We start from the raw sequence: 72,089 nt of genomic DNA on the forward strand, positions 1-72,089 counted from the left end.
TTTTTTCGTAAAACTTATGAAAGAGACTTGAGTCCTGTTAATCGAAATGCTTTATGCATTTGGTTCCAAACTCTCCACAACTATTAAAAGCTATTACTGGAAAATCAATAATTGCATTACGATTCATCAATATAACATAGTGAGTTTAGTATATATTAAAATTTAATGATTTGTAATATTCAAAAATTCAAAAAGGCTATAAAATGGATGTTAAATACTACCGACATCCGTTTAGCGACAATAAGCTTATAGCTTAATGTTATTTCCCTTTGTTATGAAACATATTATAGTTTTATTTTTATAAGAACGTAGCAACTTCTGTATATTGCATATATTTAGAAAATACATTTAATTTTGATGTCGATTGTATTTTACTTAAAATACTTCAGTATACATTTTGTTCAGAGTTTGTACACATGTTTGTACACTACAATATTAGCTTACTAATGAAACGAACATGTTGAAACATTGCTTTAAAAGCAGTGTGCCTTTGCTTCAAATGAAGAATTAAATTCGAAATTTGTTTATTTGGCAAACAGCTATACGATATAATCTATACAGGAGAAAACTCTAGACGATTTGTCGATACCTCATGGATCCCAACGACACTGTTAGAAGTAAATTACCGACAATATCATCTCCGAGAATGACAAGGTTATTTGTGTTTTATTTACTTCTCACATTGAACTGACATGCATCCTCCCAAGTCAGAGTTTTCAGTCCACCCTCGCTCCCTCAAACCCCTGACATCACTCATTCCTAGTTAGCGGGTATCACCCAGCCAATGCCGATTGGTTGCTTCTCCGGGTGCGAAGCACCAATAAAAATTGATTTGACATAAAATGTCCGTGGAAAGGTAAACAATGATACGAGTAACTGATAGTTGTAAGATGTCACAAATGATTCAATATGACCACAAAATGATAACTGTAGATTCTGTTTAGAGTCTTTAGCGAAAAAAATGACGTCATGTGTATGTAGCCATTTTGTAAGTAATATCGAAGAGTTTCTATTATGAGTGATTTGATTGGATTTTGGATCCGGGTTAAATTTAGGTTACTCACTAGATGGCGCTGGACTATACCCGCTAAATATGAATGAGTGATGTCAGGGGTTTGAGGGAGCGAGGGTGGACTCAAAACCCTGACTTGGGAGGATGACTGACATGGCAAAACAGATTAAATTGATTTTCCCATTGTAAATATTATGAAGCACCTAACTACAGTATTTACATTTCACAACTGGTTCGTTTTGCTCGTATTTGTAATGAAGTATAAAAGTTTACCGAACGTAACAGATGCTTTTGAAACATGGATATCGATTTTACCAAGTTTAGCTGTACATCTACGGAGCCATATTTTTTTCAAAAGGTAAGCTGTAGTATATATATAATACATCATAGAGTTTTTTTGTTGAAATAAAAAGGTATAAGTAATTGTAAGTTTATGTGTACACCTCATTATTATTAGTTTATATTAATGATATGTCATAAAACACTCTATTGTAAAAAGGCTTCTATACTGAAAATGCTCAAGACCGTCATCAATGTCAGTTGAACCATGAACCGTTCAAGTTTGTGTTCAAATCAATGCTAACAGGCTAAGTTTCCAAGGCTTTGGTCAATACTGTGAAAGTATTGTTATTCGTGTGATACCAATTTTCGTGATTTTCGTTTGTAGGTCAAACTAAGAAATTTGATTAGTAGATTTCCATTTAATGTTTATACTGAAACTGTGTTTCTTCCCTGATCCACAACAATTGGTAACAACGAATTAAAGTACTTTCACAGTATTAATTGTTCTCCAAATTATTGAAGTGAAATTTTCCATTTTTTGGTTACAAGTTTTTTCACTAACCCTTTGTCAATAATGCTGATAGATTGTAGATTGATAATCACAGTAAAAGAGAGAAATGAAGGGATATGTTGCTACATGTACAAGATTTATATCAGCATTACAAACATTTAATGATTGTCATCGTAAACTCGTGGATGTTTCAAGGAGAGGAGAGGAAGCGTATAGTACAATGCACCTGGTCCATGCTCCCAGCTTGTAGTGGAGTTTGTGTTGGTTATTTACATAAAATTTTTGTACATGTTTTTGATAACTTTATTTTCATTGCAGTATGTGTTTATTTTCTCTCTCTAGTTTTTATTTTTTGAATATATTTTTAATGATTGTTCATATCTTTGTTCCCGTGATTACTCTTTAAGAGTTTTGGTTATAATAAGTGTAATGTTTACTGAAAGGGGCGTTTTAATCTTTTGTTGCAACGCTAAAGAGAAACTACGTGATGGTCTACATGTTCTTTCACGACACAATTCAAATGCGGCTGACCTTTGAATTAAGTAGCGATTTCGTAGAATTGTTATCTGCCACACACAATTCTCGATAATGGCATGACGTCATTTTGATCAATCGAATATAATTAGATGTAAGTACTTTGGCATTGATGTGCAATTGAAATTTCACGAGAGATGAAGTGTGACTTGCGATATTGAAATTTGATTCAAATTGTACGAAAGATGAAGTATACTTAGTATTATGAAGCAATTCAATATTGAGTAATATTTAAATGAAAATACAGGTTCATTTTGTGTGGTCAGAACTTCACAGAAATGTCTATTCATTTGAAATTAACTCTTTTAGTGGTGTCCGTGTTTTATCATTTTATTTACAGTATGTATCCCTTAATTAATAAGAATGCAGTTTTTACAATCTATAAATTTATCTTGTGACTTGCCCTAATATTCATCATCCTCGTGGTTTACAGATTTTATTTCATGCATTTAAGCGTGAGTTCATTTCAAGGTCAATCTGTCAAAGTACACAATACTTGACATAAATCGCAAAAATGACGCAATCCTTACCATACTGTGTAAGAATCAGGCAATGGCTGGCACATCATTTTCCCCAATTTAGTCATTTTTTGTCTTAGATATATTCAGTACATCTTTAACAACATCTCTTAAAGTTTATTCTGAAGCATCTGTGAAATCGATAGTTTTTGACTGCTTATATAAAGAAAGATTGCGGGAAAATGTTCCCACCATTTTTGCGTAGTGCATTTCAACTAAATTTGACCTATCAATATTTTAAAAAGGCAAGTTTTACAAACATTTTAATGGTTATGTCTGGAGGTTATCGGGTATAAATACTTGGTTATTGCATATAATCTCTGCGTTTGTTTCCTTCATGTGCCAAACCTTATATACATTTTGCCCGATTCCTAGACGGAGAAGTACTTAATAATACTTTTGGTGGCACCCAGATAACTAATTGATAAATAACTCAAGCTGGACGGTATTATTGGTTGCATGTGGTATGTATAAATAACGCTAGCAATTAAATATAGTCATGTTTTTATTAAAACTAAATGAAACATTTCGATGAACCGGAATATTTTGTCATGAAGTAACTTTTCGAACTAAAAATAAATTAGTGTATGTAAATTAATCGACTTTAACATTTGTTCAAACATCAATATTTACCGGAAAAATATTTATATAGACGATATGTCGATTGTACATCGATCCCAACGACAGCGTGAGAATTATATCGCTGACACATATCCGCCTAAACGAACATGTATAGCAGTGACAGCTACTTGTTAATGAATGACAAAGCCGTCTGGTTTTATATATTTGACATGGGCCCAGTTAACGTAATGAGACTTAGATGCCTTGAAACATTTAGATTTTACATACCATATAGCATAACAGATCTTTTTTTCACTTTTCATGTGGAGTTTAGGAATCCAGTACACATTGAATGTATTACGTTTTACAGACAATAACTGTGTTGTATTCGGCTTTGTCTACTGGAGCGACAACATATTTGTCATGTATATGAGAAAATGTTTTTGCTACATCTTTGACAAATGATGTAGCATTGACACTCATTGTTCTACTTAATACTTTCATTCGTTTCAAAATTAAAGATCTTACCGCTTTTACCCTCTCTGACAGAAAATCAACGTCTTCTTGTTCTAGTTTTATCCACTTCTTGCATTATCCTACACAACATCCATAAGAACGGAAACTGTTTCCAAGTTATTAATGGTGCTTTCTATTTTGGAAAGTATGTAAAGTTTTGTAAGTAAATTCTAAAATCTTTAATATTCATATGGCATTTTTATATCGATCAGATGTAATTCCTTTTTGAATTTATTTACTTCTATGAATGTCAATCTCCTACAATAATAAAGTATGATGTTAATGACATTCATAATATGAAAATGGGGGCAATTCATACAAAATTGAAAATCCTATGCAAAATGTCTGGTCTTTAATCCTGAATTTCATTCTGTTGATTTCCGCTAGAATCTTTATTCCCTTGATTATTCTTTAAGACGAGTACAATAAACATGTCTTTAGAATCTGTTTCCAAATTAGCCAATAAAAATAATGTCCATTAATTCATATATTTTCTTCTATAATTAAGCCCCTGGTTGTAATGGTTATATTCTAGTTAACTGTCTCGTTGGTCTCAGGATAGCGTGCTCCCTTTGACTATGGTACATTGTGGGATCGATCCCAGACTGAGTCACATCAAAACCGCATCAGCGTGTTGGATTAGTACAAAGCTGTGTATGTTATATTTTCCAAATCTTTCTCGTCCTGTAATGCTAAAACATCTGCATTTGGACTTTAAAGACTGCCTATGTGAAGGTCAGACAGATCCTATAACATGGGTGCCACAGATTAAAAACAATTATTTTAATTTTAAAATTATTAATTTTACCCCACCATTTTTTTCCAGTATCATTCCTATTTTTGTAGCATATATGCCTTGTTACATTTCCAAATAATTTAGTTTATTACAAAAAAATAATGGAAATGATAATAATAATAATAAAAGTAATAATAAAATTCATGTCATTCGACGAGATAAATGCATTTTGGAATATTTCATCTTTGAATGATTGTTTTGTCATATAGAACAATGCATGTATATGGAACTACAACATGATATATGGTCCCGTACGGGTCCGGGTGTCAAAAGAATAGTCCTCCAACAAAGCTAAGCTTGTCGTAAGAGGCGACTAAATAGTGCTGAGAACCATGACCGGGAACTAGGGCGCCCTACCCACAAAACAACAGGGTTTTGTGCCCCAAATGGTGTAAAGAGGTACCCTTGGCATGTTACATGCTGGGGTCATCAGGCCATAATACGAAAATCCTGTTTGCAAACCATAGTGGTACAAGTGTTTGGAAAGATGCCCCGTTCCTCGCACGTTAAGAACCCTTCAGAGGTATTCTCCCGGAGTTGGAACCATAGGGCTCCGACCCTCTCCACCTCTCCTTATTTTCAATGGCAATCAAAATATGTCGACCCCATTATCCTTATGTCCCATCCCATTTTTCATATCATCATCATTTCATATTCAGTTTATCATCCAGTTCATATTCATCGCCTTAATATAGCTGAAATATTGCTGCTCGAGCGTTAGACCCCACCACTGTATCAATTAATATCGACCAACTTGATATTGAAAAAAATAAATTGTCTTTATTTTTTTATTCTTATATCGAAGTGATGGTTTTATAGCAAACACTAGTGGCCACCTATTTGAGAAAAATGTCGCTTCCCTCGTTCGTTAGAAATGTTCCTGTGGTATTCGATGTATTCAATAGGAAGGGGAGCATCGGCTGCCTTATAGGAGGCTAAATTGCCTGACCCTACCCACCTTCAGGAGAATGCTCTTGTTTTCTTCGGCTTTCCTTGGGAATTAAGTGTCTGGCTTTAGGGATTGGTCGTACTGGATAAGACTGCGGCCTGTTGAAATTCACAAATTGCAAAAGGATATTCTATGTATAGTCTCCCTTTTTACCTTCTAAGGATTACCGGTTTTTTTAGTTTTTTTTCTGTTGTTGGTTGAACTTGACTTGGTGTGATTTCTATACAAGGTGTTACTTTTATTTTAGTTTAGTTTGAAAGTTGATGTGGTATTGGTAGTCATGATCTGATTTATTTATTAATTAATCCACTTTATATTTGATTTTGTATGCATGTATTAAGGAGAATTTTAACACCATATCTGACTGTGATAATTTTACTAGGATTCTCTTTTTTATTAATCAAAATATCAAGCCCTATAAAACAAAATAAAACAAATATTCAACACATATAATCATGTTGCATACTGTACAAAGGAAAACAATTCAATTTATTTAGCAAAAAAATGTACAAAACCGAAGAATTGAGAAAATTTTGACACAAAATAAATAAAAGATATAATATATAAAGCCCTGAAGACACAAGGATTCAAGTTATTTTATTCATAAATTGGTCAGGATATAAGCAATGAACATGTGAGAATAGGTACGATGTATATGTCAAAGAGACAACAACATCGCAAAGATGAAAATGTCAGCCAAAGACCACCCATTGGTCTTCAATGAACGACGAGGAAATCCTCATACCACAGAGCATGTGGCCTCAATATATCATTATACACAGTTAAAGCAAAAGAGTTGCCCCAAAATACTCAAGTAACATGGAAATTCCTGCACAATATGCAGCGGGGTTTGGGGACTACCCTACCCTTATAAAATCTGACCGCTGTTGTAAAATCATTATTTCTTTTTTGCAGCTTATATTCTTCTTGTATTTGTATATTTTTGCATCAATTGTATAAAATTTTCTTTTTTTCTTCATTAATTGTAAGTATTAACATTTTTCATCATTCGTCTATCGTACATTTAAATGCACGCTATAAGTGTTTGCTTATCGTTCCATTGGTGAACGTTTTGCGTGCATTTTCGTATCGTGCGTACGGGAAACCTAAATGTCTCAAGGACTGTCCTAAACAATGCTGTACATTGCAAATAAGAAATTAAACTGCAGTTATATGTACAACACATTTAGCATACATATACAAAAACCATATTTATGTATCTTTACATTTATATTCGCCAAAAAAATTGCTTTATGTGAAGCAGTATAACAGTATGTAACAGTAAAACTCAATATAATAACTCCAGCATGCAACGTGAATGAGTCCCGTCTTTCTGTCTGCTATTTCTTTACACAAATGTAACAACACTAAATGGATTTAACCAAATATTTTACAGATTATTCACTAAAACTTCGCTGGGTACCAATGTTGATAGTCCACTTTATCAAGATATTAATTAAACTTATTTACAAAGTCCTTGGTCGAGAGGAGTAGGTGATCAGATAGAGTAGAAACTTGGATATCAATTAAGTGATCATTGCGTATAGTCTTTTTAGTTATATATTGTCATAATGAACAATTATGTCATTAGTCTACTATAAATCGGCTTTTGGAAATGGTACCAAAAATAAAAAAAAGGAATAACATACAGATAAACACAGGCAAATATTCTTCATGTGGAGTTTTATACATAATTCATATGACTTCACATGAAATTAACATGGTTTTCACGTGAAACTCACTTAACTTGATGCGAAAATATAAGCCAATTTGCTTTCGACCAAGTCTTATTCAAGCAGTATTATATTCATCTCAAAATTTGCCATGGACCTGACAAAAACTGTCCCCGGCTTACACAAGAGGTTATCACAGATGTTGGTTACAAGGTTTATTGTTACAATGTCTGCACTACGGAGTATGATTTCGATTAGGAGGCTTCATACCTTGACAATTACAATATTATTACGGATAATATATTGCACTCAGATAAAAGTTTTAGAATGCTACAGATTATGGTTTGTGTTGGTCACACTTTTATCTAATAATCTATTTATCTTCAATAACGTATGAAAATAGCTGAAGACAAACTATCAAGGTATCTCTATTTGATTTAGTGTATTTTTGTATTCATCTGTAATAAATAAATAGTCTGAAGAAATACATTCCCATTTATAAATAAGATTCTTAAGGCCATATTATTTTACTTTTGCTAAGTTTAAGAGTTGATAACTGTTGCTAGCATTGAGCACATGAAGGACCTTGTTCCCCATGAAGGGAGTTTCAATTCTAGAAACTGTCCACCATGGTAAGAAAACATCTTGCTTAACGCTTTTATCCCAATCAGAATATTTTTACACCACCGTCAGTTTTTAGTTACAAGGGTCATGCTTGTCAAACGATCAAAATTCCCAACATCAGTTCTGGGCAGGATAGCCTTTCGAACATCCCAACAAAATTTTGTTCCAATTGGTCAAAACATTTGAAATGTCTTTATAACAACAATCTTTGTATATAGTTTCAGAGGAAAAAATGTTTTATAGTAAGATAAAAAGGTCACAAGGAGATATTTCAGGGGCGAAATCTCCATAAAAGTTTATCTAATTTTCCTGAAATTCAGACTGATCACAGATTGTCCTTTTAATGATAAATGGTTATACAATTGGCTTAGTTTCCATCACCACCACCCCCCACACCAAAACAAATAATAATAAATTCCTCAAACAAATAGAAAAAAAATGGCATTTCTTGGTGATATTTTTAAAAGGAAACGTTTAGGGATTCTATCGATCTGAATAGCCTTATACGTCTTATTTTTCTTCTATACCCGAAGAAATCCTACTTTACTTTACTAAACTAGTATTTTACTTTAATTCTGTCTTTCATTTTAAAAATAGATTAAAAAGATTAAAAAAATGGATGACAATAGCTCAAATGACCTAAAGTTATTCACAGACAGGACATGTGTACAGAAAAGTTATGACAATTGAGCATTAACTATTGCCATATAAATGTGATCAGAGGTTTCAATAACTTTTATTTCAACAGGAAAAATTAGGATTTGAACAAGGGAAATTTGATTTTTTTCGGCTTAAGTTCTTTTACACTATTCAAATTTAACTGGTGAATTCACTTAAATGAAGCGGTAAAAATTCGCCTGGGGCCTCCTCTTATTGAAAACCCTGTGTGATTTTCACGTAAAACTTATATGATGATTCGTTTTAAATAAAGGTATGTTCAGTTATGTTCAGTTGAAAACCATTTGACAGTAATGTGTATCTATTTATCGTAAGTATGTATTTACTATAGTAAATCAAGTGTTACATTTTAACTACATGTAATTAATCTTAAAATTCTTAATGGTTCTATTTATCCGGTTAACAGGTTTTACTATTGTCCGCCGTAATAGTGCCCCACACTTTGTGAAGAGTTTTTCCTCTCCGATGCTGAAAATTCTTTGGGTTTATCTTTGAACAACGTTCAAACTTGAAACAGCGCAATCAACAATCATGGTTGCAATATTCATGTCTCTATTATTTTGTCCTTCGAAAAAAACAGTAAATTTATTACCCCGCAATACAATTCAACAAATGTATTTTTATTGGGTGATTTTTTTTTGAGAGAAGTTTTTTTTCTCTCAAAATATCTCTCTCTTTTCATATCTCGGGATACGGCTATATTCCCTATCAAATTTTGAACATAACTTTGGTTACCACAGCAATGTTTGAAATAAAAAATATATGATTTAAAAAGGCAGTTATCATTTAAATATTGTTAGTTACATTGTAGATAGATATACATTGTGGTGTGTTTAATCGGGAATAATTTGAACAATGAATCAGAAAATTATTTCAAAGTGTATTAAATCACCGTTATAGTGCTGCCATCCACTTTGATTTTCTCCAGAAACAGCTTTGTCGACAAACACATCAGAGAAATGGTGACATACTCCGTTAATATCATGTGAAATAGATTTGCAGAGTGGATTGTTAACACAAGACAACAACTTAATCTGCGTTTTGTCGGTGTGATGAATACTTCACTTTCCTTCTTATGAATGTCATCAAAGTAAATGTCACGGAGACCAAAACTACTTTGCAGACCACCAGCATGTATGCATAATATTTGAGATATTAGAATGTTCGGTGTATACGGGAAGCACGCGGAACTCATTATGTGTTCGTCGTTAAAGTGTTATCAAGGGAACTAAGATTTTAGCGATAATCAAAAGAATGTAATCCAGGGACAAAGACCAGACATGGAAAACAGACCAAGAACATAAAGAACTAGAATTATATATACAAAATAACACATCAAAATATTATCAACTCGGATTCCACTAATAACTGGGAGCATGACCAGGTGTTCCGGTACGGTAAGCATCCTCTACTTTTCTAGAAACACTCGCCGAGTTGCTCAGTAAAAAAAGTCCGGGGTAGACAAACGAGGAAAGGAAAACTATGACCCGTTGAATGAATCAGTTTTCATGGTGCAGACGTGTATTTTCAAATTAGGTACAAGTCGAAAGAGGAAAGGAAAACTATGACACGTTGAATAAATCAGTTTTCATGGTGCAGACGTGTGTTTTCAAATTAGGTACAAGTCGAAAGAGGAAAGGAAAACTATGACACGTTGAACACATCTGTTTTCATGGCGCAGAAGGGTACACCGTAACGATCCACGAGTTCATGATGACGACCATAAAACTTCTAAAGTGATGACGTAGATCTTGTAGCAGCAAAACCTTGTTTCAGAAGCCTACTTGTTAGAGTTCTAGCGCAATACAAAAAGTCTGTGCAGTTTCGGCAAGCTCTGGCATAATAATGGTATGAGTTGTGATATGAACACTCCATACGCAGGTGCCGAAGGGATGTTGCCACAGATGAAAGGAAAGTTGATAATTCTGAATGAAAAGTCATAACGTTTATCGAAAAGTTTGGTCAATAGTTTTCCCTCCCCATCGATTTCTAAGTGTAGGTCAAGATACGAGCCTGACTTTACAGTGTCTGTAGTATCCTTCATCTCAAAGTTCTTTAGGGTAGATGCGATGTATTAAATCCCCGAAGTTAGGATTGTTTAAAGGAAATACGTCATCTATATAGCGGAAACTGAGATTAAAGGATCTAGCTAAACGATATTCTTTCTTTCGGATCAGCTATAACGTCAGCTCGTAAGAGTGAAGGAATAGGTTAGCAAGAAGAGGAGCGCAATTAGTTCCCATTTGAATGCCGATTGTTTCTTTAAAACTAATTGTATCTTTAAAAAAGAAACCTCAGGTTTTCGGATCCTAAATAGGAAACTATTTGAACATTTGTGTATTCAGTTCATTACTGGTCATACTGCAGACATTTTATACATTAATTTAATAAAATTGACGCTCATTTAAAACGAGTCGAATGAATCAAACCCTCAAAAACTAACGTTTTATAGATGTATGTACTTTGACTCTAAATATTTAACTATGAGATGATGCTGTTAATGACTTTAAGTCTGCATTTGATTTCTGAAAGACAATATGATGACGTAAACAAGAAATCATTTCTTACACAAACACATGATAAGTTATATGCAATTGCATGCAGATGTTTGGATTTAAATGGGTGTATGATTAAGCCGATGATAAAAGAAAAACAGGTCAAAAAAGAGAAATTTGACAAGAGAAGCAGAATTCATATTTTCCCTTTCAATCGTTTTTTGGAGTAAGCCAATTTTAAGGTTGACTTCACAGTGTCTGTAGGTGTGGCTTTTAATGTATAAAAACCCCGAATCAAGAATAGCTTTAAGGCATATGTCATCAATATAGTGTAATATAAAGTCAAATAATCTTGCTAAACGATGTTACTTCTTTTGCATTATATCCAACATGAAGTCCAATAGGTCACCAAGAAGCGGATCACAAGTTGTCTCCGTCGACCGTCTGTTGAATTATAGATAATTATATTTCCGATAATGAAAGTTCCAAGTTTTTTTTTTACCTAATTCAGAGTCGTCTTTTACAAAGTATGAAGAATCTGTGATACGTACTATGTATTTGTAATAATTGTTCCATCTTTCTTAGAATGACAACGAAGAATTGTGGCTATCAGTCGGGAATTTAACTATTATTTGGAATGTATTTGCGGTGATTTAATTTGCACTATATTCGTGGTCAAACTTGAAAGGCAAAAATCATGAAATATACTTATGAAGATAAAATAAAGTTATCTATCCTTGTCTCATTTGTCTGCCGCAAAAATTACATTACGCAAAAAATAACCTCAGCAATATTTTGAAGAAAAAAGCGAAATTTTCCACACGCGAAAAAAAAATTATATGATATAATATTCTAATAGAATTTAGAGTTTTTCAGAGGGTCATTCATTTTTAAGGATCCACATTGAATAAGTATAACTACAAGAGCACTACGTTTCATGTCACTTGAAGTCACTGACTTCCCAACGATGTTAGAGATGTAAATTTGACAGTAAAGTCCGAGTTGCTCATTTACTTTGTAACTTTGAATGTTTTATTTTGGTTATTGTGTGCTCTCTGTTGTGTTTGTCTTGGTTCCCTTCATACCTACTGCCATAAGGGTTCATAGGACCGTGTCGATTTAGGTACAAAAAAGTTTCCTAACGATTTTTTTTAAATCGCTTACCCTACCGGTGCACCTGGTCCATGCTCCCAGTTTTTTGTGGAGTCCGAGTTGCTCATTTACTTTTGTTACTTTGTATGTATGATTTTAGTTACTTTATGTTCTTTGTTGTGTATGTCTGTTTTCCATGTCTGGTCTTTGTCCCTGGATTACATTCTTTTGATTACCGCTATAACCTTGGTTCCCTTGATTACTCTTTTAAAATTGGGCATACATATATATGAAAATCCTGGCTATCATTCTACATTTGTCGCGATTTGACTCGCAAATGAAAAAAAAAACGAACCTAATTTTAAATGAGTATGGTAATTTTTGCTAGTCTTCCAACAATTTGTTTTATTCCGATTCCACTAACCCTGTAAATTCACCACTCCCATTTTAATAGAAAATTATACAAAAATGGACATGTTTTGTTAACATTCAATATAAGTGTTGGTATTGACCAGTAAGCTTTAGTAAAGCTTCTTCCCTGACATAACTGAGAAACAAGAAATAAAACTTCAGTGATTGGGATAAGAAGGATCATGTTATTTAAGAATATATTGTTAAAAATGGTTCCATTAAAATGCTATTATACATTTTCAATTCCAATCAGTGAAACTTCTGAATGAGACGGACAAAATAAAAAATGTAGCAAAGTTCTATTATTTGATATGCTGTTTATTCAGTACTCAGAATTGGATCTACACTGCAAACAAATAAATTGAGGATGGAAAAGGTTTGACAGATATATAGAAATTTTAAGCATGACAAGTATTATTCCAAAGCTGTGCAGACTGGAGTTGTACCTTACACAAAAAGAAATTTATACAGTTTTCAATTTTAGAAGGGGGTTAGGGTGAGGGCTAAACGCCACGATGTATAGAATTCATGACTGAGCTACCTATTTACGTACAATGGTACCTATAAAACATGAAACAAAACTACCTTTAAGTTTTGAAAATGATATTTTGTTACTGCCTCACCCCATCATAACTGCAAATTGTATGTTTTGCTAACTATAAACATCGTAGAATCGACATTGCGTGTGCCAAAAGGATAACATATTTCAGGAAAGGCATCCTTACACAAAGGTTGAAATAAAGTTGTGTGCACGACGAATAGAAAACCCGAAATTTTCGTGAAAGATTAATCAAGGGAACTAAGATTATAGCGGTAATCAAAAGAATGCAATCCAGGGACAAAGACCAGACATGGAAAACAGACATACACAACAAAGAACATAAAGTAACTAAAATCATATATACAAAGTAACAAAAGCAAATGAGCAACTCGGACTCCACTAAAAACTTGGAGCATGGACCAGGTGCCACGGTAGGGTAAACCTCTTCTGCATTTCTAGAAACACCAGTCGAGTTGCTCATAAAAAGTCAAGTCCGGGGTTTACAGACGAGGAAAGGAAAACTATGACACGATGAATTATATAAAATCAGCGAATTACATGATATATAATTCTATATGACTCACGAAACTTTGTCGCTTCGATTTTTACCAAATATAAAAAACTCTGCTTTTTTAGCTGAAAATGTCGGTTAAAAAAATAATGTTTCTACCAGTTTACCTCAATTTATTCTTACCTTATGGCATTTTAGCTGAAATGGGCTGTGGAGGTGGCTAAAACAGAACAACAATTATCTACTAAACAAGTTTCACCTTCTGAACACGCAAGAAACAAAGTCCTACAAAAGATATTTGAAAAACGTCGTTATATTGCTTCCTAGCAACCATCAGTGATTAGATATTTTCCCACGCAGGAGCTAGCGGTTATCCAACTGAACAATTTATTAACCTGGGGCAAATAACAAACCAATTGCAAAATAGTGTTATCTCAATAGAATATTTGATAACTCTTTGTCAATGTTCATCTATAAAAATAAGATTCAAAGACAATCAACAACTATGACTTGATGTGTCATATCAAACCAAATATGCTTCCTCTCATAGGAATGGAAAATGAAATGTGCAATTTTTCATCACCATGGTGAAAATTGTAAACATTGCTTTTTAATCTAGCCTAGCTCCAAGTGTTTGCAGTAGAACTATTTTCTATGCATTACATATTATGCAAATGTAGATAATAATCAAGTTGGTATATGCATTTATCTATTACGAAAATTACAAGAAAAATCCAACGGCAGCAGCTCTTTAAAAAAAATGCCATATTTATTCTGTCATCGACGAAAGTAATCGTTTTTTGTTTCGGTTTTTCTGTTTTGTTTGTTTGTTTTTTTTTTTTTTCGTCCTTATGTTCAACCACAAGGACCCCCACTATCAAATATGTAGCCCGTCTATTATATAAACACGAAAAAGGTGATCACAGAGTTGGGTGTCCCGCGCTTTAAATCATTTTTTGTTTTTCAACTAAAATGGAATATGTTACCTTTTACTGCTCAGCAATCAACTGACAAATGATTACTCTAAAAAACACAAGTATCACCATCAAATACTTCGATATATTCTAGTACAAAGCCTTTGTATTGGTTTAATGATTAAAAAAATACCATTTTTATACTGAAATACATCGAACTCCGGTTTATGATGTGTACGTGGTTTTAGGATTGACTTCTTATCAACAACTTAACCTTTGAGTGGCAATATAACACTTAAATGGCCTTGCATGTTATATTTTATCTATGTGTATGAATCAAAATCTTATGGAAACCTCAAGATTTAACTTATATTTTAGACCAATATAAGTATATGGCATACTAACATCAAAATTAGCAGACATATTTTTTCAAACCCGTTCCCATGGAAATCAACATTGGGTATTAACCTTAACTACCAAAGGGAAATTTTTTTTTTTTTTTTTTCAGTGGATTTTTTACATTCGAAACCATTAATGGAGACATTATGAATGTATGCCTTAGTTTGACAACTCTATGATAATAAAACAACCAGGAATTGTAAGTAGTAACCTCCATATCTTCACATACTAGGGTATTAAAAGTGTCTACAATGGTTTCCAAAAATAGTCACTTTAATTTTTCAATTTTCAAAATCCTCTTTTATGTAACTTTCAAACAAAACAGTACGAAATTGCACCCGTAGATATGTGAATACTTTAAAAAGTGAATATAACTTTCCTTGCAAAAGAAAATTATAGAAAACTACATGTAGATACGGGTTATTTTTTTTTCATTATTTTGAGAAATTTAAATAGAAACTTTGTAACCATGGTTATTTTCAAGAAAATCATTTTAATTCAGCAGGTTAAAACTGTTAGTGAAAAAGGAAACAAAAAACCAGATTTAAAACTTCAAGGGCAAAATTTCTTATTTGAAGGTCATTTAAAAGGTCATCTCCGTAACTTTTGTTTATAATCGTGCATTTTCTCGTGACCTTGACCTGATTTTTCTAAAAACAAAACACATATCTATTTTTCTCATATAATATAAAGTAAGCTGTATAATAGGTTTAATATATAGGAAGTACCTATCTACGTCTTCAATTTTTTGTAGTTTCTAATCGAAATTAACTAAAACCTAAAACCATTTTTGAAAGGTACTTCTAGACTCTTTTTGACTACGAATGTTAACATCAGTATTACATCTATGACAAATAACTGTATATTTGATATTAAAATGTAGGTCTTAATGAATGCAGAACAAAGATATTTAGTAAATTCAGTAATGGTTTCCATAGACACAACACAATTGAAACTGGCAAAGAATTAATTTTCCAGAAGTACAGTAAAACTTCTATGATATTTTTTTTATTTTTTTTATTTTTTTTTTGTCCTTACAGTGAATTATAAGACATGTGGTGATTTATTTTAATCATACATTTAAATTTAATTTTACAGTGTTGTTAAATAAGCATTTTATTTGATACCGAGATTTGTATTCTAGATATAGGGGTGGCATTTGTATCTATTCGTTAATTCTAAAATGGAAAAAGAACAGTTCTTGGTTGTATGGTATTGACAACTGAATAATCTATCGAATTAATTATACCATATTTGAAACGTTTTCGTCGTGCAATAATTTGCAAGGTCGAATTTATACGACTTTTAATTGAATAATCAAACATTCTAGCCCCGTGCAGGTCCGGGTGTTAAAAGAATAGGCCTGCAGCAGCGCTAAGCTTGTCGTAAAAGGCGACTAAATAGTGCTCAGAAACCTAGCCTTGGGCTAGGCGCTCTGCCCACAGAGCAACTGGGATGTGTGCCCCAGGTGGTGGAATGGGGTACCCCTGGCGTGTTACATGCTGGGGTTGTCAGGCTATAATACGGAAAACCTGACCGCAAACCATAGTGGTGCGCCGTGTTGGGAAAGATGCCACGTTCCTCGCACGTTAAAGAACCCTGCTGTGGTATTCGATAGGAGTAGGAACCTTTGCGCTCCGCCACGGGAGGCTAAATTGCCCGACCTTACCCATCCCCCTTTTTCCAGTGGCAATCAAAATTTGTCGACCCTATTATCCTTGTGACCCATCCTTTTTTTCATTTCATGTTCATTTTATCATCCATTTCATGTTCATTGTCTGAATATAGCTGAAATATTGCTGCTCGCACGTTAAACCCCAACAAACAAACAAACAATCAAACATTCTTATTTGCAAATTCTGTCACTCTACAAATTGGCTTGTAAATGGAAGGTATAAAGGTACGTGAAAATCCTCTTACATTTTTGAAGGGTATGCAGGGTAGAGCATTCCAGCCCATGAACTAAAAGAATTGTAATTTTATTACATTTTGTAACCGGTCGATACACCAGCTTATGAAAGAAGAAAGAGTCATGTATAATTATAGACATATTTATTTATTTCAAATAAATGGTTTACACAATGCATTGAATTTTAACTTGCATTAATGATTTATTTGAACACAGCAATAATCATTTCAATTTGATTTGAATAAAGATGGTTAGCAATTGTTATCATAGATCACCATAAGTTGAGAAAAAGAAAGTTTTTATTTGAGCATGCCTCTCCATTAATTGTTTACTTTTGTTACTTCACTTCTGGTTAGTAGTTACTGCATGCCTGTACGTTATTCCATTAAATTAACGTAATTCGATTCTGAAGTAAAATATAATGGAACCTTAGGACAAAGTAAAAATAAGCATGAAAAGTTATACCATTAAAAACAAAATACTTATATTTACAATAACAAAATGCAAACCTTTGATAAGTGCTAGAATCTCAAAACTTTATTGCTTTTGTAAAATACATATATTTTACTCAAATGATACGTTTTTTTTAAGTCGTCTATGTTGCCCCTTGTACATATTCACCTTATAATTCTCGTTATAGTGATAGTATTAAGTACACTTAAAGGACTACAGTTACATAACGATTTGAATAATAAGACGAAAAAACTCCTTTTGTTTCCTCATTTCTATGTACCTTGAATCATTCCTATCATTTGACGTGTATGCATTTTACATCATTTGCATTTAAAAATCATTGTATAGAATATTTATGGTCAATCTGGTCAAAACAGAATACACTGATAAAAGATAGAAATGCTATTGATCAAATTTAATTTCACTTACGAATTGGAAAAGTCACTTTTTGCCCAAGAGTTCCAATCGTATTTGCCCTCTATCCTGGCTGGTTCACGTACTGGTAATAAATATAAAACAACATTATATTCCTCTTTTTTAGGTTCAAAGATTTATTCCTTTCAAGCACAAAATGTATACAAAAGCACCTCATCGTAAGGTACATATCTGCTCACATTTCCGGTGTATCTATACGTATTTGCTTGCAGATTCAAGAGAACCATTATTTGAATGGTAAACAAAATCCAAGGATCAAAAGACACATTGAACAAGAACATGAAATACAATTAACATGTTCAAAAGGAAATAAACATAATGAACAACCCAGACTTCGCGTGTGGATCAGGTGCACCGGTAGAGCAAAAGTCTCCTCTGCTTTTCTAGAAACCCTGGGTCGAGATGCTCATGAAATGTCTCGTTTTGGGTAGACGGAAGAGGAAAAGAAAACTATGACACAATCGGTTCACATAGTGCAGATGGATACCATTATGATTCATGCCGAAGACCAAAATACTTCCTTAGTGATAAATTTAACCTTGTAGTGACATAACACTGCTCCAGAGGCCTAGTTGTAAGAGGTCTACCTCGGTACAAAAAGTCCGTGTGCTTTCGGAAAGCTCTGGCATAAACACAGAGTTATAATATGAAAACTCCAAACACTTGTACTAAAGATACGGCGCCACAGATGATAGGAAAGTTGGTAATATGGAATACGACGTCAAAGGATTGTTGTAAAGGTTTCCTCGATTTATAAAATAGGTCAAGATATGAGGCTGATTTCAACGGTCTGAAGTGTTCTCTATCGCAAGTTCTTTTGGATAGATGAGATATATAAAATCCCTGAAACTAAAATTGTTTATACACAACAAATCATCTATATTGATTTATTTCAAATAAAGGATTTTCAATGTATTGAATTTTAACTTAAATTCGACCGTGCAATTTGATTAAACGCCTATGTCTACATATGAAATACATATTCATTGGCGTTTTGTAACGCAAACTCATAATAATGTCATAACATACAACATTATCATACAAAATATATACATTGTAACTCTAGAAAATCATGGAGGTTCAGAAAAGTATAAAGTAGTCTTATAAATACAATGTTTCTAACTGATGTGCGAAGGATTCTACAGTGTTACAATGTTATAAGACTGACAGGTAAATTGTTCCATGCCCCAATGAAATGTCTCCTTATTAAATGGAACTACATAGCACCCTAGCTACAGATGACTCAGATGATCGCATGGATCTTTAAATAAAAGATCGGTCAAATATGATGGATCATTTCCAACAGGATAGTGATTCATGCATGTTAATATTTTAGAAGTAATTCGTGCTTTGTGTAAATCAAATAGTGCCTACCTAGAACTATCATACCATGAGTGATTCAGTTGGTTTACATAGTGAAAAATGCGATCAAAAGTTTTATTTAATCGGTGTTGCATCGAAACGATCAGCTACGAAGACAGCCTCATTAGAGTGAAGGGATATGTCAGCGAGAACATTTGTCCACATTGGAAGGTCTTGTCATCGTACCATTTGGAATCACATATCTGCGTTATTTGTTCGTGCATTGTATTCTTTGCTGATGTTTTCTTGTACATTTTTTTATCATTTAACCTCGTATGCTAATATAATTTGTTCCTGTGAGTGTTGATGTGTTCATTTATGGTTAAGGTGTATTTTTCTTATAACTTTTATGTATCTTTGGATGATTATGAACATTACTTTGAATTTTATTCATTTGCATGACATTTTTGGATGACATCAGAATTGCTGTCATTAGCTTGTACAAACTTGTTTCACATTTATGTAGTGACCTAAAATATTATATTGATAAAAGTGATGCCATATTGATGAAAAGACGTACATGCTTCATTTCTACTTCTAACATATAATATATATTAAATTTGTTTAACTTGATTTTTATTCTTACCATTAATTTACCGACCCCTTTCACATTATCTATTATAAAATATCTCACTCACTTTCGATTGGTTTCTGTGGTTTCTCAACTTTGTTTGGTTTCTGTCTTGGTTCGGATTTATCTGTAAGAAATATAAACCGGCCACTTAATTAACACCTTGAACTTAACTCTTACATTAGAGAGTCCGAAAAAAATAATTGTCCTCAAATCCTCCTTCCCCCGTGCAGGTCCGGGTGCTAAAAGAATAGGCCTGCAGCAGCGCTAAGCTTGTCGTAAAAGGCGACTAAATAGTGCTCAAAACCCTAGCCGGGGGCTAGGGCGCTCTGCCCACAGAGCAACCGGGGTGTGTGCCCTAGGTGGTGGAATGGGGTACCCTCTGCGTGTTACACGCTGGGATTGTCAGGCTATAATATGGAAAACCTGACCGCAAACCATAGTGGTGCACCGTGTTGGGAAAGATGCCACGTTTCTCCCACGTTATAAAAAACCTACTGTGATATTCTCCCGGAGTAGGAACCATAGGGCTCCGCCACAGGAGGCTAAATTTCCCGACCCTACCCACCTCTCCCTATTTTCATTGGCAATCAAAATTTGTCGACCCCATTGTCCTTGTGTCCCATCCCTTTTTCATTTCATCATCATTTCATGTTCATTGTATCATTAATTTCATGTTCATCGCCTGACTATAGCTGCAATATTCCTGCTCGGACGTTAAACCCCAACAAACAAACAATCAAATCCTTCTTCAGTTAAAATTTTGAACAATCAAGTTGAAAAGGAAAGCTTGAACTCAAGGAATTTAGGAAAAGTTTCGGATAACTGGGCCTTGAATATCGGACGTATCACTCAAAAGTCTTGATAACTAAAGCTACGGTATACATCACTAATAAAAAAGTGTTCGTTCACCTTTCCCGCATCTGGTACCGTACACATCACGAGTTATTTTTTTTTACCTTTTAAGGATTGAATAATAATCTTGTTATATATTCAACATACCATTTAAAGCGTTGTTTTTTCGGGCATTCTTTGCGTCTGAAAAATAGGAGAATAGAGCTTTATTACCGCTTAAAATATTTATTCCAAAGATATTGATATAGATATTATTATGTCTAACGTGACTTTATATCTTTCCAATGAACATAGAATTTTAGATTTAAGACAAGTTTTAAAATAGAATATAAAACCATGGTGACACTAAACAATTAACAAATATTTAACTATATACTAAAGCTCTCAAGGAATAACACAAAACTTGGACCTTGAATTAGCAATATCCTTCACAGATAGTATATTTGCCAGTTTAAAGTTTTCATATCGCTGCCACACTCAGGAATAAGCTCCGTCCCTTTATGCAAATTAGTGCAGCTTTTATGATGTGTGATGAGATAGGTGATCATGACGTGTACTTTCTTTTTTGTTGTGCGAAATTAATAGAACTCAATACAAACAATATAACGATTTTTTACTATAAAGGCAATTCTACAAACCATTTATTCTTCCAGAACCTTTTGTACTTTTCCCACAGCAATCACGGTTATTGCTAAAATGTAAATGGAAGGACATTTTCTACACAGGGGTACATTCACTATATCAAATGTATAATTATGCGTATTTAAACTAAACACCAAAGATTAGATAAATGGACGTAAGTGTGACTCGGGAATGTGCATGAGATCTAAAAGCGTTTGGAAAGCCTGTTTGGAATTTGTTCCGGTATTTTACCTCAAACACATGAACTTGTGCATTATTCACCCAATATAGGTATTTTTACTCTAACCGGTACACGTCTAGGAGTTTGAATGTGTGTAACATTAAGGCTTAAGGCAAATTACTTTTATGTTTGAGTCCAATTTCCTGTCTTTCATTACACTCGTATTTTAATGATCTGAGTTTTTAACAAAACTACTCACAAACATCCACACATGTCAGAGAAAAGTCTATTACAGAATCCTGGAACTCTACAACATCTGTAAATCATATAAGCTAACAGACCGAGCATAGCTGCTAAAGCTATCATGGCGGGAATAAACCAAGCCAAATCTGCAGGGTCTTCTAAGAATGCTGCAGGACTTCCACTGTCGCCATTGTTACCCGTATTGGCATTGTTGTTGTTGTTATTGTTATTGTTGTTGGTATTGACAACTGTCGTTACTACTGTCGTGGTTGTCGGGTCGGTTATTACAACTCTGAATGTCGATACATCGGTTTTTGTCGGATCATCTGTATTTCTGGCTGTGAGGGTCATTTCAATAGTCTGCGGAATGGGGCTAAGCTGGGATAAATCTGAAGCAACCCGAATATTACAATCATTATCAACGGTAAAATATGGGCTGTCAAGGGAATAATGAGTTTCTGTGTGTTCATCCTTTACATCTTCGTCGGTCGATGCACATTTATGAACAACAGAACTTGCAGGAGTATTTTGTGCTACTGTCTGGTAATAAATAGCCTTACTGAAAACTGGTGGGTTATCATTTATCTCTTTGATCCTTATAACAAGTTTTGTTTGAACCGTGTGGCCTCCTTTGTCTGTAGCTGTGACAGTACAGGTGGCACTGGTTGCCTTAATGTTGTATTGGTCAAGTTCATATTCCCTTGTTTGTGTCACTTGGCCAGTGGAGGGGTCCATTGTAAAATATTTAGAATTTCTTGAGCCACAATCCATTGAGTACGTTTGCACGTCATTAATATCAACATCGTTTACAATAAATCCCGGAGCGGGCAATACTTGTCCGGCCTAAAATATTAAAAGAAAATTGGTTTATTGTCTGGAATGTTTACAAAAATCTAAGATCAATGTGGGAATAGTTTTTGTACTTTTTCTTATATTTCAACACATCAAACATAGACAAATGTGAGTATTCCAGGAAAATATGATTTATACTTGTCCGAAACAAGAGGTACACAACTTCGTTTAGCAAACCTTACCGCGCCCTCTGTGGCCTCTATTGTGTATTGAGCCTCGTGGAAACCAGTTTGCTGTTCATTTACATCTTTTACAACAATTCTGAGTTTTTTTGGTGTTGAATCTTCTCTCCCGTCATTCACTGTCACTATCATGTCACAAGTTTCTAATGATGGTGTGCTTGTCTTTAGAGTCTCATAGTTTAATGGCGTGAGGTTAGTAACTACCCCGGCTGAAATGAATTCAAGACTTTACTTAAGGCCAAAATAAAACATATCCTCTCTACTCAATTATTTCACCCTCCCCCGAAAAATTGTACATTTTTTTTTCTACATGAAGGTCAATTTCTTTCAGATTGACTACGCGCCTAATTTTAAAAAATGGTGGATGAGAATCCAGGATTATTTTTATGATGGCCTGAAGGTTGTATATCTAATCCTGATTTTCTTTACAAATAAATGCAAATAGATTTCTGTAATTCTCGCCCTGCTATTTCTATGTGAACTCATTACCCGTTTGCCTGGCCCTGGGTCGCTTATACAAAGATGACATTTTTTCCGATTTTTTGTTTAATTCATATCGAAATACATACATTAATAAAGAAAACAGAAGCTGAAAACGACATACATTTAACTATTATGTTTATTGTGCTTTATATAGTATATGACGTCATGTGCAAGGACTATAGAAAGTTACTGACAAAATGATGATCAATTATCTCACAATGAAAGATAATACTTATGTGTTATGCATTTTACTGTGTGGCCAGCATTACATCGTTTTAAGAATCTACACGAGCTACAAATATAAAATCTGTAAAAACAATAAGACTATAGGGTCCTTTCGCCAGATTGCATTTGCAGTTTAATGTTGTCGGATGAAAAAAAATTATTTATTAGCTCATCTGGCCATAGGCCCAGTGAGCTATTGCCATCACTTGGCGTCCGTCGTCTTCATCGTCGTAGTCATTAACAATTCTTCAAACATCTTCTCCTCTGAAACTACTGAATGGATTTGGATGAAACTTAATATGATTGTTCCTTAAAGTATCCTGCTTAAAATGATCGTTTGAAAATTTTATCTGTAAAAAAAACATGGTCGCCATTACTAAAAATGGAACACAGAGGTCAGACAGCAGTTTTTTTTGTTTTGTTTTTTGTTTTGTATATATCTCCAAAACCATTAGGTTTATCCAAATTCTGACACCTGGTAAAAGTGTTCACCATGATGAGATCTATCTGTGATGTAATTTTGGAGAGGATCTGTTGACCTACGTTGGAGTTATTGCCCTCTTTTGGCGATTTTGCTGTTTTTGATGTTATTACTTTCAAAAATCTTCTGCTCAGAAATTGTTATACATAATTCAATGAAAGTTTGTATTACTGTTTTAAGGGTATTCCTAACAAAATGACCGTTTGAATTTTTGATTGATGAAAAAACATGACCGCTGTTACTAAAAATAGAACATAGGAGTCAGACATTAGTTTGTGGCAAATAACTCAAAAACAGATGAATTCAGCAAAATTCTGTTGGACAGTAATAATGTTCACCATCAGAAGACGAACTTTTGCCAAAATCTTCAAAGTGATTTTTTGCCTGTTTGTAGGATTTATGGCCCCTGAAACAGATTTTGTTGTCGTTTTAATGTCTGAAACCAATTGCAAAAAAAATAATAAAAGTTCGCATAATTTGTTATGTTTTCCTCCATCAACTTATCATTTATATTTTTTATAAGTCAAAAACATGACCGTCGTTACTAAAAATAGAACATAGGGGTCATAATGCTTTTTTGCTATTTTTTTCTCAACTATAGAAGAATAAGGAAAATGGAAGCTACCCATAATTATAAACATGCTATTCTGAGTTGACGGGCAGTATTGAAATTATTTTCTAGGCACTGATCTTTTACATATTTTTTATCAGTCAAAAAAAATACGACCGTCGTTACTAAAAATAGAACATAGGGGTCATAATGCTTTTTTGCTATTTTTTCATCAACTATACAAGAATAAGGAAATGGAAGCTACCCATAATTATAAACATGATATTCTGAGTTGACGGGCAGTACAGAAATTATTTTCTATTTTTTCAAAATGGCTGCCAAATTACGACAATTTTCACCAGTTGCTCAGATTCCATCTTCATTAAACTAGGTGTTTTAAGTTGAATGGTGATGACGAAAGATTGTTCTGGACGGCCATTTTCCCGCTAATGTGTATACTTGCTTTGATTTCAACGGTGATTGATTTATAAAAAGTAAATATGTGAATATATGATATGAATGGTGATGATGAACGTTTCTGATAGCAGTGGTTTAACTTCATTTTATGTTCTTTTTTCATAAAATCTATACTGGGCTAATGCCCCTTCAGACCTGGTGAAATAACAGGGCAGAGGGGACCCCTGCCCAAATTTTTTCCAGAGGTTCTAAAAACACTTTGAAGGTATTTCCAACATTTTAAAGTGCCTAATGTATTCTTTTGAACTTACAGCATTCATCAATATATGTTCTTTTTTCAGCAATTGTTTTGTCAAACATGGTAACAAAACATGATACCTTTACTTAGGGTATGATTTGTCAGGTGAGCGATTCAGGCTCTTCGAGACCCTCTTGTTATGTTTTAGGTTTGTTTGTTTTTTTGGTTTTTTTTTCGTTTCTTTTTCTTTTTTTATTCCTTTTTACAATTTGGAAGCTTAAGACATAACTTCACAGCGTACAAAACTTACTAGTTTTATCAATAGAATATAGACTTGAACACCCAGTTTGTGCTTGACTAAAGGTTCCAGTAAATGTATGTGTGTCACCTGCATTGCCATCCGTCACATCTACGTCATAAACAGTGCGTCCAACAGTAGTGTCGCCATCTATATTTTCGTCAATGTTGACAGTCTGGAGCGTGCCTGAAGGATTACTGATAACAGGTATGTCATTGATGTCTGAAAAAAAAACATACGAGGTATATTAATAGCACAATATTGGCGTGTACATGTAAATATCTTATCCAAAACAATATGCTGCCGAAAACAAATTATACTCAATTCATGTCCTTTGCCCACATGAGCCTTTGCTTTTGTCCAATACAACGTGCTACTAATAACAATTTTCACCCAATGTATGTCCTTCGCCCACATGTACCTCTGCTTTTACCCGATACAACGTGCTACTGATAAAATATTTCCCTCAGTCCATGTCCTTCGCCCACATATACCTCTGCTTTTAACCAATACAACGTGACATACCTGTAATCTCCACTGTCAGTGTTTCAGGACCAGTAGTTCGTCGTTCATCGGTAGTTTGTATGTAAACCTCATACGGAGTTGTTTTATGGAGATCTAGGTCCTCAGTTGCAGTAATCTTACCAGCTATACAAATCACATAATACTTTGATAAGTATGACTCATTTTCACACATCAGTTTGAACTCTTTTTTCCCTGTTGCTGTTGCCTTTCGACAGAATCAACATTTACTTGTTTTTCACTGGGAGGGCACGTTTTATCATTTCCAAGTTTTGCCTATTGCTGTTTCTCCCTTGTAAATTATTTTAAACATATCATAAAATTCAAAATTTAATACTGAAGAAGTTGCACATCTTCCAGATGACTCTTAGTGCTTATTGGTATAGCCGTGGGTGGTCTTTTTTCATAGACTACTGGCTCTTTGAGGTCCCATTTTTGCATCTTGTATTGTCATTTATTCAAATGCTTGTACAATATTATGTTATATGATTTTGCTAGTAATCAAATTTCTTAAAATATCGGTCATAAAGTTCAAGTTATTGATAATTTTGACTGACACAAAATACAGTATATTTAACTATTAAACGTATTTTAGGGCTGCTCTTACTTTCTATGGTACAACATACGAACCTTAATACCATAGAGGCGCCCTGGTTTTAGGAGTAAATATTTCTGCTTAAAACCTGACAGAAAATATCGAGAGACAAATCTTAATTTTGATTTAATCAATTTGAAATTAAATTATAAGTATGGCTTTTTATTTTTGACCAAGTTATGCTCCCATAACCTTGTCAAAAATTAAAACCAATTCTAAATTATTTCCTTACTTTCAGAATTAATTTCGAACGGACATGCAGCTGGTGAACATGTCATGCTGTATCTCAAGGCAGACGTTGGAGAGTCAGCATCGGTGGCGCCAACTTGATAGATTTCGGTTCCCTGTTTTGTGGTCAATGTTGATTTTTGAACAGTGGCTGAAAATAAATACGCTAGGAATTATCTTAATATACATCATAACAAAAGTGGAATAAACCCAAATATGGTCTTCCGAATGCTATTAAATAAGGAAGGTAACTCTTTTTAAACTTATGATATATATATTTTTGTCCTTCCTCTGTTTGTTACAATGAATTTAGATTCAGTCAATAAATCAAGACAAATCCAAGATACCACAAACCTTTCTTTCGTTTAACCACTGTCAACTTACATGGTAACTCTATGCAATAAATAACAATTTCAAAGAATCATAAGTAAATTTTGAAATTGCATGAATTTATTAAAATTAAAATTAAATACTTTAATAGCGCAGGTTTTTTCTATATATTTCAATACTTACTCGGTAAACCGTTTATGGTTGGTGGCTCATTTTTTACGACATTGACAATAAATGTCCTCTCTGAAGTCAGACCATATATGTCAGTACATCTTACTTTGACCTGGTATTGTGGTTTTGTATCATAAAACATCTTGCTTTTAGAGCCGCTCAAAAGATACAAATAGAATGCTGAAAATATTTGTGTATATATCAATTATTCAGTTATAATACACGCCGTTTATATGTGTATTATAAATAGTTGTTTAAACCTTATACACCTGAAATCTCACCCCAAACACACTTAGAATATGATCGGTTGTAGTTACCAAAGTTCAACCAAAATATGGGTATATAACTTATAAAAGAAAGAAAGATTTGTCAAACAACATGTTTTAATTTCGACTGATTAATTTGGTAGCGCAGACTTTTCTTTTTGGTTTTGGTCTTAAATAATACGTTCTAGCATTAACATTTTGATAAAAACAACAACAAAAACAAAAACACTCGGGAACATAATTCAAATGAGTAAACATTACTGGTTTCGATTACATTAAAATAGGCAACGTTTCGACATGGGATTTTGATATACCATCCTTTGTCGGACATGTCTACATTGAATTTGCATCATGTTTTTTAAATAAGCTACAACACTTCAGGTATACTTACGCGAAGTGTTAGATAACTGTTTTACGATAAATATTCCATCATTAGGGCTTGATGAACCCACAACACAAGTAAATGTCTGTTTGTCTGTAACTGTCATTTGCATAAGTTGAGTCTCTGCATCGTTATTCTCCTCCACCGTTGTTGTAAAAACAGTGTTTTTAAATTCTGGTTCCTGAATGAATCAGATAATTGTAAAACTGTACTGATATCATGCAAAGGGAATTAAGTTCATCATCGTAAATAGAAATTTTTCTGTAGAATGATCTATCTTATTGCTCGGGGTTTTAGTCAAATTGAAACTATAACAACGGCAAACAGAACTTAAATTCTAACAATTCCGCTTACAACATTTAGAAATAGCAAGAAGATCGATTTGAAGTCAAAAGAGTTTGACTACTAGTAATTTTCTTTTGGATTGGAAGTGATGACGAAAGCAGCTGTCCCAATATGTGTTCTCACAATTATTTCTATATCTATATTATAATGTGGAACTACATTATGTATTTGTCATTCTTGTGTTACTCATTGTGCTTTATTGCATGTACTCACCATACTTTATTAAAGCAGTTCCTCGTGTTTTTTTAATTGTGCGAAAATAGATAATAAAAATAAAAACTAGTCGGAGCATTTTGTAACGTTGGCGTGAAATTCGGTTGCCTTGACAACGGGCGACATTTCGTTTCCGGTTTACTTGCATAATCCTGTTCAGCACAATAATCGTGTCCACTGTTCTAATTTCAAGTTCTTAGTCATGTTGGTTTCTGAGGTATCGGAACGGTCTATATCCCTTTCTATTATGAGAAACATAACGTCAATACGTGGAGGAATGACCCGGCCAGCGAAAGCTATATTTTTATATAGCCTAGCTGGCCGAGTGGTCTAGGGCGCTAGGATAGAGGATCAAATTAATGACGCATGTCACAACAAATCAATATTATACAACGTCTCAGAATGTGACAACTCTATTCACTACACTGCTCCATCGGATCAAATTGATACAGGGAAGATAACGTAAACTTATAGAAGGGTCTGAAAAATTCCCGACGATGTTAGAACTGTCAAATTTGGGAAGCAAATTTTTGTCGTTCCCTCCGCGGGACTCGAACTCGTACCGCTGTGACATCTATGGCAACACCGCCTGCACTAAGGCCAGCGCCCTAGACATTCTGAGACGTTGTATAATATTGATTTGTTGTGACATGCATCATTAATTTGATCCTCTATCCTACATAATAACACCTAGATGAACTGTCCCGTACTACCATACATCGTTTACTAAGTTTCAGCCCTAGATTAATCCTACGAGGAGGAATCACACGGCCGGCGAAGGCTATATTTTAATATAGCCTAGCTGGCCGAGTGGTCTAGGGCACTGGACTTAGTGTAGGCGGTGTTGCCATAGATGTCACAGCAGTACGAGTTCGAGTCCCGCGGAGGAACGACAAAAAATTGCTTCACAAATTTGACAGTTCTAACATCGTTGGGAATTTTTCAGATCCTTCTATAAGTTTACGTTATCTTCCCTGTATCAATTTGATCCGATGGAGCAGTGTAGTGAATAGAGTCGTCACATTCTGAGACGTTGTATAAACGTCTCAGAATGAGACGTTGTATAAGAGTCGTCACATTCTGAGACGTTGTATAATATTGATTTGTTAAAACATGCATCGTTAATTTGATCCTCTATCCTACATAATAACATCTAAATGAGCTGTCCCGTACTACCATACATCGTGTACTTAGTTACAGCCCTAGATTAATCCTACGAGGAGGAATGACCCAGCCAGCGAAAGCTATATTTTTATATAGCCTAGCTGGCCAAGTGGTCTAGGGCGCTGGACTTTGTGCTGGCGGTGGTACCACAGATGTCACAGCGGTACGAGTTCGAATCCCGCGGAGGGAACGACTAAAAATTTGCATCGCAAATTTTGCAGTTCTAACATCGTTGGTAATTCTTCAGACCTATATATATATATATATACACTCACCGTATTATTCACCACGAGAGTCAGTCTGTCAGTTACTTTGTTGTCGCACTGATCAATGACAGTGTAATCTAAGAGGTGTGTCCCGATTTCGTACTCATTCAACGTCGTCGAAATTCTGTCTGAAATACATACAGTTTTGTAACAATTTTTTTTGTCATAGTGAATGCCATGTAGTAGGTTAGAGCCTTTCTCAGACTGATCTTCTAAAGAAGCACATAATAAGTCAATCTCTTGCACACAGCCCGTCACTGAGCCTCTGTCATAATTGTTTTAAACGTATTTTATTCAATTAGATGAATTGGATTGGATAGCAGGCTTAAAGTCTATATATATATCCTCTCCATACAATTAGTGAACATACAATTAAGGAATACATATATATATCTAAAGAAGGATAACTCTATTATAGTTTTTAGAAAGATGACACCAGCGCAAATAAAACTATGACCTTCTGCATTCTTATCAAAGATATTTACTGGAATCTATTTTGAATTTTTTTTTAATTTCAAATAATTTATTATTGAAAACTCGGAATATCATAATTATCTCAGTTGAGAAAAATGTATGTTGGCCAGATCTTACCAAGTATACTTTAGTATTACACTTCTTCACAAAATAAATATCGATTGTAATGAAATTTTAGTCAAGTTTTTAAGAAATCTCAAAAAAATTATGCGCATGTATCCTTTTTTTTCAAAAAGTGCATAGGAAACGGAATTTTATTTCCGTCTCTTTCCAACTATTAAAACCTATATAAGTTGGGGTTATTTTAAATTTTAATAAATGCAATAAAATATACAGATTTAAGTCTGTCAACAAACTGAAACTACCATCAGCTTTAAGTAAATGAATCAATATGTAATAATGAAATATTTTGGTACTTTTTTCTAAAATCTTGTATTGCCAGTGTAATCTTCACATTTGTTTTTCAAACGTAAAATATTCATTTCCAGAGGCAAATTTTGCAAGATGTGATGGATCTACAATTCCATATAGACACTCTGCAGCCACAACTTCTGAAGTTGATAATGCGGACACGATATCAAAAAATGGTCTCCACAGTGGGGATAGAAAGATCCTCAGCCAGTTGGTGAAGATGCAGTTGAGATTTCAGGCTGCTAGTATTACACCTTAGCTAACAAATCCATATATTCTCTTTTCTGTTACCCATGTTAAAGTACTCAGGAGCTCCAGGATTTTCAATTTGAAAACATTAACCGAGGGACTATTCTTCGTTGATGTTGGAAGATAGTTCCGTCGGAATTTTACTATACGTTCTTATATTATCCATTTATGTTACCAGTTTACCTTCCTCCTTACATTATCCATTTAGGTTACCAGTATACTTTCCTCTGGTTAACTTCATGTCAGACAGAAGTCATACTCTCGGTGCTTTTACTGTCAAAGCTTAAATTCGTATAGTTTACAAAAGTATGAGGATTTCATCTTCTATTTTGTTTGTTTATTACGGGATTTTAAACACAAATAGGGATGGACTTAATATATGTCTTCTCCGCAGACCTATAACCGCTTTCTGATTCACCACGTATTATTCGGCTGTATAGGCTCTGCTGTACAGAGTGTGAAAAAAATTACAAGATCACAAGGCATTAGAGCAGTACTCGTTTTTGAAGGAAATATTCCTTACAGCAGTATAACAAAATGGCGGAAATATGACATTGACATTTACAATACTTACATGTTGCATCGAGTCGGTAAACTGAATTGGGATCTACGCGTTCTACTGTCAGCACTGTGTCGTCTTTATCGACGTCGGTGACGGTCAATTGGTACAAATAAACGTTCAGATTGATTGTTTTCGAGTCGAGGTATGAAACAGTTGCTGGCAAGTTTGTAAATTCTGGTTGATTATCTAAAAATAAGAAAACAATATTACTAATTTTGAGATGACCTGACGATGGTTTGGAGAAATAAACATAGTAAGATGTCACAGCTGTACGGGTGATAGCGTTCATATTATCTTATTTTTGCATGACAATAAGATAGCCTTATTTTAATTTTATTTCGGGTGTGTATTCTGAGCTAAAGACTGATTTTATATGTTTATGTATATGGGTGTGTGTGTGTGTGCGTGTGTCAATAAGATGTAAACACATTTCAAACCTTCGGATTATTACAAGTTATGCAACAAAATATCCGTTCGGACAGATATATGAAATAATCAATTGGTAATATAGTTTATCATTAGTATTTATTGGGGACAAGGATCAAATTTCAAATAAAAATTTGAGGTTTCTACTCGTCCTTCTCTCTTCCTGTCCCACTCAAAAAGCGAATCATCTTATATGATATATGTGCAGAGGCTGAAAATAAGCATTTTAAGTCGCTTATATTGATAGCGACTTCTTGCACTCGTAATTCTGTATATCACGACGGCTATTCAGACGTTAGGATACGGGTCGGACACTAAACGCAAGAACACACACTTTCTGGTACGCTATGGGTGAGTAAATATTTTCACTAACATGAATCGTGAATGTTTGTTATAGGATATGCCTGAAGTGGCACACTTACTGGGAAATTATTGGACTTGGTTTATGCCAAATGTCCAGTAGTATAAGTCAATAATGAATCAGCAGCAGTCAGTGGTTTAGACACTAAGATCACGGATCATTATTAATTAACATTTTAGTGAGAGCGGAATGTCCTTGTGGTGAATAAACTCGAAGAAACACCAAAACCTGATTAAATGTCTCTATTTATTAAAGGGAAGTGACGTCCTGCACCCATGTTTGAGACGGTTCACCTTGACGGGCCCCGTGCAGGTCCGGGTGTTAAAAGAATAGGCCTGCAGCAACGCTAAACTTGTCGTATAAGGCGACTAAATAGTGCTCAGAAACCTAGCCGGGGGCTAGGCGCTCTGCCCACAGAGCAACTGGGATGTGTGCCACAGGTGGTGGAATGGGATACCCCTGGCGTGTTACATGCTGGGGTTGTCAGGCTATAATACGGAAAACCTGACCGCAAACCATAGTGGTGCACCGTGTTGGGAAAGATGCCACGTTCCTCGCACGTTAAAGAACCCTGCTGTGGTATTCGATAGGAGTAGGAACCTTTGCGCTCCGCCACAGGGCTAAATTGCCCGACCTTACCCATCCCCCCTTTTTCAGTGGCAATCAAAATTTGTCAACCCTATTATCCTTGTGTCCCATCCTTTTTTTTCATTTCATGTTCATTTTATCATCCATTTCATGTTCATCGGCTGAATATAGCTGAAATATTGCTGCTCGGACGTTAAACCCCAACAAACAAACAAACCTTGACGGATATTGACCATAGCAAAACGTTTAAAGTAGATCATACCTAATATTTCTGGTTGATAAATTTTCCAAGTTTTTCTCAAAGTTTACCCTGAATGAACATACTTTAAATTATAATGTAAAAGATATAGGTCACCGAACTTAATTTTGCGGTAATGGATCCTTACTAAGGCCAATATTTTAATACATTTTACATGGATTCTGTAGGAAATTTTGAATATATCGAAAACTTATAAAAGAAAACTGGCAGATTAAATTTACTTATAACATTATATAATGAACACTCAACTGACATTCTTTCATATTTCAAAACAAAAACTGGGGGTCATCGAACTATTTTTCTTTTAATAATGTTAAAAAACAAAAATTCCCTATATATATCTATAGGTCATTTCCCCGCCAATTATTTCCCTTTGGAAGAATATTTCCTGCCAATTATCCTCATTTGAAGGGTCGCCATTCGAATTACTATGTCAAAAAATCATTTGCAATAACTTAGATATATTATCTTTACATCAGTTTATAGAAAATATGTAATTCTGTGTGATTTTGCAAGATGACAGAAAAGATTGCTCCGTGTAATAAGTGTGGTCTACCTTAGTGACCAAAAGTGTGTACATAATCTACACATATGACATGACATTTCTATACAAAACAATGTTTTACCTTAACCTTGTAATTATGAGTTGTTCAATTCATAAATAGATTACCTAGTTTTCCTAAGATGAAGGTAAAAATAAATGTATTTATAAATACATTTCTTTTTCACACTTTTTAATTCAAAATTGTAGGTGTTTTCAACCTAATGCATTGATATTTTATGGATGCTTAGCGTCTTAATTCATTGCACATGCAATTAAAAATCCTGTTTGGCAGGTTTTTATTTTCGTGTGGCGACGATGCAGACTAATTATTATTTGATTCTACCAGTGTAGACAAGGGGTAGCTAGGCCTGTTTTATTTGTACGCAAAATTACGGCGAGGGGTCTTGGGAGGGGGGCCGCTTAAGGCCCCCAGTGAGTCATTGCATAAAACCTTTATTTCATCTTTAAAATGTGCGTTTTTATTTTTGTTACTTTTTCCGAAAGTACGAAGCTGCGTATTTGCGTATAGGCAGCTACGCCCCTGGTAGGGTCTGTTTTTCATGCATTGCAATACATAAATTGTAAGTAGTATGTACATAAAATAGTCAACTGCATTTTTTAACTGAATTGTCACTTTTCTGTCTTTTGGAAATCGTTGTTTGTACAGTTTTTAATTCCCTCATGTATATTAAGTATTTGCATATAGAATGTGCATAATTCAGTGTATAATCATGGATAGCTCTTTGCTCTAGGGAGCTGCATTCAATATCGATTTCATTCTAAATAAATACCCTTTCTTCCTTAGGTCAACTCTGTCCAAGCACAATGCATGTCTGATATGTATACTTTCTGAATAAATGGTGATCACTATATTTTCCCATGTACATTTATCTAATTGGATACCAACTGCTCCACTAAAAAAACTAGGAGCTTGGACCAGGTGCACCGGTAGGGTAAATGTCCTCAGCTTTTGTAAAAACACCGCCGAATTGCTCATAAATAGACAAGTCCAGGGTAGACGAAAGAGGTAAGGAAAACTATGACATGTTGAACAAATCAGTTGTCACTGTGCAGATAGATACACCGTAACGATCCACAAGTTCATGATGACGACCACAATACTAGTTTACTTCTGCAGTGATGACTTCAATCTTGTAGCAACATAGCCGCTTTTTTCAGAAGCCTAAGTATAAGAAGTCTAGCGCAATACAAAAATTCTGCTGTGGCATAACGTATGAGTGATATGAAAACTCCATACGCAGGTGCTGGAAGGAAGTTGCCGCTGATGAAAGGAACGTTGACAATACGGAATGAAAAGTCATCGCGTTTGTTGTCGTATAGTTTGGTCAATAGTTTTCCTTTACCATCGATCTCTACAAGTAAGTCAAGATATGAGGCTTGACATAACAGTATCTGTAATATCCTTTATCTCAAGTTCTTTAGGGTAGATGTGATTTATAAAATCACATAAACTAGGATTAACAATAACACGTCAACTATATAGCGGTAATGAGATTAAAAGACCTGGCTAAACGATATTCCTTCCTTTAGATCAGATCGGCTATAAAGTCAACCTCATACCAGAGAAGTAATATGTCTGTAAGTATAGGAGCACAATTTGTTCCTAATGAAATGCCGGTCGTTTGTTGAAAATCACGTCCATCACACAGGACAAATATGTCCAACATTAAGAAAACGTCTTTGGTATACTAGTATTTGGAAGATGATTAGGATTTTTTTTTTACGAAGTGTGAGGAATCTCTACCAAGAACTACATATTTGTATATAGGTACCGTCTTTTTTGAGTAACAACAATGTATAATGTTTTTGAGTCTGGATTTTAGCTGAGTACTGAGAATAGAAGTATAAAGAGTTGAAAAATCATAGGGTTTAAAGCGTTTGTATTCTGATAATAACCTTGAATTGAGGGTTTCCAGAAGATTGTCAAAATTTTTCAAGATCTACATTGAATTAAAACCACAACGGGAGTAACAAGTTTAGTGGTAGGACTGGAGACCCTAATTGACAGCTGTGAGTATAGTCTAAGTTAAAAGTTTTTAAAGGGGTTTGGTGATACATTATGCAGATCCAGCTATGTATCGTTATTTGTATGGATGCTTGTGGAGTTCAGGAATCCAGTATATAGACGGTAGATCATAATAATTGTCTTTGGTAGAGGCCAAAAGTGGATAGCACAGATTTATGGTTTTTCACTATCTCTTCTTTGGAGAGGGGTAGCAGTGAAAGTCTTATTACTGCTATTATTTTCTATGTCTATATCTGATAATAAAAAATGGTTGAATACGTTTTGCAGACAAAACCAATGCTGTTTTTGGCTCTGTTTGACAAATATTTATCATGTATAGTAGACAATGTTTTTGCTACATCGGCGTCTTTGAAAACTGATTGCAGCATTGACACTCAATGACCTCCTTAAAATTTTCATAAAATGAAAATGTCAACATTAAAGACCTCACAGCCTTTATACACTCTGACAGAGAATCAATGTCTTCTTTTTCTCGTTTTATCTTTTTTCTTGCGTAGTCCTCCACGGCATCCATAAAAACTGGAAAGTTATAATTTCAATGTATGGAGCGTGGTTCACAGTACATGGGAACTTTAGACCAGATCGCGACCTAACGTACAGATTCGGCTTCGATAATGTTTAAATCTTCCATTGTGATTTGACCGGAAGTACAATATTTGAATGGGGAATTTTTGGAAGAACAATCAGGAAATTAGCCTCGAAGTTCTCAATCTCCAGGTAACGCAATAGACTTTTATTAATAAAGATTTTGGATTCAATATTGTGGGTGAAGTAAAGGAATATGAAATAATCGGTATTAATTTGTCCTTCGAAATTCGGCATAAACCAATCCCAATCATTCCCCAGTAAGAATGCCACTTTAGGCATCCTATATCAAACATTCACGATGTATGGTAGTGAAAAATTCATACTCACCTATAGCGTACCAGTAAGTTGTTTTTTCCGCGTTCATAGTGTTCGAATCGGTTCCTTGTGTCCGAATACCCAACATTATATTACTACGCCACCTTATGTTGCAGATAGGTGCCATAGAACCGTCATTTCTAGCTTAATACGAGATCAAATGTAGATCTTTAATGCAGTACTCATGTGTTCTATGTGTGTTTTTACTTGTAATTTGTATCTGAGCGGGAAGTTTACATTAAAAGGTAAAATGATCGGTTAGCGTTGAGCTTTCTGTAATATAACTGAAAAATGCCTAGTCTACGAATCAGAGGTTACCAGTTGTTTAATGCGGTTCTAAAATCTGATTCTCCGAGAGAAATACACGATTCTTGGTTACGATTTTTTTTATATTGATAAACATTGGGGTCTTCATGGTAACGAAAGAGTAATCAAGGAAACTAAGATTCTAGAGGAGGTCAACCGTTTTAGAACATATTGCAATTTGCTTGAGTTCGTACAATTTCGGTTGTTGAAAGCAAGCCAAAAATAGTGGTAAAGAATATTTGACGATTAGCGACTTTAAAGACTTCAATTTTTGATTTTATATTGAAAACATTTCGTTTTAAACAATAACCCTGCACCAGATGACGTTTCTTGAGCTCCTTGGGTTGAACTTACTTGGAGCCACCACTATGCTGATAGCGTATGATCTTCCGTTGAGCAAAGAACCAGTCGTGAATGCTACCGAGCCGGTGGTAGAGCCCGAATCGACCCGAAAGTTCTGATCCACTGCACCTGCACCGTTTGAATATGGAATCATATCAGTTCCGGTGCTGTGCCTGTAAAAGATGGTATTTATTCATAATTAATGTACTGTAACATTTAATCGGTGCTATATTTTAAAGTTTTTACCATAAATTCTTTGGTTTAAAATTTGAACGTAGACTCTCGCAAAAAAATAATAACGTTGCCCTTTTAATGCGAATTGTTTAACATCGCGAATAATTTTCAGGCGAAACATGAATTAAAAGAAAAAAGTTCATTGAAGAAACTTTAGGGCTTATTTTATAAGATTGTAATGTTGAACTGGTCATATATCATATATTTACTTCGTGAAGTATTGCGGTTTAGTGCAATACCCTCTACTACGATTCTGTGAAAAATATAAACAAGAAAAAGGAGGATAAAGCGTTTTTGGTACTACCATAATGATTGATTAAAAAGTTAATTTTAAAAAAATCAGGAATTGGACAGATAGGCGGACAGATATAACAAATACTGCAATAGTAAGACTTCGGTGGTAATAAAGGACGTTACACCGTTATACCACACAAAGTAAATATATCACCCGAGACTCAGCCGAGTGTTACATGTTTTCTATTCACAGAGGAGTCGTGGAGAGCGTTTTGTGTGAATTTTGTCGAACATCTGTTTTTGTGTCAGTCTTGTGAATATTGCTCAAACATCAATGTTTTAATGGGTATCGCAGTTTGTTGATACTTACCATCCGATGTAATAGTCAGTCTTCATCGTCGGTCGCAAGGCTGTATCAATAGGTAAATTTTGGACCTTGAGAGCATCATCTGGGAATAATGTAACCATAGTTACGCGAATATAAAGAACAGGAATAAAAAGTACATATAAATATCAAATATATATGTAACTATTTGTACTTTATAATTTCTGGATCTCCCAACACTTTTATGAATTTTACGACACACCAATGATATGTATAATATTGAGTGGTCTTATCAATCATTATGCCAAGTATATATATTTGAATATTCATTGTTCTTGAAAACCTAGCCTTAAAAATCGTTGCTCTTTGTCGATACAGTTTTGATACGAAGAAGTTTTCTTCTATTATAGCAAACCTTAAATTTTCATGATTTTTCTTCAAAATAGACAAGGAGTTTTAATCTAACTTTTGACCATGTTTTTCAATTAAGGAAATGTCAAAAATAATTTTTAGGTTCATTATAAAGGCACGAACTTTGGTACACCAGAACAGGTCAAACTACAAATAGACATCTACTTTCACTTTTGAGTTCATAAATTAGATCCCTTTTCTGAAGCATTATTTTTCACGAAAATACTGTTTTTCCTCAAAAACTTACCTTATACTTTTGATGAAATATGATAATCATTTGTTTAAAGACAAAAAAAAGGAAAAGGCAAAAAGAAAACGCACTATATTTTTAGCCTCCATGTTATGTAATACAAGACTGATACTTGATGTTATATCCTACATGCAGTGATCGGATGGAACGGTTCCTAAACAATAAAAATATCCTAATGCTAACATGAATAAAACAAAAAAGTTTAATTCCCCAAGTGAATAATTACAAAACGGGTTTACATTACTTAGGAGGACAGCTTCATAAACCATCACACGTCGTATGTTTTCGGTTTACAATAAGTTTTCATAATGTTTGAAGCCGAAATCAGTTTGGCTTGTCAAGATTGTCTGAACAGAACAGGATCTGGTGTTGTAGGACCCAACATACAGTGATCGAAATGAAAAAAAAATGTAGTTTATGTTTTTAATTATTTGTATAGTATCCGGACGGAAACAATCTCCTTCAGTTCAAGCTTTGTTCGTTAAACATTTCGTCATTATATAAGAAAACTCTTCTTACGTAAGGAGAAGGTCTTGCATAAGAGCAAATCTTTTTATTGTACAAACGAAACAGGGCAATGTTAACGGCAGGAAGTAGCAGTTTACATGTTCGAACAAAAACCACAATACCTGTCGAAAATGTGTAAGTATCGGAATAAACCAAATCGTACGATGTTCCAGACCCTTTCCATATTTGGAGATGAATTGTTCCTTTGGCTTCAATTTTCACGTTCCATTCTGTCAACACACCGCAACAGCTCAATTTATATGCCTTCGCCAAATACCCGGTTCCTGAAAGTTATATAAAGTTAACGAGTTAAAGTGATACTCGATAAGGTACAATTATTTCCATTTGTAGGGAAACAAATTTTTCATTTTTTTATTATCATTTTTGTCAATCAAGATCCAAGACCGGAATCGACATCGCAGTCGCCAGAGTCTAGATTTTTAAACCTGTTAGTGTCTGCAATTATTCTGTCACCATTGAACCTTCAGGAAAGACCATCAATTAACAACAGTTTCGCTTCAAAGTTCCCATACAAAGATAGTTCTAAAAAATGAAGGTCGCCTCTAATGATATTCACGTCAATAAACAAACCACTTTTTCCAACTTGATAAGGGAAGGGATATGGTGAATGTTGCAAAGAGACCATAACCCAACCGAGATGAAAATGTCAGCTCAAGGCCACCCATGTGTCTTCAGTTAACGACAACGAAACCTTCATACCAGAGTGAAGGCTGGAGCTGGTCCCAAAACAACATTATATACACGTATAGCGAAATAACTCATTATATACTCCAGCAACATAATAGTAAACTGAAAGTGAAAACGAAACAATACAGATGGAGGCCAGACATTCCTGACTTGGGACAGACGCAGGTTTAAGTACTTTGGTGTGATCACAATACTCCCCCTTTTAAATCTAGCCTCAGTGGAAAAAATATCAACATCATTATACACACCTAAAAATCAGTTCCAAAATCCGAGTCCCTTATTAAAACAGAAATAAGTAAACTGATTATGCATTACACAAATATATAGCAGTTAACTGATATTCCAGCTCCAGACCAGTTTAAACCTTCTAAACTTTATGTTCTCATCGTGTGTAATATCAATCACAATTCTTCCCATGAGGGGTAGAAAACCATGGTACATCCTAAATCTTAAGTAAGGACACAACACTTGTCATGCCGAAAACTGTATTTGAATTGTGCGTAGGTTTCTATGTAAAGACACTATGAGCGAATCAATGTTAATACCAAACCGATTGCATCTTCAACGATTCTACGATTTGACAACAATTTACTAACTATATCCCTTACGAATTAGCCTGTTTAAAGGTTTAGTCACAGGGGCTTGCACCCACTATCAAATATGCAGCCCTACTAGTATGCAACCTAGAATTATATACTATCAGGGCTGTATACTTGATAGTGGAAGCAAGCCCCTGTCGTTTAGTCAACTTATTGAGTGAGTATTCAACTTGAGTTTTCCATGCTTTGTGAAGAATATTACAATAAAATATAGGGTGGGAGATACCCGCACCTATTAATCGTTTACAAGTACATCTGTATTGGAGAATATGTTCCTTGTATTGGTTAAATATTTACGAGCTTGTGATATCGAAACTTTCTTGGTTATATAAAGAATCTGGAATATTGTTACAAATATGAGCAATTCGAACCAATAGTGATATGTATATGTAAGACATAATAGTTCGGATTTTCTTAGTGAAGTTATTTCACATTTTTTTCCACATGATATTATTTCACTATGAAACATTTTCCACACCTGTTAAATTGTTCCCACTACTTGAAAAATAATATTTGCTATAATTTGCACCTGGTCATGCTCCCAGATCCCACTTGGGCATGTAATTAATTAAGCACTTCAAGCGAGTTTTTAATGTACCAAAAATAGTTCATTTCAGTTCTGCAGCAGCTTTGTTACAAAAAATCATAATTAGGGAAAGTCCGGTTGTTGAGCAATGGCTTGAAGAGGAAATAAATTTACATCTATAGGTCTCAGTATCGTATTAATTTTCCCATAGACCTCTATAGTGAAGTACATATTTTTAGGATTTTTTAAAAAATATGTAAATTGATTCAATAAAACTTTCACTTATGTAGCATTTCTAAGGACATGTGAAAAAATAATTTCCTGCAAAGAAAATAGGGTGAGTCCACGAAGATTGGACAGAAAAGTAGTCTTGAACTATAAATAGCCATTTTCCCTACTTTCACTTTCGTTTTGCACTCACCTAACCAACCTTTTCAGTGGAACATTTTTATGATATTATGTTAGATTTTCTTTTTAAAAAGTTCTTCATCTTACAGTGTGATGTTTGCTCTATTTTTTAAGTCATTGTTCATGTCTTTTGACAAAACATTAGTTTGTAGAGAGGCAAAAAGAAAATGCACTATATTTTTATGGCATCCATGTTTTGACGTACACCCGCTCAGGGATATGCAATACGATACTGGTACCTATTACTAATAAACATTTCAATATAATCCTAAAAGTTGTTGTTTTTCTGCTAGAGTGTTCATTGCCATACTGAAAATTCAGAATATCATTGCCCTGCTACAAACATGAGTTTTCTATTAAAATTCTTATATAGGTACCCTATTCCAGGCATAAGACTAATATCTCAATGTTAGCCAGAAAATATTACTTTTGATAAAAAGCTGCTGCATTAATCAAACTAAGCAACTTTGTGGTTTATTCTGACATGGTAGATACATAAGCTGTACTATGAGTTCCAAATCATTATTTAATCCCCACTTGTGAGTTCCATATATGGAAATATCAATATCCGAACCTCCTTTTTTGTCTTTAACTCAAGGGAGCCTCTTGTTTAAAGTAAAGTATAATGACCGGTACAACCAACTGTTTTAAACTATAGATATGGTCATTTCAATTATAATAAATCCAGAAAAAATTATACCAATATCATAGTTTTAAAAAAATATAGCTTTTCATATGCAGAAAATACAGATTTTAAGCCATTTTGGTACCCCAGGCAGATACAAATGGACCTCAATGTCACAGGAAAAGGACTTTTTCTTTAAAACAGATAGCTATGATGCAAGAAATATAGTTTACTGGTATAAATATTATAATAACAATTGTCTGCTTTAGATACTTTTTGAAAAAATTCAGTTTTTATATGAAAAAACACCATTATTTTTCTTGCCGCATTAGAATCTGTCCATTTGAACCACTAAAAAAAGTCCACTAAAAAATTGGCTGATGACTTTTGTGACATTTCTGTGTTTAAATCAACCACACAGTTATATGGCAACTCATTTTAGCTATTTATTTGAAAGAAAAACAAAAAATAAAAAAAATATTCATTTTTTCATATATAAGAGGCAATGTATGGAAAATGACTATTTTCAAGTCCTAACCACATACTTAAAATGTGTTGTAACTTGAAAACTATCCTTTATGCAGGAGTATTACTTGCTTTAGGTTACCTGAATATAGATATGCTCATCATAAATAGTCAAGATAATAATTTTATTGAACTGATATCCTACAAATTCATGAAAACAAAATGCATTTCCAAATTTGGTCAAGATTAACCATAAATGCAAAAAACCAGAGCTACCATAAAAAATCAGGTTCAAAAGTTGGCTAATTCATCTTAAAAGTGTTACCTGTATTGGGGTACTACTTTTTCAGCTGGTAAAGACCACTTGCTGAATATCCAACTTTACTTGAAAAACTGGCTTACTAGGTCTCAGTATCGTATTAATTTTCCCATAGACCTCTATAGTGAAGTGCATATTTTTAGGATTTTTTAAAAAATATGTAAATTGATTCAATAAAACTTTCACTTATGTAGCATTTCTAAGGACATGTGAAAAAATAATTTCCTGCAAAGAAAATAGGGTGAGTCCACGAAGATTGGACAGAAAAGTAGTCTTGAACTATAAATAGCAATTTTCCCTACTTTCACTTTCGTTTTGCACTCACCTAACCAACCTTTTCAGTGGAACATTTTTATGATATTATGTTAGATTTTCTTTTTAAAAAGTTCTTCATCTTACAGTGTGATGTTTGCTCTATTTTTTAAGTCATTGTTCATGTCTTTTGACAAAACATTAGTTTGTAGAGAGGCAAAAAGAAAATGCACTATATTTTTATGGCATCCATGTTTTGACGTACACCCGCTCAGGGATATGCAATACGATACTGGTACCTATAAGGTGATTTGTGAAGATAGGGAAGCCAGTACGTAGTTCAACTTTCTTTCTACTACGCTCAGTTTGTGAAGAGGTAGCGATGAGTTTGTGTTTGTTCATTATTTCACTTTTTGAAAATTTAGTCAGTTGGAATGTAGGTGAATTCTTATTTATTTTTGAAGAATTTCAATACAAAATATTATTTGCAGCTTTATCATTATGAATAAAAACAAACATTCGGGTTGTGTTTTATTCGAGAATGGCTTTTATTTTATTATTTTTTTTAATATTCACAATTTCATTTGCGATATAGATGACGTATTATCTTTAAACAATCCTGATTTCGGGGATTTGATACATCGCATCTACCCAAAAGAACTTGAGATTAAGGATACTACAGACAGACACTGTGAAGTCTGCCTCATAAATTGACCTACACTTAGAAATCGATGGTAAAGGAAAACTATTGACCAAACTTTACGACAAACGTGATGACTTTTCATTCAGAATTGTCAACTTTCCTTTCATCTGTGGCAACATCCCTTCGGCTCCTGCGTATGGAATATTCATATCACAACTCATACCTTATGCCAGAGCTTGCCGAAACTACGCGCTAGAACTCTAACAAATAGGCTTCTGGAACAGGGTTATGTTGCTACAAGATTGAAGTCATCACTACAGAAGTTTTATGGTCGTCATCATGAACTCGTGGATCGTTATAGTGTATCCATCTGCACCATGAAAACTGATTTATTCAACGGGTCATAGTTTTCCTTTCCTCGTTTGTCTACCCCGGACTTGACTTTTTATGAGCAACTCGGCGGGTGTTTCTAGAAAAGCAGAGGATGCTTACCCTACCGGTACACCTGGTCCATGCTCCCAGTTTTTAGTGGAGTCCGAGTTGCTCATTTACTTTTGTTACTTTGTATGTATGATTTTAGTTACTTTATGTTCTTTGTTGTGTATGTCTGTTTTCCATGTCTGGTCTTTGTCCCTGGAATACATTCTTTTGATTACCGCTATAACCTTGGTTCCCTTGATTACTCTTCCATGGTAAAGTAAGATAAATACAGTTTTATGTAGAATGTAAGCCTCGGGTGGAGAACTAAGGATTCTATTATACTAATAATATACTAGTAGTCATTGGAAGAACAAACCTGAAAAATGATTCCTGGTTTAAAGTAAACAAACGTGTATATACCGCTTATGGTGATTTTAAGATGACTTAATTCACTGTTTCATGCTGTAAATAAAATTTGAATGTTTAACCATTTTCTCATGAAATGACATCCTGCGGAAAACCCAACCTTAACCTACCCGTGGTGAGCAAGGGTAACAGAAAATGCTGGCAAAACAAGAGAAAAAGTAAAAATACATTACATCAACTCCAGTGGACACTTGGCACTAATGCGCTTCCGCAAATTCACCCTGAATTGGTCCAAATGAAATAATTTATTTTGGCGCAAATTAAATATAGTTTGTGTCGCAAATTATAGACCTGTAATTTAATTATAGGACTCTGCGCAAATGTAAGATGTTTTGGCGCAAATGAAATGGCGCAAAAGCAATGCGTTGGTGTGAACTTATGTATATTAATACTAAGCCATGCAGTGAAAACACAGCGGGATTTATGTTTTATTAGAATTAAATGGAACTGTTCCGACTTATTCCAATACTCTCCTTACCTAAGGATACTTTTTTTGTATTTTACGATAATTTCGCTTTCAAAAATGATCTTTGAATTTATAAATTTCAAAATATGATGATTTTCTTAAAGAAAAACAAAAATTTCTTACTATTGCTAAAAACTAAAACTAGACTGAAAACGCCGCTTCTGGAAAATGACTACTAAAAGAAATATAATTCAATTTTAGAATATTATAATTAGAATATTAGAATATAAATCCAGCCAACTCATATATTTGACTTGAATCAGACCTGTAGTATTATCCAATTCTGTGTATGCCCCTCCATTTAGTCCGGTTCCGCCTACCGTCACGGTTCCACATGGTGTCTCGAGAGCTGAAATGTTTCGTTAGAGTAACGTAATGGTACACATAGTGGTGATAGAAAAACACTTTAAAACCGCAAACCTCAGTAATTTTTTTTGTTTTTTTTGTTTGTTTGTTTGTTTGTTTTTTTTGTTTTTTTTTTTTGCTTACCTATGTGTGTTATTTAATTCATATGGGGTGCTCCATTGAAATGTATTGCATTGAGTTTTTTTAGGTTTGTTTGTTTGTTTGGTTTTTTATTAATGTTTATTTAAGGGCCTTTTTTTTCGTTCTGTATTTTTGTTTCGTTTTTAAAAGACCGAATCTCAGATTGTATTTTCGGTACAATTCTGCGACATTTCTAGTAAACCAAATAAAATTATACATGTATCAACTGAAACTAAAAACAATACAACTAATTATGTTAGCCTTAATCGTGCTTACTGCCCGGAACTTTTTTTCATCAAACATGTCAAACCAAGTGCTATTCGAGTGTTCATTCATGTAGATTTCGCAATGATTGTTTTTGCTGATGCTTGTCGTATTAAGGATAATTGGATAATTATACCTATTGGATGATCAACGTTCCATAACGATAATCTGCAGTTTCATACTGCCATAATCTGCAGTTTTATACTGCCATAATCTGCAGTAATGAAACGGAAATTTGTTTATATACAGTTAGTGTTTTGCTACTCGTAACTCTTTAAGTAGAAGTCTTTCTGAAAATCAGACAGAAGGTGATTCATGCATGTCAAAAACACACCAAATTCAGTTTTATTTCTTGTTCAGAGACGGTTACTGATCACATAACCAGTTTTAGTTTTTCATTTGGTTGTTGCACTTTTGAGATATAAGTTATATAGATTGTACATGAAATTTCCACTTAGCAAGACTTGTCGTTCTTGATTTGGCTTCATTTTGGTTGAGTTTAGTGGTAGATGAATGTATGATTCTCTAAAAAGTGCAGATATGAATGCAGAAAAGATTATCGTTTTGTGAAAGCACAGCACATGTAGACTGAAAAAGCATCGTTTATTTGGTGGGTTTTTCTACACCATGAATCACTTTACCATTGGCAGTGTCTGAATTTCATATGGACTGGTATTTAAAGAGTAGATAATATAATTTTATTAGTGAATTTAAAACTGTGTATTAGCTAGGTGAGACGCTAACAAAGTGTTTGTCTTGTATAGTCATAATTATCTTTAAGACACTTACCATCTATGGTCACCGACAAACAAATTATTATAAAATATATCCCGAACATAAGTAACGCAGGCAGAATTATATGATGTATACAATCTCAATATTGGCATGTACTTTTACATGTTTTCTACTTATTATTTTATGGAGGTTTGTCATGTAACAGAATACTTTTAACTTTTTGATAAAAGAAACTTTTTAATACTTTAAGAAGTTAGATCATATTTAAATTTAACAGAAATCGTTAAATTTAAATCTAATGAAGCCCGTCATTTTGTGTACTTCTATTATTTCCGAATTTTCCACGTGGCCAGACTTTCTAAATCGTGGTTACAAAGGCGGCTGAATTGATCTACATCACTATTATGCACCTCATAATTTAAACCAATGAAATTAAATAATTGAATTACGCATGGTCCATTCACCTGAATTCGAAACTGACGTTGGGTTTATAATAGTTCAGATATTTTAATATATCTGCGTCATTTTATATGTTTTGATGAACAAAAAATAATTGGCACTTGTATCAAATTTTGAAAGGATGTGTTCGTGTTTGAAATTCTAAATTCATTCATACGTTGATCAACTTTATTCTACCAACTTCAATATTAACTAAGCCCTAAAATGATAAAAAGTCTCTGCCCCGAGAATCCATCCATCCAAGATACATGTATGATTTTTTTTATTAGATCAATGATTATAAGTAAATAAAACGTCATCAAATAGTTTCATCGTAAAAATCATTTTTAACTAATTTTCCACTGTCTCAAATAAATCGACAAACGGTTCAATTGAGAACGTAGCATGTGGCGACAGTGGTCATCAACATAAATTTACACCGAAGCAGCAAAAAAATTATTTTTTGTCTTGTTTTGTCTTTTTTTTTTTTTTTAAGAAAGACAATATAGAGACATCAAAATCTAACTACAAATGTGCATGCCTAAAACTTAAACCAGGAAACAGAGACGATGTCGCCAACAAAAATATATAATTATATGTGAAAACTGAAGATAAGGAAACCAAGCCAGCAACTCCCACAAACAAACGAAAATGACTTCAGGTGCCCGATTTAGATGAAATGCCACCAATCGCCAGTTTGAGCATAGCTCGCATTTTTTATATATCCCTGGCATTTAAGAGTTACCCTTCTTTTACTGTGTTATTTATGTCATTAGCGTCTACGGAAAAGGCTCGTGCAGGTCCTGGTGTTAAAAGAATAGACCTGCTGCAGCTTTAAGCTTGTCATAAAAGGCGACTAAATAGTGCTCAGAATCCTAGACGGGGGCTAGGGGTGCTCTGCCCACAGAGCAACTAGGTTGTGTGTCCTAGGTGGTGGAATGGGGTACCCCTGGCTTGTTACATGCTTGATGTTTATAACGCAATCCATATGATTATTACAGTTTGATTTTTTTAATTAGGGCAAATTAAAGTATCTGTATTCTATGCCAAAATAAAGAAATAGCTGGTACCCCATGCGGTCAAGATTCAAAAAAGAGACGTAGAAAATATGGTATCAGTATTTCGGGGAGGGGGGGTCTGTCTACTGGAATGTCTCTGTTTCTGCCTATATGACGAGATTGTTCTGTATTTATCTCACATTCGGTGTTTCTGTACGCCGGTATCGTTCGTTACAATTTTGGCACTATTCACTAAGAGTTAGCTCCCATGGGACGTCAAGTCGTTATACATTAAATTATTTCTATTTCATTTTATTATAAAAAAAAGACTTTCCGGCAGGTAAAGACAAAAACTATCAATGTTAAATTTTGTTGTGTAATGATACAATCTTGTCCATAACCGCTGAATGCTTAAAAATTAACGGTCACAATGTCAAAGGGAGGTAACTCCGTTTTACGAAAAGATTAAATTTGTCCAAGTTTGATTCAGGTGTGCTTTTTTATTATTATTATTTGGTTAGCCTCGACACAGATGCGACTTAACACCTTTCCCTGAAAATTCCAAAGAATCTAGGACAAACAATTAGTTCTATTACAAATAGCTGTTTTAACACCCATCTTTCTGGGAAAATCGAATATTTGCTCCCTAAAATACAATCAGTCATTTCGTAAAATATTTCACTTTCCCGTACAATCCAACATTCCTGGGTATCCGTCCAATGAATATCCTTTCCAGTACAGCTTTGTGCACCTTATCAACAATGACAAGCAAGTCAAATTGAACTTGTGCATATATTTCAAAAATAATGTCAACTGACTTCGTAATTCATTTTACACATAGTTACAATTCGGTGGTTTTCTTCAGGGTCAAGAAAAGTGCTTTTTCGCAGTTTCATAAACCACAGGATCAAACACATTATGCCAATCGTATAAAATAATTTGACAAGTCGCACTCAGTTTGATAGAAATTTTATTATTTACAAACGAAAATTCAGTTTAACCCGACTTACAAATTTTCAAATTATTACAAATATAATATAAAATTTTGACATATTTATAGGGACAAAATTTACAATTTTCATTTTCAATTTAAACAATACTCATCCTTCGGAGGATATAAGGCATTTTAAATGTTCATAAAATAACACTAAATATTCGATCATTTCCTTCGAAGATGAAATTATAAATGAAATAAAGCGTAATCTATGGTACGACGGATATTATCTTAAGTTTTGAGTAAATAGGCATAGTCAGATATTCCAATTTGGTGCGAAGTGGGATTCTAGTTTTCGTTTATTCAAGATTAAATGATGGGGTCCCCTCAAGCGTTCTGACACTTATACGGCTATTAAACAGCTATAGAGCAAAATTAGGGAATTACATGCATCAGGTGTTATTGATTTAGATGAAATTTTGAAGCATGCTCTTCAAACTTTTCTGTCTGCCCTTCTGAACTGTAAGCAATGAATTGGTCCTATATTTTCATTTGGAACGGAACATTATCTTTTAGAATGCATTGGCTGTCAGTAGTAGCCATAATTTCGTTGAATTGTTCTATCATTCAACAGCAATGTACAGAAATTTATAAAATAATTCCCATTTAATTTACCGGCCAATTTTCGCGAGGTCTGCACCCTTTCTTAAGATGTACTTTTAGGGTTTCCTCTTTCTATCGTTTGGCCTCTCGAAAGAAATAAAAACATAATGAGAACAGATGGAGCATTGAAGGCCTCCAAACTTCAGCCTAAAATAATTATATTGGTTTGAATGTACATAAATACTAAAAAAAACTAAGGAGGACTTCGCCCTATCCTACATTAATGAGTATGACTTTAAGCTATATACAATTCTTTACCTAGAAAAAGCACGGTGTTTTATTTAAGCAATCCAATATAATTACATGAATCAATCAATCTATCAGTTTCTCCAAATTTATTTACGAACATCATCTTACAACCTGTGTGGTTTAAAAAGCTGCTTTATTTCACTAGTAAAACCTCTTTGTACATTTCGCACTTTGACAAACAAATGTTTAGCAGGTTAAAAAAGATTTTCGTCAAGTGATGTATTTTTAAGATTACAATCTTTAAGTATGTTATCAACGTTATACATTTGTAGCTTATTTTGTACACACAACAAAATGTTTCTGCATATGCAGCTCAATTGCAACTGCACATTTTAGTGCATATTCTTTAACTTTACAAACAAACCTGAAGCAGGTTAAGTAAGACTTTCGTCAAGTCTTATCGATCTTGAGATTTTTATCTACACTGTTGTCCCAGCCTTCATTAATGTTCCCCATTTTGTCGGTAATTTCTTCCATCTTTTGATAATGATCTTTCACACCTGCTTTGATGACGATAAAGTTGCAGACGATTACGTCGCGTGAGGAGCACGAGATGACAGGTGCTTTGATGCAGCAGACGATGATAAGCGCTTAAGTTTTTGCGTACAAATTCAGTCCTTTGGTCAACGGACCTACGAAATAAATTGATTTTAAGAGTTACCAAGGGGGTTTTAATGGTCAATTGACAGCAAATTATCAAAAGATAATAGATTAATAAGCAAAATGCGTAAACCTCCATTGAGTAATTATTATACAGAGGAAAAAGTAATTGCATGCGAAGGATAGGGATATGCCTTCTGAATGGCATGCAGATGAACGAGGAGACAGAAAATTGTCTGCGCTAAGCTTGCTGTTAAACATTCATTAGTTTTATAATAGCATTTGATAATAATAAAGTTTTCAATGGTTCAGTAAGGGAGATATATATTACTGGTAACTGCACTTTAACTCAAACGGCAAAACCATTCCCTATACCTTATCCAGGTCAAAAATTATTTGGTTTATTTCATTTTGAAGTCCAAATATTTTTTTTTTTCGAAATTTACTCACAAATGTACCTACATGGGAGTAACAACTACATGTAACAATTTTTGTAACTATGGTTGCATTTTATCACTATTTCCTTTTTCTTTGACTGTGCACTGCGACTGACGGATGTATAACACTGAAATACAGTTAAGTATTTTAAACACTACTTTGAAATAATTTTTTTCTCTGTTATTTGCGTACGCCATAACTATGATGAAATGGGCTCAAATCAAAGTGTCCTGCCCTAGTCCGATTGTCAAAAGAATAGGCCTGCAGCAGCGGTAAGTTTGTCGTAAAAGACAACTAAATAGTGCTCAGAATCCTAGCCGGGGCTAGGGCGCTCTGCCCACAGATCAACTGGGTTGTGTGCCCCAGGTGGTGGAATGCGGTACCCCTTGCGTGATACATGCTGGTATTGTCAGGCTATAACAGGGAAAACCTGACCGCATAGTAGTGCACCCTGTTGGGAAAGATACCATGTTCCTCGCATGTTAAAGAACCCTGCTGTGGTATTCGATAGGAGTAGGAACCTTTGCGCTCCACCACAGGAGGCTAAATTGCCCGACCCTACCCATCCCTCCCTTTTTCTAGCGGCAATTAAAATTTGTCGACCCTAATATCTTTGTGTCTCATCCCTTTTTTCATTTTATCATCATTTCATGTTCATTTTATCATCCATTTCATGTTCATTCGCTGTACATAGCTGAAATATTGCTGCTTGGGCGTTAAACCCCAATAATCAATCAATCAATCAAATCGATGTTGTTCTTAAGGGAGAGTTGCTCCTTTTGCAAAAACAAATGCACAAAATTTACAAAACTTTCCAGAAAAAAGATGTGGTCCCATCCACCTTCCCCCTGTAGTCCCGTGCAGGTCCGGGTGTCAAAAGAATAGGCTCACAACAGCGCTAAGCTTGTAGTAAAAGGCAACTAAATAGTGCTCAGAATCCTGATCGGCTTAAGGGCGCTCTCCCCACAGAGTAACTTGGTTGTGTGCCCCAGGTGGTGGAATGGGGGTACCCTGGTATGTTAAATGCTGGGTCGTCAGGCTATAATTCGGAAACGGAAAATCTGACCGCAAACCATAGTAATGCAATGTGTTGGGAAAGATTCCACGTTCCTCGCACGTTAAAGAACCCTGCTGTTGGATTCATTAGGAGTAGGAACCTATACGCTCCGCCACAGGAGGCTAAATATCTCGGACCTACCCATCTCTCACTATTTCCAGTGGCAATCATAAATTCGTCTACCCTATTATTCGTGTGTCCCATCCAATTTTTCATTTCATCGTCATTTCATGTTCATTTTATCACACATTTCATGTTTATAGCCTGTATATATCTGAAATATTGCTGCTTGGGCGTTAAATCCCAACTATCAATCAATCAATCCTGTAAATTGCATGACTTTCTCTAACAAAAATTATGGCTTTGAAATTATAGTTGCAGAAATCCATACATACTTTAGGAAAGAAGAAAATCTTTGCCAAAGTAGTAATAATGAATTAATATTATATGCATATATGATGTCTTCATTAAAATGGAAAGGAAAACAAATTGGAAGAATATTAGAAAAGAAGAGAAAAAAGTTCATACGAAGTTTTCTAAAAATGACCGAACAAAGCCGTTTGAAATATGAACATGTTAAACCAGGACAAAAAATGGAAGTTTAATTGTGGCTATAAGATCTTAATCAGTTTATTGCATGTATTTAGAAATATGAACATGAACAAAAACTCAAATTAATGGAATGACAGACATAAATAGCAAATACAGCCGAGTTATTTCGTAACATTTTGGATTTTTGTAAGAGAAAGAAACTGATCTTCTTTAAGATAAGAAATAAGATTAATTTCAGATTTATATCTTCTGTTATATTTTAATTTTTGTTAAAGGCAGGTGCGTCTCATCAAATGCATACAATAACATGTTACCAAGTGTGAGTTTTGTGGAGGCTAAGATCGTCTATAGGCATAGTTTGGTACCATTGGATTGACTCTTGACGATTTGGCTAACAAGACAAAATAAATGGGTTGGTACCGCTGGAACGGATCTTTCAATTGACTCTGACTAAGAATGCCAATAAAAATGATTCGGTATCGCTGTAGCGGATCTTTGAACTGACTCTATAGCAAAGAACGTCAATACAAAATCGTCTGGTAGCGCTAGAATTGATTGTTGATTTTTGGGGTTTAATATTTCAGAGGGCAGTTTTTTAAATAAATGTTCTGTGCCCACAAAATTTGCTAGCCCCCTCCCCTCATAATCAAATGTTCGTCCCCTAAATACTCCCCAATTCATCAGGAAACAGACTGATTAAGCTCATCAACTGGTTGTGTAGATAAATTAGTGTATATATTTTAGTTCTCAGTTAAATGAACTTGATGTACAGAGACTTCGTTTATCATACATTGTAAGACAGTCTGTCATTTTAATCTTTACATCATATATGTATTTAAATTGTATGATAATACATACGTACAAAAAGAAGTCCCACATTCTATAAAATACTCAACTCGGTCATAAAAATAGGAAAATGATAAAAAACGAATGATGAAAAACATGTACAAAAAATATAGAAAATCGGCATTTTAGGTTGGTCTTACAAATATCCTACTATATCGATTTATTTTTTGTTTTGTTCTGTTTGTTTGTTTGTTTGGTTTTTTTTTTTTTTGGGGGGGGGGGGTTTTGGGGTTTTTTGTGTTTTTTTTTTTTTTTTTTTTTTTTTTCTTTTTTTGTTTTTTTTTTTTTTGTTTTGTTTTGTTTTTTGCTTTTTAGATCCAGTCTATTAAAATCATTCTACATACAAAAAAATTACATCCTGTTTTTAAAAAGTTTTACAAGAATTTTTAATATATGCGAGTGTCATTAGCAAAGAGGTGTGGAAACATGTACTCCACCATCATCTGCTTAAAATTGTAAAAAGTCAATGGTTATACTACATACATGAATTCACTCACATGTTTGTTAGGAAAATAAATAATAACTAAAGAGTCCGTTTAAGGCTTCGTTATTGATTTTAAAGGGATTTTTATAAAAGATTCAACACTGTCGCCTTTGGAAGAAAACAGTACTGTCTGTCTGCCTGTGGTACGGTCCGATGAACTAAAGACGGACTGACAACGGTATAGACTATAAGAATTATTTAAATGCGTGCATATGTATTGGGATTATTATAGAGGTTGGTCATCCCCCTACCATCACTTTTCGTAATTTCAGCATGCCCTTTTGTGAATGAGTGTTTCTTCAATTCTATCATTAAACCCTGTTCTGAACTTTTATTTCTTTTCAATTTGAAATTTCAACCAACAATCCTCTCGTCGATCTTTAATTAACCACGAATAGGGGAAACAACCTTAGAATGTATAAAAGAATTTTTTTATTAAAATGTCATATGCTCGAATTCAAGAAACATATTATCCACGAACACAGACCAAGGTAAGAAAAACAACTGAAGAAGCTATAAAAGGCCTGTTTACAAAAATGTCATAAATATACATTTAAAATGATTGTAGTGTATGTAAGATGCCCAATCGAGGTTCTTGAGATAACTTTGATGGCGCTTTATCTTGCAGACGACTAGTAGTTTTGACAATATGATAACACTTTATATTCAAAACTCCGATTATGAAACTATTCTGTAATCGGTAAATACTTTTTATTGCAGTTATATCTCAGTTATAGCGTCAAATGTTTGCAGTCGAATTACATTCAGGTCGAAAAGGTCGCTGCAAGGATTATTTGCAGATAACTCTCGCGAGAATAACACGGAATTCCCTCTAGGGTTATCAATAACAACAGAGGATACCCGATATTGCCAGATTGTTGTAGTTTCATGGGTTTTTGAAAGAATTTTAATTTAGAAATATTATCACATTATCGGCCTTTTCCTCTTAATAATGGAAGAACGTTTTTGTGATAAGGTTTGTTTTGAAGGAAATCTTGAAATAAATTGTTATATAATTGGCTGAAGTGTCCGAATACATGTAGTAAAACCCTAGACTAGCAGTGTGTAATATACTAAATTATTTACTATACATACAAAAAAGCAGTGTCTATTAGTAAAACGAACTATTTCAGGGTGGAGGTTCTGTACATATTAGGCGGGTAATAGGTTTATACACAGATTCAAAATGAAATGAAATCGACAGACGAGATCTCTAGATATGTCTGGTTTAGATAGGTTTCCAGTTCATTCATCGTTCAGATTAAACACGTTTTACTGTATTGTCAAGGGCTAACATTGCAATAACCGGATGGAAGGGATGGTTTTTGTCAGACGGTTTCAAAATGTTGTGTTTTAATTCTTTTTGTGAACAGTCTTAATTCAACATTTAAGTAAGAAACTTTAGTTTCTCTAACCTTTTCTTATTTGTCGGTTTTAATAAATTCAACAAAAATTGAATACCCCGGAGTATTGCGCACAAGATCTTTCCTATAAGGGTATTATAATATTTAAAAAAAGTCCTTAAAATTAGCATGCTACGGAAAAAGGAGGATGATAGGTTGGCAATTATACACGTCACATGGGACAATACAGTGTACAAACTTAAATTTGATTTTCAGTATAGTAAATTTGTTTTGTGATTACCGCATTGTATTTTCTTTAAATAACAGAAGAAACGTCGCAATAATACACCATGATGTACTGCACCCAAGTTCAACTTCGTCCTTTGACTTAGTTGTTGATTAACCAAAAAAGTATTTTCTTAAATAAATAATTGACAAGTCTCGTAGACGAAATAGTACACCAACCACCATGGTATGAATTGCAACGTATCAGCTCTCAAGAAACTTGAACGAACACAGTGCATGTGTTATCAGTCCTTCTTATATTGTATTGTGCCCTTTTGTCTTAACCCATTGTTATTTTTGACAGCCGGAACAAGATTCCGACTGCGTTTCTGCATTTACTGGCGCCTTCAAAAGGTTTTTGTCGCTCAAGTCACTCCAAAAAATAACAAACCGATCTATTGTTTCCTGTATCAAAATTATTATAAGATTAAGTGTTTTTATCTATCTGTTTTACTAATATTTGTTGACTTTTTGATAAAGAACAAACATTTACCTTTATTTTTACCTGTTAAGGTTGGAGTGGCAGGGTTTTAGATAATCCTACGTTAAAGAACGTTGTTTCAGAAAGCTAATTTAGGTCTAATGATAAATTGGCTTGCGCGATTTTAGAAACAAATAAAATTATCATTTGATTTGAGCTCTTTAAAAACATAGATAATGTAATAAGACGCCTTTCGTTTTTTTCTGACTGGTGGATCAATGCAGGGGTCTGAGGGTCGAATTTTCACTTGTGTTGGAATATTTGGTTAATTGTTAATTTCTCGCCAAATTTAATTTGGACAAATGATGGATTGGTAAATAGCCTGGACCTACACATTTTGAAAAATATTTGGATACGCGCCTGTTTATTAGTTGTAGTTGTTGTTGTTGTTTACACTGTTTTTTTCTTTTGTTTTGCTTTTGTTTTTATGTCTCCACACAGACCTAAAGGTATCTTTTATGGTGGACATCATTATGTTCCATTGGTTGTGAGATATTGGCTTAATATCTACTTGAGTAACAAGAAATGATATTATAAATTTCTAGTGGAAAATAAAGTTTACAATGGCATTAGATCAAAAATCAGGAATTCCACATTTCAATGTACTCGTGTATTCAATACATGAATTTCATATTTTTAAGCCCGGACACACACACTCACATTTTCTGTGTACTCTAAAAAAATCCAATTTAGACCACATTATGTAACTGGTCCCATAACAGACAGGGGCGGATCGATCCAAATAATTAAAATTAGGAGTTTTCAATCCATCTATTTATAATTGGGTTTCAAGACTATCATTTAGTCATTTCTGAGCAGTTTTGCACAAAATAATATTCGAACAAACAAGAAGGGGTCCAACCGCCAGAACTCGACCCCCTGGATCCGATTCTTATAATTATTTTTATCTTCAATCTGAGTACACTTCCAAGGCAAGGAACACCATTACACTAAACGTACCAATGCCGGTTATCTTGTTTCAAATCGGCCTCCCCATTTTTAAATTTCTGGATCAGTCCATGCAACATATTAACACTATATTATGCTATCCATGAGTTAACGTGCAATTGCACGACAATTAGTGAGGTTGTCATTTGTTTCATTATTAAGTTACATCGGGTTTGAATAATTACTTAAACCTTATTTAAGGGTTGATAATTTGTTCCATTACATTTTCTAGCTCTGAATCATTTTTGAAAAATTGTTCGGGGACAGCTGTTGGATTACCTAGTTTACCAAATATATTTCACATTTTTGTAAAAACAACTTGAATGTGGGAATTGCTTGGCTTTGGGAACGAACAAACCCATTACTAGACCAGCACAAAGTTGTCAGTTGTTTACAAAGATTTTAACCCAACAGGAAATTCATTTGAAGTGGATAGAGGCCGTATAGATCACGATGGACACCGAATGTCAACTTTGACAGGCACGGAAGAGCATTCCTCCGTTTCACGGGTTTTTCAATAATATGGAATAGATTCCAAATGACTTTTCTTGACCACCACGATTTTCAAAGTACGGATTTTTTAATTAAATTTAGGTCAAGTATTTGAATTACATATTTGAGAAAATCCCATAGATGGGTAATAAAATATGATTTGTTGTATATTTGACAATTTTATTTCAATAAAGGACTAAACAGCAATCCTTTGGCTTGCGGTTTCAAGTCTTTATGGGTTTAATTTACAAATAAGACAATCTTGACGTTCTTAAACATAGAAATAAATGGAAATGAAGGAATTGAAGACAATGTTAAATCTGTGTGACATAAATGTATGAAAAGTTCGCCATTCGTATATGTTTCCAAACAGGATCAAATAAAAATAATTAAAAGTACATTGGAAACAGTTTCACAGAATCTAATGCGTTTGTAACGAGAAAAGGAATCTGGTATTTCAAACAAATGCCACAAAACTATGATTGCATTTACTGTCAAATGATGAGTATAAACAGACAAAATAGTTGCATGATACGTAGGTCATTTTTTTTCGGAAAGCGTGTTGTCGAGAGTTAAGACGTGGCCATGCTAAACGGCTGCAAATTCATTGAGTTTGAATTGGCATTACCTAACGCACACACATATATTGAAATCAAAGCACTTTCAAAGTCATTTTACATTAACTTGTTGTTCCACACATATAACTGCACTTGGTACCCCCCCCCCCCAATTTTCCTTCTCACACATATACATTTGTTCGGTCCCTGCTGTATAAACAAATTTAACGTTTATTTAAGACAGTTTTTTTATACCATGATTTACACCCCGTTCGGATGATCGATATAATAACAATCACAATTTAATAATAAAATATCAAAAATACCGTGAAAAAAGCTCGCTAAGTAAAATTAATTTAAAAATTCACTTGTGTATCTAATTATTGTAATATCTCAAATTATCACACGGAACGAATTTGGAAATTAAATGCAAGTAGGTATGAACACACCCATGTCTTCCTGTGTTTTAATAAAGAAAGTATCTTTATATGGCGACTAAAAGTTAATCATAAACCGCATGAAAAACCACAGAACTGAAATAGCGTGTATATGTAGTTTTACAACAAACAATTATCGAGCTGGCAAATGCATGAATAAAAATCATAGTGACGAACCATAAATGTTTGTTTATTTATCATGTGTCAGACTCCAATATTTATGCCTTTTACAGTTACATATTTAAAAGACACCGACCATTCAATTAGCGGGAGCTGGATCTTTTTGAGAAAAAAATAAATGCTCCAAATTTTGGAGAAAAGATTTCTTACTCATATATTGGGGAAAAAAAGAAATAATCATTTTCCCAATCACGTAAAAAGGAAGATTTTTCAATAAAAATATTGATTATGGTTGCTGCTGAAATTATAAATATTGCGCTTGCGCGAAAAAAACTTTCTTATCCGACATAAAATTCAAGGCCTCAATTGTCTAGTATTCTAATGAAAATTTTCACAATCATATCTGGTGATGCAACGATCAAATTCCTATTATTCCTAAATAACATCAAAGTTATATTTCAAACATAAAGTCTTCCTTTGTGCGAATTGATATTGACGGACATGCAGGATTTAGCTGTTTTCTTATCTCGATTTGTACTTTTAAAGAAATGAAGCGCTAGCCCAAAGACTTCCTGATTTTATTAGTTTGTTTGGTTGTTAGTTTGCTTTGGGGGGGGTGGCCATTGTATTCTTTGTTCGACATATTATTTGTTTGACGTATTTTTGTTTTACATGGCATAATGTTTTTCGTTTGACATGATATTTTTTCTTTAACATGCTTTTTTTGTTTTGTTTGTTGTTGTTTTTGTTTTTTGTTTTATTGGGTTTTTTTTGTGTATGTTAATAATTTGTTCCCTTGTTTTGTTTGTGACTGTTATCTTACTATATGTTGAGTTTACCCAGTTGATGTCCCAGGAACTCGTTGACGACGGCTGGTGCATCCGGTTGTTGTCACAGGAACCTGTTGAAGACGACTGGTGTGCCATGGCGGCCGAGTATGTGCAAAGTTTTTGGCTGGTATGTTTTAACAGCTGATGCCAAGTTTCTCACAATTCCAGGCGGGTTCAAAATAAAGAGAATTGTCACTAATCAACAGTTTATTACGACTATACATAAAATACATGTTACAGGATGAAAAGTTATTTTGACATCAGAAAATTATGAAAAACTCACATATACGGTGCGATCAATCAAATTATCATCTAAAAGTTCTCAAATTCCTTAATACGGATGGGATCCATATGGTACGGGGAAACAACACAACAGACATCAACAATCGAGGAATTCTCCATATAGCGATAACTTCCTGTTAAGGCAAGTTACACTATCGTCAACACATACAATCTACGACCTTGGACCACCGTGCGGCACCTCGGACCATTGTCCGGAACACGATAACTTCCTGTTAAGGCAAGTTATATTAACGTCAATAATTTACAATAACCTCGGACCATTGTCCGGAACCTCGGAACATATTGTCCGGAATACAAAATACTTCCTGTTAAGGCAAGTATACGTCAAAACGTCAAACAAACATCATCAACAACAACGAGTTAACTTCCAGTTACGGCAAGTTACAACTCTCAAAAATAATATTCCTCTTGCATCACTTGTCTCGAAAAACACATCCCTTAACCACATAAAAATAAATTCCAATCTTACATTCAGTCTGCAACCGTATATTCCTTAACATCAAATCTCGAATCTTCCAATTTTTACTTTTTTTTGCCACCTATTCCATTCTATTCCACTACTAAATTTCAATCTCCACATACTTTTCAACACCAATTTTACACCAACTATGCACCAACTATTTTAATTATCATAACTTACATAACTGACCTAAATTAAGCACCAATTCAACACCAAATCAGCATGAATTTTCAATAAATCAAAAACTACTTAAAACAACATCCTACATGGGTAACATGATACTGTACTTCATCACCTTTCCTATAGAAAACCGCTTAAAATCATAATAAATATTAACTTCTTGATATAAGAATGACGGTACAATGACTAAATCAAAATATGTTTATATAGACATGCAATTAATTATCATGAAAATATTCACCTCTACAGGTGCATTCGGTTGTTGTTGGAGACTGGGAAGACTTCTTCGTATATCATCTCACGCGAAAGATCCCTGTTATGCCCGTTGTAATACAGAAGAAAGGAATTAAATTTTTGACACATCATATTGATCTGTTGACATACTGTAACAGCTGTTCATCGGACAATTTATTGTGTGTCGGTTGCGTAGAAATAGTTTTAATTTGCTTGTTTTGTTTGTCACATTATACCTACACTGTAAAATGAAACAATACATTCTCTTGTTTGCACAGTTTCAAGTTATGACAACAATATCAAGATAGCTTTGACAAGGCATGTATATCATAAGCAGATCTATACACCGTTTATGATATAGTATAACTTTCAATACATAAAATAAAGTCATCAATACACATATTATCAAAATTTTCTGTACTAAATACTCGAATTTATCATTATTTACTGACAACATATCTTGAAAGTAACACATTATAGAAGATATATCAGTCTTATTAATTAGCCCTTGGGATAAGACGCTACTGGGTGAATATTGGTTTTTATCAGCTGCTATCTGGACTGATACTAATATCTTGGTGAATTTATCCCTCATAGCATCGTATCCGATAGTGTGGTGTTCCTACAAGAAAGTGATATATAATGCACTTTATCTATATTTTCGAACTTACCCTCGTATAAAACTGATGAGAAGCGACCGGAATACATCTATTTTACCCATAATTTGTGTTCTTGTTTTTGATCCTAGTACGGCTAAATAATTAGTGAGTTGAATGGAGAAATCCTACGATGGAATCAATTTGAACTATTGACCCCTCCCTTGTTTCAAACTATAACCTGTATTCCAACTCAAAACTATTATTGAAGACATTATATTTTAAAGATTTTCAAAAGCTAAAATTGGGTACGAACATATATATTTCTATTTTTAATGGAGTTATTGATTTTCAGAAGTTAAAATTGGGTACGAACCGATAACGAATTCGGAATTTTTTATGAGGCTAACAAAGTGAACAAAAGTGCAAAATAAATGTTGAATTAGCAGAATTTCTTTAATTTACTGCCATCAAGTCATTTCACGTCAATACTCACTGTCAGTCCATTTAGAGGAATTTCAATTTATTTCCAAATTGATGGGGGTAAAATTGATACTCGCGTTTCTATGACGTCATTGTTATGTTCATTGGACAATGGCAAAGTGTTTGGACGCCGTGATTAATTTGGACTAAAACAAACAAAACTTTATGGATAGGCTACTTTGGCCTCCAGAGGCTAAGATTGATGGTGTTTAGATTAAGAGTTATTTCTTTTTAAATTACAGACCAATAGACTTCTGACTGTAAAATTTCATTGAAATCAATATCGTAGTTTCACGGACCACAATTGTTACTCCATTCCGAAAGTGGCTTATAAAAGGCTACAAACTTTTCATTTGTTCGTTTTATCTTAATTTCAAACGAGCACAAATAATTCTAAATCCCTGATACGATATCGAAGTAAACATTGCTTTTCAATCTGACCTTTGTTTATAATGTACACCGTTCAGAGATCAAGTATGGACAAAATAAGATTAATGGCTAACCGGTGACATGTCAAAATTCACCCGCAACTAAGATAAGATAAGAAACCGAACTCCGTTGAATGGCAAACCCGGGTTGTTCAAACAAGGGGTCATCTCCCGGATATAGATGGTGTTAGGGTAGACAATAAAGGCATAGCTATTTACCGAAAATTAACATAGCTTCAGTGCGACGGTCTTCTATCTAGATTTTCACAACTTGTTGTAAGTTGGCGTGTGACTCCAGATTACATAGCTGTGTATATCATTTGATGTACACAGAAAACTTATCAAAAAATAATCAAGAAGTCATCCAAACATAGGTATTTATTCTATTTTAAAAGACTATCTAAAGAAGATAAATGCGGTTTGGTAAAAGATATATAGATTACAGGTTTGTATATTCTATTATCGGTAAAACATGCAATGCAAACGAATGCAATGAATTAGGAAATGAAAACCACGGTAGAATCTGGCATGACATGTAAAATCTATGTCATGCCAGATTCTATTCTACTATGGTTTTACAATTAATTGACAACGTAGTGGTTGGTCTGGAAGGTTCACGGTGTTGGAACCCTCTTTTGTTGAAAAATTCTGTAAATTTGTTCGAAATGAACAAACGGTAACATGGAACATTTTTTACTTTTGTTGGAATCCGTGCGTATACAGTCAGGAACGTTTTCAGACATCCTTCCATTGAAACAAAAAATCTAACAACGAAAAAATTGATACTATAAATTAGTATCTAACAGCAGAATAAAGGCCAGACAGACCGAAAAAGGCAAAACGATCCAATCTTACTACCTAAAACATATGGGAGTGTAACCTTATTAACCCGTCAGAATTTAATCTGTTAGTAGGTTTCACAGCTGGAGTCATGACGGGTACCGGACTAACCAAGTTACATCTTGAATTATTATGTTCATAATATGTACACATGACCTTTTGCACTTTGAAGATGTGGCAGAGATTAAAATCTAAATTCAAGTACTTTTTTTATCTTTGGACCCTCGGGGTGGCTTCTGAAGAAGTGTTGTTCTGAGAGCATTGTAGACACATTTGTAAGTCCTGGTCCATTTTCGTGGGACTTAGAACTAGAAACTGAGTTGACTGCGGTTATTTGTGTTATTATCAAACTTCTCCAAGCTTTTAATGCGCTTTTAAGTTTTAAGTAAACTTTCATCTAAGCGATACTAAAGTTTTAAAAAATGAAAAATAAAATTGTGCTCGACAAAGACCACCCACAATTTTCTAATGCCAAAACACGAATGGTGAATTCTTTCATTATACACTCAATAAACACATCTTTGCAAATTCTTCTATTATATACCAAATAATAAAATCCGCGACTTTGACAATACGCATATTTTTTTTAATTCGCATTAGAATGCGCTTTCAATAGAAATTATCATCATCATCATCGTAAACCTTGTCCTCATCACGCCGTCATAGTCATCATCATCATCATCATCATCGACAACAACAACAATAATATGTATGCGATAAAACTTCAAAGGTTGAAATATAAATTTATAGAAAAGAAGACGACAACAAAAACAACAAGCAATAAAACTGACACGACGTCCACAGTATATAAAGCGTGTGATGCGTACCATCTTTTTAAAATATTTTCGACAACAACGATGCTAGTAGCAATCTAAATTTATTTTCCATTATACCTGAAATACTCATTTGTATAAAGTGCAGTTGAATTAAAACTTCTGAAAGCGATCCATTATTTTGTTGAAACATGTATTTAAAGAAGAACTTGCTTTTAACGAGGCATGAAACAATTCTTGTCTGGTTCCGTACATCGTGTGGGGTTGGTGTTTTCTAGTTATCTGGATTGTCGTGTGTGCTAACATCTTCATGCGACATGAGGTCTGTCACATTGCGGATCATCCGGAAAATAATTTGCAGATTTTGATTTTTTATTAGAAAGTCTAGCGAAGCATAAGGCGGTGTTATATTTGTTAAATCATTTTATTTAAACAGTGCTATCACTGAACAGAAATTAATTGAGTTGCAGAGTCATGTAAATTCTTTCAATATTTTAATATTTTTGTTGATTTAGTGACCACTTATATTCGTGCATAATACAGGCGCGGATCCAGGGGCTTTGAAAAGGCTGCTCCTTTTCAGTTGGTTAATATTTTTCTACGAAATTAACCAAAACTTTCCAAGCAAACAGGGGGGGTTCCAAACGTCGGACCCCTCTTCCATAACTTTGATTATTTTTCCTTGCTCTCGTTTATTTTTGCTTTACTTCGTATACTTCTAGTTGGAAAGACAAATAAAAAACGATCCACGGAAGACAGCTGGAAAACATACAAAGCAAACAAGTACAGGTAATCTACCTAATACACAACGAGCGAGAAAAACAATAATCCCATTTCACCTGTCTTTCTTCTTCTTAGCATCGACTTCTTTATCTCTGGACGTTTGCATAGTAGTTATAATAAGCCGATTAGAAAATCAGTTTCATTCATTCCTCTCAATTCGCGTGGGATTTCGCGAGATAAACAGTTTATTCTAATATACAAAAAGATGCCGGAACATCACTTTTATCTCCGTAATCCGTTTTATCTTTGATTACCATAATAAGTGATAAGAACAAAAGCTACACATAACAAATGGTTCTCGGTTGATTTATATCTTACATTTTATTTTATGAATGAAGATTCCATTGAAGAGCTATCCGTGCCTGTCTCCTTCCTATGATCAAATAATTAAGTTGGGATTTTTTCCATCAAGTTACACAGCGATCATAAAAAAATCTATGTAATGACGGAGATGCAATAGGTATGCATTTTTGTGAACTGCTTGTTTTATCGGTTATTATGATGAACCATCGAGGCAGTCATTAATCAGGGTCATTAATTTTGTATTTACTTATTTTTGTAATTCTTTCTTTATTTTTAGATTTGCTATTATTTCATTTGTTTTATATTAAATCTATTTTTATTTTCTTTTATAACACAATTAATTTTATTTGCCTTTTTTATTTTTTATGTACATTACTGTTGCTGCTTATTACTATTATTTTTTTTTAATCATCATCATTAATATGTAAAGTTAATCAAATGTTATCATTTTGGTGGTATTGAAGAGGAGAAAGTTTCATTAGCTATAGATCACACCAAATGGGCACTTTTATTTTTCGGGTTGCAGCATGATTTTGTTCCAAATATCCCAGCAAAACCCAAAATCGGAAGTACCGCTCAGGGTTACGACAATGAAACAGGAGGCGTCTGTTCTTTAGCTCCAACACCCTCGTTTTTCTTTTGTTCAGTGATGTTTCACCACCATAATGAATTAACTGCAAGTAGTACATTGATGGATACTATGAGAAATTTTCATGGCTCCGCTGCGGGCGGTTAATTGATTGATTAAAACTGTGCATTCGACAACGGGTGTCAAAATACATCTTCAATAAATTCGTTATAAGAAAATGTCCAATTCTTATCATGGTTCCACCTGCTTCACTTAATAAATATATCACCATTAATTATGAAATGACAGCGCAAGTCTTTTACTGTCCAAAATTTACAACCGTTTGGTCGGGACCGGTTTGAAGTATTGTAGGTTCATCTATATAAAAAATGCAGATCTTCTAAGTGATTTATTACCATGCATTTTTTTCAGTATCGTGACTTAAATATACAGAAAATAAGAAATATATAAACAAAAGACAACGCCTTTCCTCGTATTTCAAATAATGGCACTTCCCGTGGAAATGTGGTATTTTTTTTTTTTGCTCCTTGAGAAGTTTAAACTGCATATTAAATAAAAACAGGCTTGCACAACACTATTTGGATTTCCTTCTGTATTTTATCTCATGTTCAGTAAAAAATCGGGAATTTGTGTAAATGAGGTATAGGCTAAACTTTATAGAGTCAAAATTGCTAGAGGGCTAATATACAGAGCTGATATCTATATGGAGTTTTTAGAAGATCCGTTGTTTGTTCTCCGTACCATTATAGTGTTGTGTTGTGTTTCAGTAAATAAAGTTAGATTCTAACCTTAACTCGACATAAAATTTAAAAGAGTATAAAAAAATCTTTCAACTTATGAATTACACGTGATAAATAATAAACATCATAAAAATGTGTGCAGCTCCTGAAAAAATTATTAATTTTATATATATATATATACAACGTCTCAGAATGTGACGACTCTATTTGCTACACTGCTCCATCGGATCAAATTGATACAGGGAAGATATATAAACGTATAGAAAGGTCTGAAAAATTCCCAACGATGTTAGAACTGTCAAATTTGCGAGCAAATTTTTGTCGTTCCCTCCACGGGACTCGAACTCATACCGCTGTGACATCTACGGCAACACCGCCTGCACTAAGTCCAGCGCCCTAGACCACTCGGCCAGCTAGGCTATATATATAAATATAGCTTTCGCTGGCCGGGTGATTCCTCCTCGTAGGATTAATCTAGGGCTGTAACTTAGTACACGATGTATGGTAGTACGGGACAGTTCATCTAGGTGTTATTATGTAGGATAGAGGATCAAATTAATGATGCATGTCACAACAAATCAATATTATACAACGTCTCAGAATGTGACGACTCTATTCACTACACTGCTCCATCGGATCAAATTGATACAGGGAAGATAACGTAAACTTATAGAAGGGTCTGAAAAATTCCCAATGATGTTAGAACTGTCAAATTTGCGAAGCAAATTTTTGTCGCTCCCTCCGCGGGACTCGAACTCATACCGCTGTGACATCTATGGCAACACCGTCTGCACTATATATATAAACGCGGTAAGATATGGCAGATCCGGGGTGTTTAGAAATTTGAACCCCTCCCCCTTTTGCGTTGGAAATTTTATAATTTTTATGAAGAAGAATGAGCAATTGAAAGGCTGTATCCTCACTCCTTTATATAAGTTTCTGGATCGGAACCCCTCGTATAAATTTCTTGATCTCTGATTTCTGCAACGAAATGCTCTTTAAACGTTTTATAGACCCGACCGTAAATAATCTGGCCATTTTTATAGTTATAGAACAGTTCTGTTTTAGTATGAACTTGGTAATCTTTTTTTATTCTTTTCGCTCCATTGTGTATGTGTTCACGTTAAAGTCATGTTTTTGGATCTTGACGTATTTGAATCATCCCATTGCTGACCCTCCGGTATTTTTTGCCGATATCTATAAACAGTAGTTTTATTTGTGTGGAAAAACGACCGTGGGACCATATCACTTTCAATATAAACGAGCGAATCATAAACACAAACAGAACACAAATTAGTTCTAGAGTTTTTTTTTTTTAATTTATTTACCCAGACGACAAGGCAACTGAACATAATAATGAACGAACGTACACCGGATTATCTCCTTATGTATCCACGCCTGCCAACATTTGGAAAAAAGTTGTTGCTATCTAAGTGACGGTTCACTTTATATACAGATGAGTGCGCTTGCTGTCAAACATTGTTTTTAGAAAGCATTGAAATTTTTATGACCAAAATTCATCTCGAAGGAAACGAAGCAACAACAGCCGAGCATTGAAGCTTACAGGAAACTTAACATTACAGGTTTTCAATTGTGCGTTACTGAATCACATTCTAAATCATGTTGTGGCATGCTTATTGATAGAGTACAAACATACATGAATGGCACTGAGCTTTCAGAAATATATACTTTCCAAAAAGATGTCTTCCATTTGTTATTGTCTAATCTGGAACCATTTCTCTGAAGACAAATTATACGTAGGTGAAAAGTCAGAAGTTTCCACCTGGAAAATACAAATTTTTAACAACTTACTTTCACAATAATGGCATTGATTCAGTTTGTTATTTTTTGGTGCGCTTTGAGTTTATTGTTTTTCTTTCACGGTTTGTTGGTTTTGTTTTGTTTTGTTTTGTTTTGTTTTGGTTTTGGTTTGTTTTTGTTTTTTTTTATTTTCGCTTTTTTCTTTTCTCTTTTTGTTTTTTTCTTTAGTTGGCAAACATGATATTTTTTTCAATTATTTTTTTGTATTTATCTTGTAGCTGTTGTATCCTTAAGTGTTTTTACTTTTTTAAATGTTATTTTGTTTTGTTTTGTTTTGATGTGTATTTCGTTTTTATTTTTGTTATTATTCATTATTACCATAATTAATATTTTGCATATTTATTTAGTTTTATTTCAAAATCTCTTTGCGTTTTTTTTTTTTTTTTTCATGTACGATATGATGTGTTTTTGGCTTGTGCGTGTCCTCTGATTTGTTTTGTTTTTGTATTTTTGTTGTTGGTGGTGGTGTTGGTGGTGATGGTGATTGGAGGGATGAGTTGTGGAAGTGGTGCTTTGTTTGGGTTTTGGGGGTTGTATCAGTTTATAATATCCGTATCTAACTTTGTATCGTACTAAAATTCATTTCCAAAATGAACTCTTCATATTTTGTGACAGGATCTTCAAAAAAGCGTTGAAATTTCATTACTCAGAACCAGCTAATAGATTAATCTCACGCAGACGTTTGTGCACATCAAACTTTACATTGCACATTGGCAATTGTGCGTTACAAAATCACATTCTGAAACATGTTCTGGCTTGCTCCACTGATTAATGTAAACATATCGGCCGAAAGGTTCCGAAGATAGCAATAGAATAGCAATGTTTCTCTTACATCATGCGTGCGTTTTATTCTACTCATTGTGAAACAAAGGTTACAAGTTCGCGCAGGTGTTCTTCCAAATTGTTTTTCGTAGAAATGTTTTTTTTTCTTTTCTTTTTTTTTTAGTATGTGTGTGTCGGGATTTCAGAAAATATTAATGGATTCATTTCTGTAACTATCATGTTCTGTTGAATAAATTGTTGGTGTCTAGCTTCTGTATGTGGTCTGTTATATTCGGTTCTAGTTTTTTTTTTTTAATTTTCTGTTACGTCTTTTGCGAATCGCTATTTTTCAATATATTTTTAACTGAAATAAAAAGCAATGAAAAAAAGATTTCTAACGCACTCCCTTCAGTTGGTCCATGCTTTATCAAAGCAACGTGTTTTTGTTTTTGTTTTTGTTTTTGTTTGTTTTTGTTTTTTTTTTGTCGAGTTTGTTGTATTTAAACAAGCAACATGTACATGTATGCGTACTGTGTTTTATTTTGTTGATTATATTTCAACATACATGTATATAGAATCACAAATAAACAAATATTAGACAGATAAATGTACATGTACGAGTTGCGAGTACATGTATAATAGAACGATAACCCCGGTAAACGTATACATAAATTTGAACTATTATCAATATTTGATAGTAATAATTAGATCAAAATTCAATTCATTTTATCGAATAATATAGGCTGAAATCACGATTACTTGTGTTGATACGGCGTGATATGAACATGTTCAAACTTTACGAACGAACGCCGGCTCATGGACTCCAAATGTCTGATTTATTGTTTTATGGTGACCCTTCGATTAAGGCTAATAATCCGACGGCCATTCGATTTAGGCTGTTGTAAATTTCTAAATTATTTGTTAATTTTATTCATTGTTATAAACATGTCAGATATTTAAAGTTCACTTCGACAAAAATATTAGGTCAATAAGAAAAAAAAGTGATAGTGTTTGTAGATTGATATTAAACTGTTTGCATATTTTTTTCGTCAATGAGCGGCTTTCGTTTGCTGAATAATTTTTTATCTATTTATCTATTTTTATTTTTTTTTTCAAAGGTTTTTTGTTATAACAGCTCTTACTTTTATTTTTTTCATTTAACAAGGGTTCACATTCATCTAAACAGATTATCATTTATTTCTCTACAGACCATAGGCTTGTATGTATTTCCCGTCTTACACATGCCAGTATATGACTTAGTTTTCTTTCCTCGATTTCATTCATTAGGAGTGCCTAAAGTTTTTAGCTCATAAATAGTGACGTGATTGTTTATTAGATATAAAAGTACTGATTGCATTCCCCATCATGCAAATCCCCCGCTGACATTTATGATTTTAATTTCACTTTTTGACAATATGCATGGTAGTATAATACTGTTAATGTTAACTATACTAATATGATTAAATTTAATCACGTGAATGTCACATTTTTAGGATTAATAAAAAATTTTAATATTAATTTACCCTTCTGGTTCTTCTCATTTACAGTTGGTAATATTATGATAAAAGATTATGCATCCAAAAATTCCTATTGAAAACAATCCAAGATAGAAGTCATTTTATTTTTCTAACAACATAAAAAAAGCATAAACTGAAATTTAAAAAAAAACTTAAATACACAAACACACACACACACAAAGAAAACAAGGAAAACAGTATAACATTTCGAAAAAAAAAATACATTTAAAAAATTTCTTTAAACTTTTTACAACGTGAAAGATGAAAGATCCTGGTTAAGATAAGTATGGCACTATACGAAATTCTCACTCTTATACTAAATTTCCTACTAAAAATTATCCAGTTTTGTATTCGCTGTCAAAACCCACAATCTGACCTGGAAGTCAAAATATATTTCCACAATTATATTTTCCTTAATTCAAAGATATGAGGTATTACTAGTACCAGCAGCAATAATGACAATTTCTCTCGAATAATTCTGAATTATCTAGCGATTCTATTGTACAGTTTCATTATCTTCCTACTTATGATAAAGAAACAAAATTACAAGATTGTATCATAAAATTAGTCTTAAGCTTTACACACACAGATGTTGTAAAACGCAGAAATTACATCGTCAAAATTGAAACAGCAAAATTTTCAAATGATTTGTTGAGATGGGTCTTTTAAGCACAAACCATAGTTAAAGGTTGTTACATTTTAGAAAACAGAACTTTCTGATTTTATCTACATCGAAGCCAACGACCTCAAAATATAAGATGAGGAGATTTTATCAATTTTTCTGATAAACCGATTAGAATGTTTCGTCGGTAACTTTCTAAGTACAAAAGCAAAATTGAGTCAATTTTACAGTACACACGAAAATGAGTGATTAATTAAGTTTGGGAGTCAATTTTCGTAATATGCATAATTAGCCATACGGTAAAACTGAAATCACGTGAGAAGGAAACTCCGCCTACTGCAGCTTATCTCGTTGGTCCATTCGCCAAAACTTAAACAAACAAAATATTCATCTCGTAAATGTGTATAGAATACTGATATCAGTATTAAAACTAAGATAGCACGGATTGGTTAGATTTTTTCCCTGTGATAATTGACCCACGAAAAGTTGTCTTAGATAACTCGAAGATTTCATTCAAAGAACAAGTTACTGTAGCCAAAAACAGTTTCTGAAAAGGTAAGCAACGTTTCATTATAATTTTCTCTTTCGGTAGTGTTGGTTGATCATATATACAAATTCCGGACCAAGTCCGGTTGCGGGAACGAGCTAAATCCTGTATCTACCACATCTTTATAGCTCTCAGCTTATCGTATCTATGCTATTATCGCTTAAGTTGAAATGTTTTTCTGTGATATCATCATTAATCAGTGTGGCAGGGATATATAGTTAAGAGGCAGTAATTTATCCAGAATTATCTTAAACTGTGGATAATGAATAGATTATCGGAAATTTTAACATTCGTCCCATTTTGGTGTGTAGCTTTGGTGAGTCGATGCTGAAATGTATAAGATAAAAATATCGCTATTTAATAAAGAAACGGATTTTTTTATAATCATGCAATTGTTTTCTTCTGAGAACACTACATGTAACTGTTCGATCCTTCAAACTTTAGTAAATGATAAGTGGTTGCATTTAAAAGATCGGCTCGTGACAAATATGTTTCGAATCAGTAACATTTGTTGAATAATAAAGAGCAAGTAATGGTCTCATTTCTATTTATTTTAACAGAGATTTTATAATATACATTTCCAGAATTTAACAGGAATATTTGATTCAATTAAAATTCATAAGGTATGGGTCTTTCAAACCACAAAGTTTGGCACAGGCCACAAAAACTATGTGTCTTGGTTCTATAAAGATTTGTTAAAGAGAAAAGATCTTGAAATCATGTGTT

The 72,089-nt window shown here is 33.9% G+C and overlaps 2 protein-coding genes across 7 annotated transcripts in view; one reads left to right on the forward strand and one right to left on the reverse strand.

Annotated features, from left to right (window-relative positions):
• Positions 1-17,054: 17,054 nt before the first annotated feature.
• Positions 17,055-46,841, reverse strand: LOC148598652 (protocadherin Fat 3-like). The gene is made up of 19 exons (XM_088561466.1): positions 46,685-46,841; positions 45,411-45,494; positions 39,411-39,572; positions 38,166-38,244; positions 37,340-37,500; positions 31,564-31,737; positions 29,865-29,983; positions 27,877-28,048; positions 27,232-27,399; positions 26,723-26,869; positions 25,899-26,021; positions 25,386-25,595; positions 22,682-22,890; positions 21,664-22,490; positions 21,241-21,293; positions 20,750-20,785; positions 19,815-19,874; positions 17,809-17,878; positions 17,055-17,332 (listed from the first exon to the last, which is right to left on the reverse strand). The coding sequence occupies exons 1-19, from the start codon at positions 46,731-46,733 to the stop codon at positions 17,317-17,319; spliced, it is 2,919 nt and encodes a 972-aa protein (XP_088417592.1). The 5' UTR covers positions 46,734-46,841; the 3' UTR covers positions 17,055-17,316.
• A 24,372-nt stretch (positions 46,842-71,213) lies between these two features.
• LOC148598653 (transcription factor GATA-4-like) overlaps positions 71,214-72,089 on the forward strand; it is a 22,073-nt gene continuing 21,197 nt past the window's right edge. For 5 of the 6 annotated variants that reach the window (XM_088559941.1, XM_088559942.1, XM_088559936.1 and 2 more), the window contains exon 1: positions 71,214-71,371. The gene's annotated coding sequence lies outside the window, so the exon portion shown is untranslated. Of the gene's footprint in view, positions 71,372-71,432; positions 71,680-72,089 lie in introns of those variants that run through there. The other variant, XM_088559937.1, reaches the window with a different exon arrangement.

Source organism: Perna viridis, chromosome 14 (assembly GCF_037379345.1).
Source record: "Perna viridis isolate PV_CMFRI_1.1 ecotype Kerala chromosome 14, ASM3737934v1, whole genome shotgun sequence".
Classification (NCBI taxonomy): domain Eukaryota; kingdom Metazoa; phylum Mollusca; class Bivalvia; order Mytilida; family Mytilidae; genus Perna; species Perna viridis.

Bases quoted from the DNA above. Each gene is read 5' to 3' on its own strand.
- LOC148598652 (XM_088561466.1), bottom strand. From the start codon at position 46,733: ATGTTCGGGATATATTTTATAATAATTTGTTTGTCGGTGACCATAGAT. The intron at 28,049-29,864 runs GTGAGTGTATAT...TGATTCATTCAG, and splicing joins CTCTCGTGGTGAATAATACG to GAACCAGAATTTAAAAACAC. The intron at 27,400-27,876 runs GTAAGTATACCT...AAATATTTTCAG, and splicing joins ACAGTTATCTAACACTTCGC to CATTCTATTTGTATCTTTTG.